Source organism: Ascidiella aspersa, chromosome 1 (genome assembly GCF_963924565.1).
Source record: "Ascidiella aspersa chromosome 1, kaAscAspe10.2, whole genome shotgun sequence".
Classification (NCBI taxonomy): Eukaryota; Metazoa; Chordata; class Ascidiacea; order Phlebobranchia; family Ascidiidae; genus Ascidiella; species Ascidiella aspersa.
This window is the reverse complement of record NC_139447.1, coordinates 7,899,796-7,971,884: the sequence shown is the minus strand read 5'-3', so window position 1 is coordinate 7,971,884 and position 72,089 is coordinate 7,899,796. Positions and strand designations below refer to the sequence as shown.

Below are 72,089 nucleotides of genomic sequence, written 5' to 3'. Positions count from 1 at the left end.
CTGCAGACGGAATTTCGGTAGATTTGGGCCCACCTATACCGTGTTGTACTGAAATATGTTATAGTAGAAATCACCTTGACCCCTGCAAGTTTAATGTCGGCCTTAATTTCTGATCAATAACAGTAGAATACTCTAGCAAAGCTAGCAATATGATTTCAATCGAATTAAGATAAACTGACAATGTTTTTTTTTGTTTATATATATATATATATATATATCTTTTGGGAACTTTTAATCGTGTGTTTGACCTGAATTGCTAGCTTGGCTAGAGTGTTTTGGGGACACCGAAACTGTCAAAAGAAGGCTAAAAATGACTTCATAAAACTGTCCTTTTTATGCTTTGCAGGCTAAACTGAAGAGTTTCGCCAACAGTGCTCCTAATGAAGTCAATCTGCTCTAACAAGCGAAGTCACTCCACAGAAATAAACAGGGTTTCTACTCTTGCAAGTGTTCCACAACTAACTAGAGTAAAAAGCAGCAGGTAAAAATTTCACTCTATTTTCGTACTAATAAGAACTATTTATGACGTAATAAAGCACCACCTTGCGCGAACCGTTTCGCCTCGTGTTTCGTGTGCGTTCCAAAATTAGACAGCGGTGTTTGGAATCCGTTCCTGCCACGTTCAATCAACGAAAGCGCCAGCGATACCTCTGAGAGTGAACTTTGGCGTGGCCACGCAGTGACCTTATGGTGCGAACCGGCCCTGGAATGGAAGGCAATATGGAAACGCCTTGAAATGGGCACAGTTCAGAGCACTCGGAAGTTTGCAGGAGAAGATGGTTAAAACGACAGCCAGACAAAAGTTTTGTTTTTGCTTTTGTTTTTGCCTGACTCAGGTGCACAAAACTGCTATCCTTCTACTGTACATTGAAAAAACGCTCGTGCAGTTTGTTTAGGATTAGCTGGCAGAGTTAACAATCACTGGAAAATGGCCCGCGATACAGCTTATCGAGACACTTTACTGTAAACTTTTAGGTGTGACGTCACGACTAAATCCGAGAACAGCACAGCGGCAATAACTACTGACGTCACGCGTTTGCCGAGCGAGCTATATGCAGTGGACAAGTGGCGACGCATATGTCCAGAGTTGGTGGCCGGCGATTGCATTTCGCTAAAGCCGATTACGCGCGTGCAACGACGGGCGATTAGCGTCGATTGCCAGCGAACAATTGGTCGAGGGTCGATCGAAGACCCCTCCCCCCCACTTCGAACCCCCTCGCGCGTGTCGGAGTCACGTGACCTGCGAACTTGAGCCTTCTGAAAAGTGCGGCAAGGTCGTACTGGCTCTATTTAAATATTGGTGTTGTTTTTAAGCTCAGGCGAATACTATAATGCTGATATTTTGCAATTCCGGCAAAATCAACCTTAACGTGTGAAAATATTTTCAAAAACGATGTCTGTTCCTAATAGTTTAAAATGATGTTCCTCTCAAATAGAGCATGTGTATCAACAAAGATCTTCAAAATAGGTTAAAAGGCTTTTAAAGTTTCGACTTCGGTGCCCATATTAACTATGGGTTATTTGAAAATATTGCCTTGTACCCCAACTGACTTGATTAGGAGCTTTCTGGCCTCCAGGAGTGGCACAAATTGCAATCAGAAACCCTAAATGACGGCATATTTTGAAAAACATCCGCGAGAATAGAAAACAACTGCGCATAATTTGTAAAATGCTTAGTTAATCAACAGCAAAATAGTTTTCTTTTCAGACCGCTCTGTCCTTGAGGAAAAAACGAGTGCTGTTTCCATCCTCTTGGATAAAATCAGGTTTGGATCAAATATTTTCAAGATAGAGAATTATAAAAAGGTATTTTAAAGCATCGCCAAAGTACTTCGAACGCATAATTAATACAATTCTGCTTGAATTAAAGTCGCAAATGTTAAAACAACAAAAAGTTCACCGAAAAAAAAAAACACAGTAAGGATGATGAAGGTAGGTTTATTGATTTAATAAGATAAAAATCAATCGACATTTTAAGCAAGGTAGTTTGTTTCCAAAACCCTCAGTTTTCGACCCCCCCAGCTAATGCGCAGGGCGAAGTGTCGATTTTCACGCTTTAAGCCGTGGATTAATATGTCGGCCAATAAGCCGATTTTTGGCAGCGCGGCGCCTGCACGGATCGATGCCTTGCGAGTCGGGTCAATGAAGCGACGTTTAATCGTCCGATAATATTCTTGAAAGAAAATGAAATTTCGCGCCACGCAGTCGCTAATGCCGGTGCATCCCGCAACCAACGAAGATGACTTTTCACACCGAACGTATATTAGCCCTGTGCTGACACCCAGCGGCTCGAATCGGGCAGGTGAGACGAGCGTTAATTTCCAAGAAAGATAAACGTCGTTGTACCTAAGGATTTTTTTAATTTTGCGCTTATGATCGCGGGGTTGATAAAAAAAGAGTTGATAAAAAATATTTTTTTCGATATTTGGTTGTACTTTTTCAAATGATTTTTTCATTACTATTAAAATTATGATTTTGAAATACAAGGGTAAAACTTTAAAGATACCTTTTCGGTTGTTCCAAACTTCTGATTAAACCGCTGTATTTAGCTATACTCTTTACCGCTTTGTTATACTTAAATTTACATTTTGTTCTGGTGACATATTTAAGTATAAAAACAGCTTAAACTCGAATTCGTCTTGTTACGAGCATGACATGCTTCTAGTACAATTTTTTTATATTCATGTCTAATTAGCGACACTGCTATTCTATTTGAAAAGTAGAAATATTTTTTTCGAAAAGAAGAACTTAAAACTTTAAAAACTATTGGTATAACCTTAGCGAACGCCATTTCAGCCAGAATGAACGGAAAAACTTTCCGGGCACTAGACGACGATTTCTAAATAATTTGGTTAACGGCTTACAGGTAATTTGACAACCGCCTGTATCACAAACCCGCAACCACCGAAAAAAATCGAACAACATGGATGCCCAGCCAAGACTTCCGGTATTGGCGAGCAAACACAAACTCTAGTGTTCACCACAGCGCAACGATACGCGTACTAATCGAATTGCGGATCCATATATGAAATCGCTCGCGCAAAACAAGGTCAGCGTGCATAATTCATGAGCATCAATCATGCCCCAAGTCTCGGCGCTTGAAGGAAAAACGGCAATTCAATTGCAAAATTCCCCGCCCGCTTGGCGAATCGAGCAAGTCACGGGTGTTAAGCGGAGCTGAAAATCTGCAGGAGTCGTGTTTTCTTTTCTGTTTGCATTCTCGGCGGAACTGATACACGGACAAAACTGCGTGCGTTTCTTAGGATGGATTCGCATGTGGCAAATTATTTTCGTTTTTAAACTTAACGAATAGAAACAGTATGATCATCACATAATTTTCATTTTTTAACCGTAGATTTGGAATAATTTGAATTCCCGAAAAACGTCCACTTAAATTTGTTTGGAATTTTGTGAATTGCTACTCACTAAATAACAAACTTTCGCAAAAAAAATCTGTGGTTTGGGTTCGTCAATATTCCTTTGTTTTCAACCAACGCCTTTGTAGACTACTAGTCCAATTCACCTTTAAAAGTGGCCATTTTTTTCAGATTGACCTGTTTTCGCACACAAAGTAATGACTGCATGGTCTATGGGCAATAGAAAAAAACAGAAAAAAAATTGGCAAATTCAGAAAGCAATTTAACAAATCTTTGTTGGGGTTAATAATATTTTAGAAACAATATAAAATACCAACAAGAAAAAAGATGTACAAATAGAGAAAATAGTACAAATAGAGAAATAAAAAGTCTCTGGTTTGGTTACCTTACACAAATTAAACACATGTTCGCCAAACACTTCATTATGCCCCTTTAAACATTGTAAAGGGGCACGAAGCAGAATAGGCTTCGAAAATTAAAAAAAAACCTCACCAATTGACGAAATCAAATGCACGAGGCAAGTTGCGATTTAATTAGGTTTCGACAATATCCGAGGTTAAGGCGCGCGCGCGCGCGTGCGAAAATCGATATAACACCGCCACGATATTCATGCGCGCTTGCCCGCCGTTTAATTAACCTCACTCGGGCGTCCCATGGCGAGTTTCGATCCTCGATGACTTACTTAACGCCCCGCGCGCGCCGCGACGCCCGTTTATGACGTCACCTGATCGGTTTCGCCGAGATTCACGCCCAGGGATTGACGTCACTCTTTTTTGCCGAAACGTTTTGGAAAACAACGCAAATGTTGTCATTATATTTTAAATCGTTGTGTTTCAATTTTAATTGTTTGCCTGTCGTTTTTAAATTTTGCCTGGTCGCCGTTTTTTGCGAACTTTGTTTTGAAGGGATAGCGTTGTTTTAAATCAGGTAAAGTGGTCGTCCGCCTTCTGATTAACATTAAAGCTTAGAGCTACCAAGGAGATCTAATATTCAATTGATGTCGTCAGCCTGTCATCCAACCAACCCAATACAGTAAAATTTTCTTTAATGAAAATCAGGAAAAATGGAGTGGTCGTCCAACTGGGGGTTTGAGTTCTGGCGTTCTAAGGTGACCTCATATTTAAGTAATTAGAACGATTTCCACTTTGCTCCATTGACGGCCTAGCTGTGTTAAAATACCGTAAGAACCCTTGGGAATTCGCTACGCAAGAGCAACTGTGCTACAAACTCCGCAATTCAGTTTTCGACTTGTATAGAACTAAGTCCGTAGGAAGCTAACAAATGTCTGAGTCAGAGTAACGATTTACTGTATTGTGGGGTCGATAAACCCAAAGCCCGCTTATGTCGTTCGATAGGTTACTTGGCAAAAATTCGGGAACTTGTCATTATGTAACACGGCGTTTCTGAGTTCCCGGTTCTCGAAGCTTCGGTAAGTCACCGTAGAATTACGTATTAAATATTGATGACCGTTTTCCGAACAACTTTGTCACAAAAAAAAAAGTTTCTACAGTTTATTTTGAGTAAGTAAAATAAAATTGGAAAATGGATCGTTATGAAGTCTATATTCCACAGGTCGTTGTAATATTTTTGTTTCTTTAAGAGCCTATTTATCTGGTTTTAATTTAGTCATTTTAAAAGTTCAACGATTTTGCTGATAGGTTTTCTCCCACTTATAAACCCTTTGGATACAAATCGAACCTGTTCTTTTCGTAAACGCACCGGCGGTTTAGACGCCCCTTAATTAAAAACACCAAAAGAGGAAAATCGTCCACTTTTTAAACGGTTTTATTATACGTAACGCGGCGTCCGGACTTTTTCGTCAACCTGGGCAGGCAAAACAGCACTGCAAGCTTGCGCAAACCGGCAAAGGAGCGATTGATCCCTGGTGGGATTTGGCCGCGGTCCGTTGCCTTGCTCGTTCGTCTGCCCGCGTGTCTTGTTATCCTGTTTCGCTGCAGCGGCGACCCTTACTCGTAGCGAGGCTAATCCCAATCGGGCGCACGCCAATTCTGCGCTCTATCGATTGCGGAAGGGCGAGCGGCCGAGTTAGAACTTAAGCGCTGCTCCCCTTGTTCGTGTTTTTTCTGCTTTGGCTGCTTCTCTGTGCTGTTTCGAGCCTGCCCGAACAACGTTTTGCATTTTTAAGCAGGCGAACGGCGATTTGCTAAATTTAGCCTTCTCGTCTTTAAGCAAAGGTCGCTCGTGTTTAATGACGCAAGGAAAACTTACCGGTCGAACCGCATTACATTACGAGAAGCTTTCCGCTTTCGATTTTTGATGACGTCAGTGTGTGACTCATTCTCTGGAATGACTCCGTGTGACGTAATTCCTCGAGTAATATTTATTTAAAGTTCCGAATGAATGGGTGCCTCATTGCTTGGAAAATGCGCGCCATATGGATTGAAATTAGCATGAGCTGTTGGGGGGGATTAAATTGGCTGTTCTCCTATTAATAATAATTCAGACGTTTGCAACAACCCTACGTCAATACGGTGTGTTGAGATTTTTAGAACAGCTGTTAAGTTTTTTACAGAAAATGGATGCATTTGCGCTGACGCCTCACTTTGTTCCGAAGCTAAAACGGTTCCAAATAACCCTTACAACCAAGCCTTAGCTGACGCCTTGATAAGCTTGACTTCGCCAAGCAAAGGTAAACGTCGTTTTGATGCGATGCGTCTCGCCTTCGCCAAACCACACGAAGCATTCGCCGTTGCGAATTAAAAGATAATTGGTGTGACGTCACGGTGACAAGAGTAATTAAGCCGTCGGGCGATGAACTAAAATGATAATATTTTTGCGACGTGTTTCAATGTCTAACGGCGTTAGCGTCGGTATAAGATGTATCACCACTAATACTGTGAAATCTTCAACCCCCCCCCCCAAAAAAGAGTAAATTTTAGGCGATATAGCCTACTAAAGGTTTGTCTGGTTGTGTAAGCCTCGGCATAAATAGATCGCTTATTTCTGCGGAAACTTCAGCCTTAAAAAATCCCCTTTTGGTAAATTTAAAATGCAATGGAAATTATTTTCGTCGCACTTATCACAAAACCGTTGGAATGATGTGGTTTATTGGCCTTTGCAGTCTCCTTAATTTATTTTTCAATGGTGAAAGGTAAAATTCGTTGCCCGCAAATTGGACTAGGAAATGAACAGTTTTGAACTTACAGAGATCTCAGGTCTTTAAGTTTAAGGTGAGGACCATCATCATCGTTCGTTTTGTATTTTTGAAGAACTGGCTCAAACAACGGGTACAAAGCACAACCAACGAAAACACAGTCACTCGCTCACGACGAGTGTGATTGCAATTTTGCCTCTAATTTTCACATTTCGCGACACTGGTGGGTAGAAAACAGCACCAACACACAAACTCGCGCCCACCTAGGTCTTTATCAAGTTTTTGATTTCGCTGAATCACGAGCGATCTCTCCAACCAAAGAGTCAAGTGTTCGAGGTTAGAGGGGGAGGGGATACCCACCCGCCAGGCTTTTTCCCACACTCGCATCGGGGAAGATAAGGTCGCCCTTTCATCGTCACAACCGGCCCAGCGAAGGCAGCTGCTGGCCACAAAGAACGCCAGAGAATTCTCACCCTTTGCGCTAAAGAGCTGGCCAATTTAGGCCTTATTTTAGGCCCACATTTTGGTCCGTTTTCCGCGCTTTTAAACATTTATGCGTCGTAAAACAATTTTTGGCTCTCATTTTGTGGGCCTTGTAGCCTTACAAACAGTTTAAAATAGGCAAAACCAAAGAAATCGCAAAAATAGCAAACAAAATGGCCTAAACGCGTGAAACACAAAACAGGGCCGCCCGGATTCAAAAACAGCCTCGGAATCCGGGCTTTGGTTGACGTAGGATGTATGACGTATGAGCGGGCTGGTGGCGCGAGAGATAAGGCTCCCCGGGTCCGCCGGATCCGCGGGCCGCCTCTGATCTGGCCGGCGGGCGGCCGGCTTTCGTCAATCGTCGTGCCGAGCGGCACCGGGACCTCAGGGCGCTAATAGCGACGGGGATTCGACTTGCCTGCGGTGCCGGCCCGGTGGGAGGCCGAGGCCCGGCACTGTCATCTGTTCCTGGATGGCCTGGTAGGCCCGAATGGCCCTAGGTTAAAGCCCGGCACCGAAGCGATGTGATGTGATAGATCTCGGACGGCTTACAGGGCCCTACTTCAAACGGCGACCCTTGGGGGCCTTTTTTTTGCGCTGGTGCGGTTTCTCGTTCTGTTTTTTAGGTTTGTGTTTGCTTTGTGACTTAACCTTTTGCGCTTGCGACGTGGGTATTATTTTATACTTTTTAGTATGCTTTTTTGTATTATTATTTATAATAATCAATTTACGATTATCGCATACGAGTGTTTTCGAGGCCACTTTAGACAGCGACCTCTTGCGACGCGAGAATATTCTTGTCACTTCAATTTCCAATCAACTTCTTACCAAGGTTCACAAGCGCTTCAAATATCAACTTTTCAACATATTTTCTAGGACTTTTCCATTCTAAAGGACATTTCCATTCCTTTGAAGAGCGTGTAGCGGTAGTGTGCAGTAACCTCTGTTTGGTAGCGTTATGTGCCTTTGTACTGACCAGATTGACAGGAACCAGCCAGGAATGAATTACGCAACAAATTCGGAGGCACCAACCGCTACTTTTACCTTAATATCAACATTTCTCACGCCAATAACGTCTGCTCGTCGATGAACTAAATTGGGGCGACGGTAAAAAATGGCCAGACTTTGTGTCCGCATGCAAATTAGCCGAATCCATTATTAACTGTAAACACATTTATAATGTTTTTCGCTCGGGTTTGCGCTCCGAAAAGTGTACGCTTTTTCATTTTTTTTTTGCCAGAAGAATCACTCATTGACAACAAACGGTCTACTTTAAAACGACCAAAGGTTAACGATGGCCCTTTGCGTAATGGCCGCCAAATGTGGCCGAATATTGCGCATCGACGATAGCTGCTAGATTTCACTCCAGTTGACGCTAAGAGGTTAGTCACGCAAGACATGACTGCACAACTTTACAAAAAAGGGGAAACACCATGATTCCAAGTGTCTGTCAGCAATCTGTTCTTTAGCTATCGTAGACGATTACTCAAAACTGCATAATAATAAAAAAATGTAAGCAAAAAGGCCGCTATGAGTACTCAGTTAAAAAGGCAATAGTTATTTCCAATGCTTTACCATGCCAAGTAATTAAGTTTTTATCTAAATCATCTGCTCGAAAGCATAGCATGTAAACCTTTTTTAGGTTGGTCGAAACCCGCTGGGTGGCATTTTCAATGCGAAAATCAAATTGCTCTGCTCAAACGAATATTTACATACTTAATCATATGTTATTTCTTTAACTATCTATCTGATTGATGCGGGTAACATTCTCAACCACATAAACGAAAGTGGACAGCTCTATAAGTCTTTGCAAGGACATTCCACAAACATATTGGTGAAACTTAACCTGTAAAAGTCTATCCTAATGATGTTGGGCGCTTATTTATTTCCTGAAGATTCTAACTGCGTCTTACAAATACAAAATTTCAATCGGAACTACACGGAAGGTTATTTGGGATTGCGGGAAAGCAAAAAGGCGTTAACTTTGCGGTGAACAAAATATGATATCTTACACCCGAAACATTTACCTTCTAGCTGTGCCCTTATTATAGTGATGGGCTCAATTATTTCATGAAGCCTTTACCGTTCTTACAATTACAACAGTCCAAATATTGAAACTATACACAGAAGCTTCTATTTTGTACCAAAAAGTGTTTCTTTTGCGGTGAACAAAATATGATATCTTACACCCAAATCATTGACCTTCTAGCTGTGCCCTTGTTATAATGAGGGGCTCAATTATTTTATGAAGCCTTTAACGTTGTTACAATTACAACAGTCCAAATATTGAAGCTATAAACAGAAGCCCTAAGTGTTTGTAAAACATTTACCTTTCAGGAGTGATGATAGTGACTGGGCTCAATTATTTTATAAAGACTTCAAATTGGTATTAAAATAAACATCAGTTTAATAGAAACTACACAGAAGCTGAACAACACAAAATATGATATCCCCACACAAAACATCCGCTTCCACCTATATAGTCCTTAACAACCGATTGGAACCCCAGTGCTTTACGTGACCTCGGCGAAGTTGAGATCCGCCGACCCCTCAAGGGTGTCAGGGAATCGACGGCGTTTTCCCTGAGGATATTCGGCGAACCGCGTGCTGTTTACCGCTGGTGTGGAACATAGTTGGATAATTTAGGCGGTGAGTGATGTCGTCGGCCGTTTGATCGCTACATTTGACTTACAAATGTCGCTTTTCTCCTTGTAACAGTACGTCCTGCCAAGGTAACCGCATGCACCCGGGATCAACTGATATCGTCTGACTTTTATAGAGATGCGGTTGTGATGCTAACCTTGGCAGTTGGCACCACTAACCTTGTGACTCACCGCGCCAAATAAGCGATGCAAATAAATTCCATACACACTTCGTATGTCCATAATTGGGTAAAGCTATTCAGGACCCCATTGAATAGACCTGAGGCTGCGAAAATCTGGGGACGCAATAAAACGACAACTAGGGAAACAAGCAACATTTCATGCCGACTTCAAACTCTCAATAAGATTGCAACGCGTTGCCTCAAAGATTACGATTTTCTCATTAAATATCCTATTTTAGTTACTCCTGCAGTAAAATACACTGGGATAGGACAGTTTCGGAAATTAAAAGTGGATTTTGGGTCGTAAGTGTTAGTGTACGAGTTTTTTTACACGTTTTCTTTCTCAAACAACCGAAAGCGTACTTTTAATAGGTTACAGTGCCTATTGATCCTCTAGAAGTAAATTTTCCAATTTTTGTTAAAGCTTTCACGTTTAATATCTAAACATTCATCTACTGATTGTAAAGTTTTTTGTTTGCAAATGGTTAAAGGTATCCTGTCAGTGAGGCAACGCAAACTTTTAAATATTACATAACAATTAGACTAAACGCCATGACTATAGAATTGATTACCTGGGTGACACAATTTACGCAATATTACCACATCTATTTGCTCTTATTGTCACCGTTTTAACCCCCTTTAATCTTGAGCTAAAATGCAGCTATGTTATGCTTTGCACGCCTATCCTCCTACTTAACCAGTACAATTTCCCCCAAAACGGAAAGAATTGTAAACAAGAAAGGAAAACTATGCCTTTAGAAACAGAAAAAAAAATGCTAGATGCAAAAAGTTGAGCTAAAGTCGCCACTTGGTCGCCACTTAGTAATTTTATACTTTGCTCTATATACGACAGAAGTCATGCAATTGCTATGCAGGTAAACCATTAACCTAAAACTACACCAGATGTAACAAAGGTTTTCTTAAATGTTTGCTGCTTAAGAAATGGATTAGTTGTATTAAGCACAGGTATTTTGCTTATGGCACATTATTAAGTTTTTTAAGGAGTTTACAAATATAACATAAATCCATTATCGAAATGTCCTAAAATGGGCTCATTTTTAGCATGGTCACTTCGAAAGTGTCTCACTGCCCTTTCAACCATGTTTTTTACCCCTTTTCAGCCCTTGGCGAGTTTTCAAAACCAATTGTGTCTCGATCACTTCCGAAACCGCAACAGTTCACCTCATTCGGGCTAAATCGTTTCTAGGATATTCCAACGCGCCGAAACCGAATGGGCAATCGTCATTGTTCACAAATTCTGACCACACATACTAAACAAAATAAATATATTAACAACTTGAATGAACATTTTTTCACTACATCAATAAACATCTTTTTTTGTTGTTGTTATTTTCTCTACTGCAGCCGACCAAGTAGTAAATCTTATCCGCATGTGCTTTTGAATCACACACCACAGCTTCGCTAGCGCATATTTGACGATTACTACGCTTTTTGCAGCAACGGGACGCCTCATACTTTTCGCCCGCTTATAAATTGCTCGGCCCGCGAGACCCGAATTTCAATTCTGTGCTCCCTAAATTTTGATTTTGTTCCCTATTACTACCCCTTAAGTAGACTACAGGGGCGACCGTCCAAGCATTTCAATGCGACTTAGTTTCCATTGAACATTTTTAAGCAAAAATAAGTATCTTCGTTTTTACATTATCTTAGAATATCTTTTTGAATTAAAGAAAACTTACTTTTTTCCTTCTCTTACCAGTTTGTCAAATCAATGCTACTTATGCTTTAGTTTGCCAAAAAAGACATCTCCTCTGGTAATTCTTATTGTTAACCAATGTTTCGGCAACCTATTATAATAGCCTTGTTGCTTTGGAATATTTACAAAAACGCCTTCAGACTTTATATTCTAAACTATAAAGTTTATATTATAAAAACTTCGGATCTTTCTTTTCACCTGGAGATCCTGGACATTTTCCGTTTTGATGCAGACCCGCTTCAAAAACCTTGCCCATCCTGTCCTATGGGAATATAAACTGGCAACTAACAGCATACTACTGAGACTTGCAATATACAAACTCCCTTCGTGAGTGAATAACTTCTCTCTCTGATAACTTCTCTGCTATTTCTCTGAGAAAGTTTCGTAGAATTTTGTGTTTTTAGGATAGAAAACTTAAATGAAAAAAATACAGCTTAAACCTCTAAAGCATAATTTGTCCCGTTGTAAAAAGCAGCACAGAAGCCTAATTGTACACTGAGGCAAAAACATACCACAAGTTTGATTAACTGCCACATGACACCTTTATACGATAACAAAAACTTTCTAGACTTCCACAAACAGTCATATACGGTGTGACTTGAAAGCCTCGACTACTTTTAACACCCAAAAGTACCTTGATATTCCAACTTTAACCTTGGAACACGTTCAATAGAAGCAGTTGGGTCATCTGCGTTGCACCAGAGGCAATCTTATGCGTAGCGCGCACCATACGTGCTTTGCCCGCGAATAAAGTTTATGGCATCTGGGGGACCAATTCGGCAGGACAGCGCTAATTACGCTGTTGTTGCAGCGACCCTAAATCACCCGCTCTTGTGGCAGTCGCTGGCTTGGGATTTCAGGCAGCGAGTTCCGAGGGTTGGTTTATCGAAACCCGACTCCTCCAAATCGAAAAGATTTAAAACTTAAGCTGCTATTTTAAACGTTTATATCGTTGAATCTACATATACGCCGATAACTGAAGTTGGGATTGTTACGGTTTATCACAAGTATCGACACTCTTACAGCGATCAACCTACTTTCTTTTCATGACCCAGCCCTTCTTGAATGACAAGCGTCACTGTTGTAAATTCACATAAGAATATCTCGCATATATTTTCGAAAGTGATGAGTAAAAAGGATTGTTTTGTACAAAACATCTCGTACCAAGAGTCCCTGGTAATGCAAATCTAAGCAAAATTATCACTATCGCTTCCATGTTTGAGTCTGGTTGTGGACATGTCTTCTGAGTGATATTAAACAAAAAACAGCGGGGTAATGGAAAAACGCATGAAATTGCCAAGCCTGACAGACGGATAATACATTGCAGTTTAACAAATTGGTTTGCAGGATTTTGGAACAGCGCATATGTATCAGCACTTCTGAAAATGTTCTCACAAACGCTGGAAATTTAGAGTTCCGCGGACGCGATCAAGCTCTCTACACGGTTCCGCGCCTCGGACATGTAAAAAGCGCGTAATACTGTCGTCTGTAGGAAGATAAGAACACAGCAGGCGACCCGGCAAAGCTGGCTGAACAAACAGTCGGCCTCCTTGTTGCGATAGCTGCACCAGCGAAAGTTGCCGTGTTGGCTTTGCCGCTTGTTCCTATCCACACCTGTACGCCTGGGTCTTGGGCCTTTTGCTTTGTGTACAGAGGCACGGCGATCGCTCTTGTGATTCTAGCCCGTGTCGCCTACGGCGCGTCGCCCGCAAATGTTGTCGCGCGTCGCTTGTCGCCTCGGAGCGAAACACGGGCGGTTATAAAAAGCAGCTACCGGTTGAAACAACATCGGAATTCCATGCGCCAACGCCGACACATCCGCGGCACACACCCGAATTGGATTTGCAAGTTTGCTTAGGCCCGGTGCCGCACTTGCCTCTTTTTGAGTGACAGAATGATCCCGAGGAAAAGCGCTTGTTATGAGTGAGAGGACTTTTGTTCGTCCCCGTCACGCCTAATCGCCTGCGCTCCAACAAGATGTTGTTTCACACTGTGAGGTGTGTTGCTGTTGTTGTTTCCATTGTACAGCCGTTCACACATATTTCTTTTCTTTGCGCGACGACCTATGATAAAACGCTGCATGCGCTGTATGTAATAATGTGCACGATGGGCTTTAAGTATTTCCATGAAAAGTCTGTTTTAAATTTGACTCCCAAACTCGAGTTGATACTTGCAACGAAATTCGCTTAATAGATAACATCGAAAAAATCGGTGAATATTTGTGTGAATAAAATATACAAACTTTCTTTTTAACTGAACCTATATTAAAGTAGATACTCCCGGTGAATCACACACATTAGTGTAGATTGTACAAAATGTTTCATTACTATCAACGAAGTTTAAAAAAAATAGGGGATTTTTCAAGGTTGCCTTTCAAACGGAACATGGTTTGAAACATTTAAAACGTGTGTTTCAAAGTATGCGACATTCGCAAGCTGTTTAAAAACAGTCAAAATTGTAAAGCATTTAGTGAGAACAGACCAAGGTGCAAACAAAAAGCGAATTCGTAAGATTAAAAATATGTTTGACAATTTAAAGTAAAACATGCAAACCATCTTAGAAATATTAAAAATTAAATGGTAAAGGAAAGTTACCAAAGTGAAAAGGCATATCAAAAGCAAGCAAGCATATGTAAACTTGTAAAATTTGTACCAGGCAAGCGATAATGACCAACATAGCGAAAACGTATCTTGCTTCATTCAATTTTTCAACGTCCATATATCAATGCAACTCGCATTCACTTAAAAACAGGAAACATGTTAACGCTTCATACGATTACCAGCGAGCCTTTAGCGCCGAAAACCACAGCCTATATGCGCGCAAGGCGGACCAGAGGAGGCGTGGATCCGCGATTTAGATTTTCGCTTATTTTCGCGACGCAATATTCATCAGCAAAGGGCGCCCGGGGACGTGAAGCGGCATGTCGGGCCGCGGCGTAACACCGGAGCAAGCAAGTTGAATTTTCGCGCTGGCCGAGCGCAGGGCTCGAAGGTTGCACTGTTAAAGCACAAATTGTATTGTAACGTTGACAAACGTTAAACACCGCTTTCAGCATTGCAATACAGTTTGTCGTTTAAAGAGAAAGTGGTCATATATATATTAGGTCGTACGCTGACTAATTCAGAAGTCCTTCTGACCAACGTTAACGGCAGACATGTCATAGTACACCGGAAGCCTTCAACGGGGCCAACCAAAATAGCCAAAATCCTTAATTGATCAAATAGTTTCGGTAAGCCACTCTCAAGCTTTCCGTGTACTATGACGTGACCACGTCCCCCATAAAATGTGTTTTTGCCCATTTTAACAGCGTAAATGCAACGCATTGGCGCACTAGCGAATATTAACTGCGGTGCTAGTACAAATTACCACATTTTAATCATTTCGTTTTAGCTTAAAGCGTCGCGCGGATCATCGTACCCTCGATAACGAGAGGTTTGGCCACTATAGCGATATAATGGCGTTTTATAACTTAGCGTAAATCATGACTTCTTTGTTATGCAGTTTTTGATTTGGACGTAGCATGTTTCCAACCTATAGAACGGAAAGCTGCTGTTCTTACGGATACTTTTTTACGTCACGTTTTGACGTAACTTTTTTGCCGTCACGTTATTACGCAAATTTGTGACGTCCTTTTAATATAGTTTAGTAACTTATTGACGTAACATGACAATCACCACAGCAAAATCCTGTAATAGCCAAATGGACTTTAGGCAGTTAACTTTCATTACAGGATTTTAGCTTCCCAGCAAGAAAAGACAAGAGAAAGCTTTTAATTTGTTCAAGCTTTAGTCAATTTCAAATAGAAATCTTTTAAAACCGACCAACGCACGGTCTAATTTCCAACGGTAACCTAATGAAGCCCACATTAAAATATTACCATATTTCTTTAGTAAAACGCCCAATTGACTGCCAAAGGACTTTTCATCGGGGAAACTCAGAAGCCCAAATACTAATGTTTCGAGCCCGGTACGCCGGCATATGGCGCTTTCACGCGGGAAAGCCGCAAACGCGAGCCCAAACACGCGATCGGAATCGATTTGTCGCCGGGGGCGGTCTAGGGGGGGGGGAGGCCGTAGTGGGGGGAGGGGGACCGCCAACAAGGGTCCCGATCAGAGGGCGCCGAAACACGCGACTCCCGATGCCGCCGACGCGATGTCTTTATGCGGTGGCTTTGCGCCGCCACGATTAGGCCTGATCAATAATGTAGCAGTCGCCGAGATCTGTTCGATTTGCACGCCGCGTCGCTGACGTCACGGCGACGGGACGGAAAGGAAAAATATCGCGAGTTTATTGCCACGAAAAAATCTGGCGGCGGCCGATTACCAGGGTTTCGCGCAGTTTGCCGCGCGCGGCGCTAAAGAGATGCCAGATGACTTTGGCGATTTTCTAGCCCTTGCGTATTAGGGATTGTTGTGCCCCACAGCATAATTAAATTTCTTGCGATATTTTAACCGCAATTTCTGTTACTTAAACTTCTGCGTAAATGCATTGTAAACCAGAACCGAACTGTGGTCTTCAATATTCGATTTATCGCAATTTGTCCTGTAACAGCTTTTTGCTACCTGAAGCGCTTTACTAAAAACATATACTATATTGTTGTTTACCCATCATACACAACCCTTTTCCGCAATTCACTTTGAGTATATTTTCGCTGAATCGTAAAGATTAGAAAAAAGATACCTTTCAGGAAAGCAGTTAACTACCATTATACACAACACTTTTTTCGCAATTACATCGTGGAACACCTATAACTTAAGTGTGACATGTTGCTGAAAAAAGACCTAATTAATAAACACTTTGCAAAAAACGTCAGCTTTTGTCTGTTTGCCACTAGGAATATATAAAGAATTTAAAAAAGTTATAGTTGTTTACTTCAAGTAAATCATATTTTCTTCTTTAAAATTTTATTTTGTGAATTAAAAAATGTACACACACCAATATCTATTTGAATTTAAAAATTTCACATTATACTGTCAAATTTATATTGCCGTGGTAAAATGCATTCTTCACGGTTGAGATTTCAAGTGGTTACACGATCTGCAAAGCGCCTTATTCGGCCATACTCGGTGCCGGGCAACCCATCGCGACAACAACAAAGGGCCGCCCGCGCCTTGGACGGGTTCCAGATCTTGACGTCACACTTTATCATCCCCAGATCGCCAACGGCGACGTTGCGTTTTCCTGTTACCAGTGACCAAAGGCTGCACATCGCTCTGTCTTTTCGTCCGGTTCCCACGGCTAACTTAAAAGCGGTCGGCTCTTTTTTATTGGCCTTTTTGATGGACTTTTGAGACCTTGAAAGTTTTTCAGTCTCAAATTCGGCCTGAAAAAGAGTTGCTTTTAAAAACGGTAGCTACTTGGTTTTCTTGCGTTTATCTCAATGTGTGATTAAATCGGAAAGCAGCTTTGGAAATCTGGGCGTCAATTTTAGGCCGTGGCTCTTTTTTTCGTGTCGGCTGGCCATCGTTTTGTCATGTTTTGGCGACGCTGACGCAGATAGAACGCTCCCCAACGTTGGCTGGCCTTCGTCAGCTCTCCTGTCGCCGCAGCATATCACGTGATCAATCATGTCGCCTCCGCTCTTTCCTTTTTCCTTCACTCTCTCGCATTCTCTCTTTTTCTTCTGAGAGCGATCCAGTGCCGACGCTGCTGTCCAATCGTCCGAGATAAGGTCGCCGCTCTTTTTTTGACAAAGTTCATCACTTGGGCGCCGCGGGGTCGCCCGGGGGTCAGCGCCCGAATCAGTCGCCGGCCACTTTTAAATACGGCGGTCCGTGTGTGGGAATGCCGGCAAAACGCACCGCGCCGAATTCCGCGTTCGGCTGTGGGCCGCCAATTCCCACTGGCATTGGTTGAGCTAGAGTTAATGGTTTACTGTTTCGGATTCTTTCTGTATTACGGCGTATACATACTTATACTTCCCGGATAGGACCGCTTCAAATATTTCGTTTTATTTTAGATTGCCATCTAAGAGAAAAAAATACCTTGAACTTTTTTTGTTTGTTGTGTCGAAAATGAATAGCGATTTTCGTAGTTCGCAGATGTCGTAATTTGTTTTACAAGCATTTCATGTGATTTTTTTAAAATAATTAACCCCGTTAAGATCAGCTGCTGCCGGCTGCCGTAACCCCGGCCTTTGAAATTGGCTAAGTCATACCACCACGCAAAAAATCCATAACGAACGAAATAGTTAATTGTCAGGGATTTCTATTGGCCTTAAACTTTACAGCAATAAAATATTTCATTTATGATTGCTTTTAAAACGTCTATAAAGGCATGAAGCGGCATTTGAGCAAAATGTATTATCTGAGTTCATCTCGCCAACTAGTTGAAACATGGCCAAGTTGACGCTAATAAACTCATATATGGTTAAAAAAAAATGGAGTAAAAGAAACTCGAGCAGCAACAAAAAGAGACATGTCGCCTACGATAAGATCTGACGTGTCAACTTTGTCTAGGCTGGGGAGTTATTTCGGTTTGATGTCGCTTAAAAAGTTATTACTCGTTACTGTCAATGCGGTTTGTAAGTACCCTTTTTATAGCCGATGTCTGTATCTGTCAAAGCATAAATCTGAATCGGACACGGCATAGGCTAATTATGGAGCAATAAAGCTTTAAACTATTTGTGTTTCGGCTAGTATGTTGATATGTAGACCAATATAAATATTGGTGTGTCCTATTTACTTTCTCATATGAAAGCATTGTATCGCAATCATTTCTTCGTAGATTAACCTATGAAGGGTGCGAACTTTTTAAACCACCTAAGGTGCCAAAACAAGGTTTTAGTATGTATTTTTGCAAGTTTACCAGTAGCAGAGTTAAGATCTCTAGCGACAACTAGCGGTATAATTACTTGAACTCAAAATATTATAAGTCTAAATCGAATATAAAAGTTCGATCACTATGCTCCACGACTGTTATGGTAAGCTTGTAGTGGACACATTAAATAAATACACTTGGAGTCCTTTGAATGGGCAAAGAGCCAATTAAAAAATACTGCACTAGAAACTGTAAAATAAATTTTCTCCCTGTTTAAATACTTACTGCGGATTTTTTATTATTTATTTTTTTTTTTTTTTGAATATTTTCATTTTTTTGGTAAATAACATTTTCGTTTTGAGATAACACCACTTTACTCGATGTAACGAAGTGAGTCCGTGATAATACAAAATACGATGGAAACAAACACACACTGTCAATTCAGCATTCACATAACAGCTTCGCCTTTCAAAAACCAAACTGACTCTTTGTTCCTACACTCTGCCTATAGTCCGCCGTATTCTAGCTTAAGTCTTTGCTTTGGGGGTTTTGGCCACAAGGCATTCATCGGGTTGAGAACCTTCCCACCAATTGTGCAGCGACTCCATCCTGTAATTTCCCAAAGGTCTGCCAGAAGGATAAGTCGAATTCCTCGCTTTGTAAATCTCCCAAAAAGGTTTCCGGTCGTCACGCGCAACGCCGTGCAGAGTCCTACAAAGCGCACAAAATCCCAGGTACTTTCCATAAGGGAAGTTACTGCTTGGATCCATTTTTCTCCAGGCCAAGTACTCCAAGTAGGCGGTGTCGTTTCGCTCCAAGTATCTCAAGTAGTTGACCAGCTGCTTCGGGCTTCGAAAGTCCTCGGCGAAGATGAAGGAGTGCGGCGGTGAGATGTCCTCATAGTCCTTCTTCCTGGCTCCGAAGACCACCGGAACGGCGCCGGAGGCCAGTCCGTTGATGTAGAACTTCTCTGTGACGTAGTCTCGGCAGTGGAGCGAGTTTTCGAACGACATGTAGAACTTGTAGCGCTCCACCATGCGGAAGAACTCGGGAGTATTTCGCTTGGGGGTCGGGCCGCTTTTCGCAAAGCAATTGCCGAATCGGTCCAGTTTTAAGCCTTAAAATAAAACAAGACGTAATAAAGAATATCAAAGCCCATACAGAAGTAGGTATTTTAAACGTTTCGATTAATTTTTTTTAACAAATCATTTTTCAGAAAAATAATAGAGGTATTTGAACGTTCAAAATGATACCTACTTCTGTATTAGGTTTGGTAATCTAATTACGTACACGGTTCAGAAAAAAGTAGCCCAAAACCGGTTCAGAAAGTTCCGGTTGGATTCCGGTTTGACTCCCTGGTAAAAACTAGAATTTCAGTTATTTTGCGAAAAACTTATTTTCTTACCGCTGGCAATTAGTTGGTTGGAGTACTCGATTCTTCGCTTAGTGTTCGATCCCCAGGCACAGTTGCTCACCAGCCAGACGGCCATCTTGCCTTTTCGCGTCATCAAAATCGACGCGTCACGCTCTACACCGTGCCACCCAGTGGTCACGAAGTTGACGACGCTGACGTTGGTAAACCAGCGCCAGACCGGATTGTAGAAGGTGGAGTCCCGCCTGGGTTATAGTTTTTTAGTTTTTTTTTATTACCTCCCTTGCATAAAAAAAAATCCCAATTTGCTAGTTTTAAAAAAGAAACGCAACTCGGTTTGTCTGTTGAAGACTTATAATGTGTATCTTAACTTGTTTTAATAGGATTAGATTACGCATTTCATTGTTAGAATTTAGGGCGTAAAATAGTCCAAGAAGAAATTAATGTTCGGCCCCAAAAAATATTATACCATTCTACTCTGCGGTGGGATTCAAACTCCCGATCTAAACGAGGCAAAACGGAAGGAATTGACGATGGGTGATTAACTGAATATCCCCCTTTCTCACATTTTGGGTTAATTTTTCAATGATTAGACAAGACATCAATTTTTGTTTATGGTATCCCCTACTTATAAGGTTTTCCGCAAGTTAAGTGTATTTACTTTTCAGCAGAAAGAGAGTGGCCCAAATAATAGATAAAAGATCATTATTTTATTAGATTCATTCTCTTTATTCTATTATTTGGGCCACTCTCTTTCTACTGAAGATTATAAACGGATCCGTGTTTTGTGTTCCTAAGTGTATTTACTTTTTGTAATATTAAAATCCTTATTTCTGATGTTGAAAATGAATAAAGACTTATTCGAAACGTTCAAAATGACACCTACTTCTGTATGGGCTTTGATATTCTTATTACGTCTTACTACAACCTCCAACCATTATGCTCCAAAACTTATTTCTTTAATTTTTATACAATATGTAATTAAATTGGTAACATCATTCAATCATAACAGTCTTTTATCCTGTGATTTTTAAATATGTAGTTTTAATTTGTACCTATGGAATTAGGCTTGTTCGGAATACGTTAGGTGCGAAAATAGTTCTAAAGTGAAAGTATTAATTTATAGAAAAAAACACATGACTCATACAATATAATATAACACATTAAAATAAATCTTGAAAGTAATTTTTGCGTTTAGTTTAAATGTCTATATGTTCCGACTAGTTTAAGTCAGGACTGTGGAGTCGGACTCGGACTCGGGACTCAGGACTCGGGATTCTGGACTCGACGGAGTCGGTTTTTCTTACTGGAGTAGGACTCAGGACTCGGTTAAAACCACGTAAAACTACCCGAGTGCCGAGTCCGACATGCGCATGCGCAGTACCAAATTTTGAAACTGATAATGCGGCAAACTGTAAGTTGTAATGGAGAAATAGCATATGAAGAAATATTTTTAACCATGTTTTAAGGGTGGATCAATTGTGACACCTATATAAGTAGATTGCTGAAGATCCACTTTAATTTAGTTTATACAGGATGTATAGTGTCTGAAGCCGGACTCGTACATTTGGCCAAAGTCGGACTCGGGTATCGGAATCGGACGCGGGTTCAACCGACTCCGCAGCCTTGGTTTCAACTTCGAAGCCCCAGCCTATACTCGTTATTCAGCTTATACCTTAACAATCTGTACGTTGCCTAAAATTTGGCATTTTTTTCATAAATTTGCTTATTTTTATGACAGGACTTCCAACCTGAAAGAAAAAGTCGCGTTAAAAAATCCTGGAGGGTAGCCCCTGTAGCGGCCCCTGGCTCCGTCCCCTGCTAAGGTGATAGAGGGACTCTCCATGGCCCACCACACCAGCAGTTGGTCTGGGCGTCTGTAGGAAAAACACAGGTCAGTAAACAATGTGATATATACTTTGTGAAACCAGCCGTTTGAGTGGAACAACGATAATTCCACATTATTTCGACCGGGATTAATATTATTGGTATTTTATTAGCCCACAATCACCCTCGATGCTTATTTAGGCGTTTCAGCTTAAGATATTAAAAAATCATAGATTTACGCACTTTATTCCACGAAATTAATCGAAGATCGCAGTTTAGTTATTTAAGTCATATATTCGATCATTGTTAATAAAAATGTTTTAAGAAGTAACTGCTGTATATGGTGGTTACCTTTTTTAAGAACCATTTGCTTCAACTAGCATTTTTTTATTTATTTTTTATTTTTTTATTTTTTCTATAGGCTAAAAATATCCGTTTAATAGACATTGTACGCCAATAAAAACATATTATACAAAAATAAGCAGAAGCAAGAGAGAAATGCAACCACTCAACACACAACGGTTTTTATTGCAATATAACCGCTATGTTATTGACAAATAAATCGATCTAAACGAGACGTTTCTGTGACTTGGCGTAGCGCGAAACCGACCCTTTAGTTTGTGCTAACAAACAAATGTGTTACCTCTTCTCGATACCGGGCAGGTTGCGCAGGACGCCGCTTTTCCAAGAGATCAGTATCGCGCCTGTGCTTGAATCCCACATCTAAATCCGACGGTGTCATAATTATTTTCTGGCTTTAGCCTAGTCTCACTAAAGTTATTTGAAAATTAACTCAAATCTCATTCTAATCATTTAAGCCAGTGGTTCTCAAACTTTAAAAAAAAAAATACGCAACCGTCCCCAAGCAATTTTTTTAATTGTTCACGGTCCCTTAAAAATATACCCAATAAACACAAAACAACCCGTTGTTTTAATGGTATCAATGGGACGGGTGCACTTGCTTCTTTGCTATATGTTCGATTATGTTAACCTCTAACGAATCACTTTATTTGAGTGAAGCAATCACGAACAGTTTTAAAACCGTGGCTCTACAGCCCACAGTGGCAGCGCAGCAAGCTGTAAAAACGTAATTCTCATTAGCACAACGCAACACTATTACGTTACAATGGACAATTCAACTTTAAGCGTGCAATAACGTGAATGAACAACTAACGATAATAATCAGCTTGGTTTGGAAAAGTAAGTTGCCTGAAAATTTTATTGCACAAAAAATTTTCTTTTTCGGGAGAGTCGTGTTGTTTTTTTGTTAGGTGCTTCGCCGTCCCAGAAAATTGTCTCGCGGATCCCAGTTTGAGAACCACTGATTTAAGCAAACATCGAGTTAAGCCCCAGTCCTTATCATTGCAATAGCAAGTCAAGTAAGTCATCAGCATCAAACATATTTTTAAATCATCAAACATATTATTTTTTTAAATTGGTTAATTTTTCGTATTTCGAAAACTATTTTGCATAAAAAACATCAAAAACAAACAAATTGACACAAAACGCATAAATTCACTGAAAGTCATTAATCAAAAGACTTAGAACAAAGGTCAAACACTGCCCTAAGTTTAAATCCATTTCAAACACTGAAAACAGGTAAACAGACCAAGAGATTGGTGTCCTTCTTTTGTGGGGGTCATTTTGAAGACATGGAATACGATAATCAGTCTAATTTAGTGAAGTCTACTTGGAATTTTATCGCGCAATGAGTAACGCGACCTTTTAGTCCCCAAATTTATCCTTTTTGGTAATTTTAGCTTATTATTGAATTGGTTTCGCATCTGACGACCGTTTTTTGTCTAAAATATTGTGATCGTATCTGAGTAAAATACCCAGTACCGGAGAGACCTATCCCAGTAATCAATAATTGCCTTATAAAAATCTTATTAACGAGTTCCCAAATAACACGTTCGAGGTTTAAGAAATATTACGTTGTTAAATGACCGGTTAACGTTTATGCTAAAATTGCTTGTAGAAAATAATGCGAGTCTAATCGCTCGTTGGAGGCGAACTTTAGTTTTTTAACATCTTTCTCAAAAACAATGAAGACTCACCTTGGTTTGCTTTTCATCTTTGATAATGCGGCAGTCGCCACAATGCGATTTGTCGAATATGATGGGCGGCATGAAGTCCGGGTTGTGGAGTACGATCGTCTGTAATCAATCAAGGCTTGCGTTTTAACGAACGTATTCACATTGGGGAAATTCGAAGGATTTATCGTTCACACCTATCTCTGTTATAATGGCATACTATACAGACGTCAGACGCGTTTATAAGGGTTGGTGGGCATTTGCCGATGCTACCTATTTCGGTGTTGTACTTTTGGGATCATGGCTCTTATAAACTAAAATTAACTTTCGCTCCCTAATTAGAATATATATGGCAATTTTATTGCCCTGAAGAAGATTGCCCGAATGAGTGTCCGAAAAAACAATTTTACACTTGAAACAATGCCTGGCAGCAACAGTATATATTTATTAATTAGAATAGTTAAAAAATGTGGCGCAAACAACCCTTATACGTTCGATCAGGGAATATAGTTAGTGAAAGTAAGCAGGGCGTCCAGTAAATTAATTGTTGCCGGTGCGGCGTTACGTAAAAATATAATAGTTTTTCCAAAAATATATCAAATTTTGGATGGCAAACAAAACTTTAGTTTGCTTTAAGCTATAGTTTCTCCATGATGTTATATAGTAATTTTGTGATTTCCGCTGCAAAAAAAACTGAACAACTCCGTTCGGAAATGACTCTACTTTTACTTTTGGGTTTTGCTTAATATAGTGGCGAGTGTACGCACCCATTAGTTATAATAGCTATGCGTTGCATTAAAAAAAAACATGCCAACAGTTCATGTTAAAAAATGTTATGAAATTTGTATTATTGAGTGTGCGAAAAAAGTTTAGAAGTTAGTCTTTTTAAACGAAAATATCAGAAGTTAGTTTTTTTAATTTTTTTTTTTCAAGTTACCATCCCACTACACACATACCAATCATATCATACCTTGTATCCTGGAGGCGCATTTTGCTTGTTGAATTTGCTGTTTCCGTTTCTTGTCTTGGAATCGTTTGTAGACTGTAAACTTGTCAGTCGCTTCTCTTCGAACTTTACTGCGTCTATAGCTTGGTTAAGCCTGGAGTCAGAAGGTGGGCTGTTGTATAAATCTGTGGAAAACCTGGCCACCAAAGAACCTGGAAACTGCTCGATGTTTTGTTCGTACAGAAATATCACCGAGACGGTCGCAAATACCACAATGAAAAGGCACAGCGTCTTCGCATTTGTGTGCGAAGCTATATACATTATTTGGGATTTTCTGGGGAAAATAATTGCTGCTTATTTTTGCTTAGCCTGCATAAAGGTAATTTCTTTGATAATTTGCGGCAAAGTCATAATAAAACCACGCGAGTGCGTGCGGATGATAAGCACCAGATTGCGATTATCAAGCTTTTGGGTCTTGATATATAGTTTTGCTTACTTAGTTTTAATAATTTGGAAACTATAAACTTGTAAAACTTTTTAGGTATACAAAACACGATGCAATATTTACTCTGAATTTAATATCTGTACTCGTACAAACGTAATCAGTCTCGTCATACAAACTATAGTTCAATTTTTATGAGTTAAAACTCGTTCTATCTGAAAAACAGAAAAATAAAAAAATGAAATTACTGGTACGCCAATTCGGGTGATGTTACTTTACATAAACGTAAAAAGGCTTTAAACATTTCTGAACAATGAAAGATGATTTAGTTATATAATTACAACGGTATCCGAATAAATTGCAATTGGCAGTTCTATTATTTTGGTTACAGCACACTTCCATTATTTCAATTGATATTATAACTTGACACCATAACTAAACCTCAAGGAAACAATTAACTATATAATGCAATTATCAGTTATCAGTAGGGCGAATATTTTTTGACTTGTCAAAAAAAGTCAAAATTTTGTCAAAATATACACGTTAGGTCAAAATTTGTCAAAAATTTGTAAAGTCAAAATCAAATAAAAATGCACATAAATCGTTTACAAAATTAAAAAAATATATAGTCAGCTTTTTGAAATTTGTCGTTCAGTTGTTTTGAAATTTATCGTTCAATTTTATCAAAACAATTTAGTTTTGATTTGTGTTCAAAGTCATTTTAACCGTAATTTATCTTTATTAGAGCAATATACGGTATAAAAAACGCGTGATTAATGTCGCCTAGCTCATTTAAATCAATGTATTTCTAACAGGTCAAAATTTTGTCAAAATAAATTATATTTAGGTTAAAATTTGTCAAAATTTTAATTTTTTAGGTAAAAATTTCCTATTGTTTAGGTCAAAAAATATTCGCCCTAGTTATCAGATTTGCTCACGAGCTTGCTGCCATGACTATTTGCAAAAAGTTCAAAAAGTTTCGTAGTAACACACAAGAATTTCCCGAGGCACAAAGCTTAAGAACCACTGGCTAAATACTGTAAAGACTAGTTTAGTTTGCTTGACTTAGAAGTTGTGGGTTTTGTCGTCATTCCGGGTTTATATGTGCGAGATATCCTGCTTTGCGTGGCTATTCAAATTTGGCACATATAATGTTTGGAGCCAGTTTTTCTCGCCATTGTAGCCTGACTGCAGTTGCTTCCGCTCAGACAGATGTTACCGTGAGAAACAGGCACCTCAGTTTTGTTCTCCTGCTGTTACATTGTTTCTATTGTCAAACTGCTGGTCTTGTTAATGTTGTTTTTATTGACTTAGTGCTTGTTTTGTTATCGTTTCACGTCCACATTGACTATGCAAATAGTTTTAAAATGGATCCATATGCTCAAAGAACAAAGTCACACTCTCGCTCGTCCATCACAAGGCAAGTGACTATGGATTTTGTTTTTTCGCGGACCGCAATGCAATTAAGGTTAAGTTACTGAACAACTAATTCAATGGCAGTATAATTACACAATTAAATTATCCTATAACTTTATTTCGTTTCTCATCTCTGCCTTGCAAACTTTTTACTCACTAATCGTGGTGTGTAGTGGATTCTTTGGAACTCTGTGACCCCGTCAACTCTGTCCATTCTATGAACAGCCTGCCGGCTGAATCGCTCATGCTGTCACTTTAATTTCCCGTCGCGTATTGTAATTTTGTTGGTCGTATGGCCGATTTCCTAAGTCGTGTTTTGTGTCGCGTTTTCTAACGAATTGGTAATTACTCACATCTGTCCGATGTAGGCTATATAAGAAATGTTGTAAATCGTTAATTTAGCAGTTCCACAGTTCACTTAACTGGAGTCAGATCGCTACGTACCGTACACGGAGGTAATTTATTGCATGTATCGTAAGTACCTGTGTAAGTACTGTTTGTTGTTTGTATATTTGCAATAAATATTCTTTCTTTGTGCATAAACCCACAAATTGTTGACGCACCTGACGTGGTATTGAACACGCATATACCTTCTGACTAACTAATATTCTAAAATAATTATAATTAACCTATTGTTTTGAACTACATCTATTTTTAACCTACGTTTTTGTACCTATTTTTAGTCTTATTTACCGTGTGCTATTCTTAAAATCGTTATGTCGAAGAATAACTTTTCCGTTTTGTTTTCAAAGGTTTCAAGCAAATTTAAAGCTTGCAACGTCAAAACTTCAACGCGTATAGCTGCCATGCTATGTAATATAAGGGAAGGTAATGTTTTTTCCGAAACCAATGGGAAATAATTCGAAATTTTCCATCTCTAAGCTACGGCGTCCGCAAATAGGCTCCTTTTCTAAACCTGTTTTTCCTTTCTCTAAAGACAGTTTAACAGAAAATGATGTTTCAATGCCATTGGTTCCAGTTGTTCTACCGATTGCAGTGCCAATCTCGTTGCAGTTTGACAACGACCAACCAAATTCAACTTTCGAAGTCGCTTCTTCGTCGTTTTGCAACACGGCAAAACCTTTAAATGTTCCGGTAAAATCTTTGCAGCCTGTTGCAGCAACGCCCAGCAGCAAACTTTCAACTGGAATTGCGACGCCTCGTCAACCACGCGAGTTTATTGCATCTACTACGTACGAAACACCTATGACATTATGCAACTCTACGTCAAACTCTATTCGAAAGGTACTTTTAACCTATCTTTTTCACCTTTCTCTTTACATAATCTTAACAGACAGGAATTCTTGTCGATCGATTGATGATTTTAAGTATCTCGATGACTGGTATCGTCCGCCTGACCTAACAGCTTGCAAGCAAATCTTGCGGATCTGTTGCGAAGGAAACAGCACTTTCCTACGACGTTTACACCTGATGATAACATAGTAAGCTTTCATAACTTTACTTTACCTTATCTATCTACGGCCTCTTACTATTCTAACCTTGACTATTCTAATCTTCTCTTCCTCTTATTCTCAGCTTTTTGCTAGTTTTCTTGATAGACGTTTTGTTAACGTTTTTGGGTAATTTTTAGCGCCTATGGCTTAAGGTTATCACTAACGCAGGGATGAGCCTTGCAAAATCAAATTAAATTTCATTAATAGGCTCAAGTAGGATGGCAGCTATAGTTTATTCGCCATGTTTTTCGCGCTATGCTTTGTCAGTTATTGATACATGCCTTGTTTACCTTTTTACGCACCACGCCTGTTTTTCTCTCTAAGCCGCCGCCATTGTAAGTATGTTGTTGCGTAATTATGCGCACGTTTTAATGTTGACAAATCGGTCGAACAATGCAGATTTAAAACCGCTTATGAGATAACTAAATTTACGGCATAGCTGTTCAGTCAGTTGCAAAATTACGTCTCTTTTTGTTAAGTTAAAGGTGAAACTTTACGTAGGAGAATATTCTTCTCTCGTAAACTAATCTCTAAGCCTATAAACAGATATATTTATCTCTCACACTTACAGAAGTTGTGCCTTCTAAAGTGCCATTTCCGTTTGCAGCTAACCTGCAGTCTGGTCCTATATGGTTTACGGTGTTTGATCAGAGATATCACACCTAAAATAACCTGACCGTTTTGTTTGAATTCCGGGCATAGTTCCCGATGTTTTCAAGGCCACGTGATGCCGTGAAGCCTTTTTACCTTACTGACGGCTGAGGTACCGTCACATGTCCATTTGGGTTACAGGCTTGCATAGTGTAACTTTTTAGTTTAACCTTTACGCCAAGGTTAAAATGTCTGTCATTTAGGAATTACTTTTAAAATGGACAAGGCGTTAATTTTGTTTTCGAGTTTCAGAGTTTAGCACCTTAACTTCCATGATTTCGGTATTCTAGAACGATAGATTCTAGGCATTTGACTGACGTTTTTTGTCTTTCTACATTAAAATTACGATTTTTACGGCTCTATTTCTGCATTGTAGGCTACTTTTTGGTGCATTCGCATGTTGTTAATCGCCGGCGTAAGTATTTTTACACAGATCGTTCAGAAACAGAGTACCAGCTCGATTACGGAGGGATTCTCGAACACTATAAGGAGCAGTTCAGTTTCAGCTCTTTGACCACCAACGCGCTTTGTACGAAGCGAGCTTTTCATCGCCGGACAACAGTCATCTACGCCTTGACGGTCCGCCACCGTTCCTGACTTGTGCTACAAGGAGCCGGCCGACAAGGAGGACACCTTTATCGAATGAACAATTTTTGACATGCAGGAGAAACACCACGAAGATGAAGTTTCTCCAGACCTCTTGTCTTAAAGGCAGGGAGAGCGAATTGTAGTGGATTCTTTGGAACTCTGTGACCCCGTCAACTCTGTCCATTCTATGAACAGCCTGCCGGCTGAATCGCTCATGCTGTCACTTTAATTTCCCGTCGCGTATTGTAATTTTGTTGGTCGTATGGCCGATTTCCTAAGTCGTGTTTTGTGTCGCGTTTTCTAACGAATTGGTAATTACTCACATCTGTCCGATGTAGGCTATATAAGAAATGTTGTAAATCGTTAATTTAGCAGTTCCACTGTTCACTTAGCTGGAGTCAGATCGCTACGTACCGTACACGGAGGTAATTTATTGCATGTATCGTAAGTACCTGTGTAAGTACTGTTTGTTGTTTGTATATTTGCAATAAATATTCTTTCTTTGTGCATAAACCCACAGGTGCAACAATAGTAAGATTTGCGATACTGGATAGCAAAAGCTTTCGAAATCATTAAGTTGTGAATAACTGCGGCAATTATTGAAAGGGTACGTACTGTACGACGTATATTATGTGTGACTGTTTAATTTCTTGTCATATCGCCACAGACCACCTGCGCAGTCGTCGCGGACCACCACCAATGGTCCTCGGACCACAGTTTGGGAAACCCTGTTCTATTCAAACAGTATTTTATACGGAATATAAAACATTATAACATGTTTGATCCGTAGGATATATATAGGTAAAATGTTTCTCGGTTTTATTGTGATCACTTAAGTAACTGCAACCCCGACTCTTCAAAGCATCCAAAAACGTGCTATCATAGCAATGTTTCTATGTTTGTGCTATTACTCCAGTTGGCTGAGTTACTAAATCAATTATGTCTTGCCTGTTTTATTTGCATATGTTCAATTTGTCGTATCTGAAGTTACTTTAAGTAGGTGTGTCAGCTTTTTTTTTTTTTTTTTTTTTTTTTTTTTTTTTTTTTTTTTTTTTTTTTTTTTTTTTTTTTTTTTTTTTTAAGTCTGCAAAGCTGAAACAAAATTATTAATTTACGAAAATCATTAGGAATCACACTTATTTGTGCCTTTGATGCTTTTGTGCGAGAATGGTAATTACTATACACAGGTGATTTTTTACACATTTTCAGGAACTAACAGTTTGACGCCCAACTTCTGTTGTTACCGATGGTTCAAGGGCATCGCAGCATTAATATATCACATTTATTTGAATAAAAAATCCATATCCAGGGTAGCCCACATACATTAAGCCAGGGGTACTCCAACTTAGAGAAAAAGCAAATCACTGTTTTGTACATTTTTAAATTTAAATAGTTTAGTTTTAAACCTATATTTTAATTAAAGTGCCAGTCCGGTGCGAAGGAAGAAAATATAAACACTGAAAAATCAGACAGTGCTTAAAAATTCACAAATAGCGAGTATAAGGGTTTTCTCCAATGAAGTTTCTCACTCCATTGGACAGATTAGATTTCACTGAAGCATCGCAATTTGGTTGATCCACCAATTTCCGTTAGATGTCACTAGTAACTTGTGCAGTGGTTCCCAACATTTTTTAGCCGTGCTCACCTCTTGGCTTTGACTGTCGCTGCGTACCACTTGGCTTCAAAGAAACCAATTTTCTCTATTAAACTTGTGTTTATTTAAGCTTAATTATGAATCAAAAACCTTGCCCCAAATATAAGGCGATAATTTCACATTACAGGTCAATTCAATGTTGCAAAGATAAGATAACAAAATATTAGCTGTTTATTTGTTGCTACAAATTCGACAGCAGAGAAGGATCAACTAAGAACAATAAAATGTCTGACCCTGAAGGAAGAAATTCAGGTTACAACAAAATCTATACGAAACACGGTAGATAAATATAAGCCAGGCAAAATGCAAACAATTCTGACAGAACATTTAATACAAAAATGTAAAAAAATAATATTTTGCAGGAATATAAGAATTTAACCCAATGGGTATCTCAATAGCATAGTGCCGAACGAACGGGTCACGTGATAGGTAAAAATTGTGAAGAGAGAATATAGCTTACGGAAGCCGCAATAAGAAAACAAGTTAGCGTGAATTTTCTATAAATCCAGAAAGGACGCCGAAGCTACCCGCGTACCACCTTAAAATTATCGCATACCACATCGGTTTACGAGTACAACGCAGCAGCACTGTGATAAAGGGCGCAGAGTGAGCCACTGAGTTCTTTGAGATCTATGAATTCACTGATTCTGTATAGATACTTTGGAGCATAATGCTGTTGGAGGTTGTAGTAGGACGTTGTAAGCATATCAAAGCCCATACAGAAGTCTATAGACATCATTTTACGTTTCGAATAACTATTTTTTTTATTTTCAACATCTACTTCCGTATATGCTTTGATATTCTTACTACGTATATATAGGTTCTGTTTTCAGGGTACCAATTGTCGCGTTTGTTACAAAAGAAAAGGCTTCTGTGGTTTACCTTTTTCACCCTCCCAATTGTAGATTTTCTTGCAAAGTGCCACACCCCGTTAGGACAAGGAACCATTTGAACTATAGCATCGGGGCGATTTTTTAAACCCAAGATTTTTACATTGCCCTCCTGTTTGTCATTTTTATGTTCAATTCAGTAAGAAAATAAAAAGCATATAAAAACACTACTTATCTTTTGCTTTTCTAACAACTAACTTATTAAAAAGCATGTTTACTTGTGGAAGAACTGTTTCAAAAATACCATGTATTTATCTGTGTTGCCACAATTTGAACATCTGTTTAACCAATTATACCGTTTTGTTTGAAATTCAACAAGTAATTTGTTTAAAGTAATAATCAGAAAATTTCGGCAGAAAGCTGGATCGTTCAAGACTAAAATCAAATTTCCGTCTCGCAGTTGGCTTTCTACAACATCTTACTTCTTTTTTATAGCGACCTCTTTTTCAAACTGAACACAAGGTCATGCCTCATATTTTTTCAACTATTTTACCCTATACTAAAGGCAAAAAACTTTCTCGCATCGCGCTTCACGCAAATAATATTTATTCTTCTTTGGAGCAAGTTTCTCATACCAAATGGCCGTGAGGATGCAGGCCGGTCCACCCCCACAACAATAAGCTGTGTGAAACTATACTGGCTTAAAGGGTTGTTCAAATAACTTGTTCAACGACTCATCGAAGTCCTTTTTTGTTCAACAGGGGCGTGACGTAATACAATGACGTCATAAGTGACGTGGCACACAACTTTTTTGCATTGCAACATTTGCTAGCTAAGTTGGAGCTTTCTTTAGTTTGTTAACAACAAGTTGTGAACAATGGTCATTATGACGTCAAAAACTGTAAGTGAAAACTATTTGTAGCATGGAACTCTCTAAAATTACACTTTCTCCAACCTAATCTGTATAATCTTTTCTCTGATGTATTCCGTCTTTTATGATAAAAATATAAATACAAGAGTATAAGAAATATGTGACTATTATATTTTGTGTGTGCGCACGCCTTGTTGTAAATTAAAAGGTTTGCCAATTTGAAACCAAACAAACTATTTTTTTCGCGCCTCGCGCGTTGCTACTTTTTTATTATAAATTAGACTTATTTTCAATTGCATAAAAAAACTTAGGTACTACCCTGATGAGGAGTGCTTAAAAGCCACGCGTTTCTATAACAAAATTGTTAGCAGAAATTTATTAGGGCCCGCCGAGAACTTGCTATGTTTGGTTTGGCCAGCGACTAGCAAAAGGTTGCCCTTGATCTCTAGATGAACATTTGAAATCAATCGATAAGCAAAGGATGCAGCTGTATATGCTGGTACATTGCTGAATATCAGCTTCTACTTCGGCCACTCATTGGTCAGGTAGATTCCGCAACCGCCGGAAGCTTGTGCGTTACAATCGCATATTGAAAATCGTATATCTTTAGAAAAGCATTTCATAGATGCATCTATGTAGTTTTTTCGGAAAAGTGGTGTAACTGTTCGTTTGTCACGACAAATGCAAAAGAATTTTCCAACGAATACTGTTTAATATATTATTGAGTCAGTTGACCCTAAAAGAAAGTAATACATAATATAGGAGATTTATATATAAACAAACTATATTTTAAATTAGGCAGAAATTGCTGTCGATCTTGAAAAATGGAAGCAACCGCCTTTTATCAATACTTTTTTCATTTTTAAACTTCCGAACTACGATCACACGCGTTACATTTTAGTTACATTTTAGGAGTATTGCGACTGTGTTTCCTAATATTGAGCATATTTAGGGGCAATTCAATTTCACCTTTTGTGCGAAACTTTATTGAGACTTAACACCGCCTGGATAAATTCCCGCGGGCGCGTATGCAACTCAATAAGCCGTATACAGGTTATATCAACTTCGCCAAAAATTCCGTTACAATTTCAATCCGCGGGAAGAAGCGCCCGGCGCCAGAGCACCCCTATATGACGTCACAGTTAACCCGCTTATCCGATTCGGAAAAGCCTCGGCGTGATTGCTGTTCAACGGGACGACGATGGCTTTGGTCAGTCTCAACGAGCCGTCATTTCATTTGGGCGACTTAAGAAGCTTCCCGATTCGCCTGTAGTGCTACCAGAGTGATCCGAGCGATCAATGACGGACACATGTCGCTCTATACAGGAACAAACCACCCGATGGATTACGTGAAGGGTCCTGGCTGCCTTAGCTATAGGCAACCTGATTTTACGACCGTTTTATGAACCAGAAAGGGCGCTGTTTAATTAAATAGCCATTTTTCAAGCTTTGAGAAAAGAGGAGACAATTTGGCGCGCGGTTTTGAATGATTTTCTCTAAACTGTCATTTTTGTGTTTAACTGTGATCGACCAGCGAAGCATTAAGTTTCCTAAACTGTAGGATACTGTTGACTTTAAAATGCCAATTGACTGAAAAGTACACGTTTAAAATGGTAGTTGAAAACGATGAGTTTGGCGTCCAGTTTTAAATTTTTCTCACCAACATTTTTGTGTAAAACAGAGCTCTTTCAGCACTAATTTTTTTTTTATAGTTTTAGAAAATATCCAGTTTAGCCGTATTAAAAGGTAAGCTTAGAGAAAACAATACAGTTTGACTTTGAGTTTACTTCAGAGTTACTTCAAGATAGCTAGGAGCCACATAGCTTGAAATTTTGTTAGGATGCGGTTGACAGATTTTTGGGTTGTTGTTCAGCCTAGTTCTGCACGTAACAACATGCAAAAGTGTTAAAGCTGTAAAAGTGAAAGGGTCAAACTAAGCTTAAATGTACTGGTACAACACACTACAATAGTTAAGGTCAATTTAGGTACAGCAAATGGATCCGATTATGACTTTCAGTTTCAGATAGGTCTGTAACATTGTAGAATATTTTGTTGGAATATTAGCGTCTGAAATCTCGTTACAGTGATAATCAGCAAGGCGCTTTTTTAATCCAGGCATGGCAATTGTAAGCTGTTTGTCAATAATAGAATTGTCTTGCACCTGATTTCACACAGCCTCAATTACAGCCCACGTAACTGCAATATGTACGAAGTGCGTTCAGTTGTAGCCTACATACATTCGAGTTTGGCTTAAACAAGAATTTTTAAAGGGGACAACAGATCAGATAAGTAGAATCAATATTGCTAAGCAGTAATTCTTATTATGTTCCTTTAAAACAGTTGGGGCGAAAGAATACATTAGCAGAGTTTTTAAAATGCGAGTTTGTTTAATTTAGCAAGATCTTTTATAATCGAAAGCTAACCCTTAATTAAATCGTCAGAATCGCTTTGAAATGCCGATGCCAGTGCCGTCTAGTTCAATCGAACTCGATTGGAAATATGGTAACCTTAGCAGAACCCAGGGTAAATAATGTACGGTACTTTACAATTACATCATAGGGTGGACGGCTGCAAAGTATATGAGTGGGTGAGTGGGTCAGTTAAAAGAATCGCGTTGATTGTTTGGTTTCAATACGACGCAGATGACAAAGCGTTACCTGATACTTGTCCACATTAGAGCATTGTGCGAAGTCTTTTGAAGCCTCAGAGAATAAAAAAAAAACATAATTGCTTTCAGCAGTGTATCCAGTCGCTCGTTTGTTACAAAATAGTCAGTTGTCGCTGGTACAATGTACGGTCAATAGTCAGGTCAGCAAAACCAAAATTAATCACTGGAACCATGGGACATAACCTGGTAAATAGAACATTTCTTAAACGGTACAGCGTATCACTACGCCGTTCCGGCTTACTTTCACCGTTTTGACATTGAGTGCTTCCGAAAGTGGCAACGTTTAAAGCGATTTAGAATGTATTTTAGCCTCATTCAATTAGTATAGCTGAGTTATTGTCTTACTTGTACAACAGTGGTGCGTTGTAACTTACAAATATGCGTAAATAGACTACGGAGGTATGCAACAAGTATTTAACAGTTGCTTCAAAAGTTAATTCAGCCTGTTTGGCTCCAAAGTGTATTAAGTACAGAAAAACGTTTTCGTGTTCGTTTTGTGCATGGTGGTATTATTGAAACCTCGGCATGCTAAATCCTCAACAACTTTTTTAGTTTGTTATTGATTAAAATACTGGTGGTAAAGATTACCTTCGTATGGCAGTTAAGATAAATGCTCTGTATATAGTTACAATATGAAGAGAGAATAGTTTACGCATGGAGCCCAGCAGCCCAGCAAATCAGTCAACTGATTTTACAGCCCGTAATAAAAGCTAGCGAATGATGCATTTAGCGCAAGACTGTTTTCACATCGTATTTTCGATAAGGAATTTTTTTGTAAATTTTGTATCAACAACAAAAATTACTGTTGGAAAATAAAGTTCTCTCAGTAAACACTGGTGAAACATAGTATTCGAAGATCTTTAATACGAAAAATACACCAAAGTCTACCTTACTTGTCTGTCATCTGTTTTGCGTATACAGCGCTGTTGCATTGACACATTGATTCGATTCGCAAAACGGCGCCGTTAAACTAGCAAGTTCAAAGAAATTCGGTGAAAATCATGTTGGGTTTCTCAACAACAGCGTTCACGCTGTAGATTGCCTTACACTTGCGCTACAGATTCTCCAAGTTAAGTCAATTTACATTTTTTTTAGTAAATGGTAATTAGTATTTTATAAATCGATTGCGCTTTAGACACATCCAATGTCGCATTTATCCCAGTTAATTAATTAACGTCATGAAAAAATCAATAAACCAAATGTTCTTAAATTTAAGTCTGTGACCAAATTGGAGGATCAACGCCTTTTATGTACGAGAGGCCACACCTTTTTCATTGCGTTTTATTAAAAAATTATTGACAGATTTAGCTTTTGAGTATTTTGTATCAATAAACCAATTTAGTTTGAGAGTAAATAGTCTACCGTGATTTTTATTGTTCTTTCTTTGTGTCAAAATTTATGTAGTCCGCCGCTATTTTCAGAAAAAAAACGGGGTTTCAAAGTAAAACAATAAAAAAGGACTATGCTGCTCTAAATGCTATACTGCCGCCTTTGTCAAAAAAGTTGCACTCTCCCTGACAATGCAGCTTTCACTGAGACGTGTGGCTTTGTGAACGGTGATTTATTAAATTATTAGCGATTTATTTTTAATATCCAATTTGGTTTGTCACGATGGCCGCGCCGCGAGGCTTCAGTCATTCCAAGCCGCGCACACAAAACGAAATCGCTTCCGATAGAGAGCAATTGTAAAGGTCGTCGTTTTTGGAGCTCACCTACAGGTCAAATTGTATTGATGAGTCGCGGCCTTTTGTTGTGCTCTGGCGAACGCGACGCCCGATCTTAAGGCCGGCATTGCCGCAAAATCGAAAACTCCACCGCAAACGGGAGAATTGAGCAAGGGGCGCGCGTGGCTCCTTTGAAAGATAGTGCCAGGGACCTTTAAACGCTGCCAAGAGGAATTGCTGTCTGTCCGACCAGGTGCTGAAATAAGCGCTACGTGAGGATTTAAGTCTTGCGGTGCAAGTTGAATTCTAAAGACAGGAAGAGTATTACGAAAAAGCACATTTCAAATTATTTATTGGAAAATTGTTGTGTGGTTGCAGCTTTGGTATAAAATGCTGACTGCAAAACCTAAGCCAGTAATGTCACTTGACGTAAAACTTCGCCGCATTACAAGCGAAAATAGCCATTTGGGTGGTGTATGGCAGAAATTTTGGCGTATGATTTCGGAAAATAAAATTTTGTAAAAATATTTTTTGGAATATTTTACGGCAACAAATTATAGAATGCCGTCGGGTTAGGGTCCAGATTTCTCACGTTTTGGATAAAAGCGTCATGGGTCGTCGAAAAAAAGAGGTTTCTTAGGTTCTTTAGGAAGAGCCTGATTTTGCAGTACTTTGCAATGTTGCACCATTGCTTTGACAATTGCTTCTATTTAAATCGTGCTAAACAAGTTTTGAAGAGAACATTTGCTTTGCTAAGTCTTAGCTGCAACATCGGTATCCTTCAGAGAGGCTTAACGAAATCAATTGAGCAATTCAATGTTTAGTTTCAGTGTCCTGGTTGAAAATGAGAAATATACATTTACGAGTTTTCAAAATTGCGATAGAAGTATACCAATAAGCGGAACGTCAGCGTTCTTGCGGTGAAAGTTGATATAGTTATTTACAATCGTATTATATTACTTTTACTGATACACATTGTGATGATTCGAGTGGTTTTATGTTTACTCAAGCACTATCTTACTTCAGAATGTTTTAGGGTTGTTTTCACAGAAAAAAAAAACGTTTTAATTTTTCGAATGTTAATATTCGAGCCTGGCACCTGCAATAAAAGTAAGATAGGGGCAGGTATAAATTTTTAAACTCTGGTTGCAAATCAAAATTGACATTTTTTAGTTTTCAAAACGGCGATATCAACAGAACAACTTTCTTAGGCGAAAAATTTCGACATGAAAATTACTTATTTTGCATCGTTAACTTTCTTGTAAAGTTGTTTCTTAAACCACATAAACCTTTGTAATGTAAATGCCTTTTCGAGTTTCATGGTAACGCCAAGGTGTGCTTAAAACCAACCAAGGTGGCTTGTCAGTGAGCTGTCTACTAATCGCGCAATACGCAATATCCGCTGTCAATTATTTATCTCTCGTTGGTGCCGGATGTTGGTTCCCTGCGGCGAAATCAGTAAGATTAAGAAAATCTGCTCTTCTGCAACTCGTGAGCCACTTGCAAGGTAGTAGACATACAATAAACACTTAAAAATTTCTGTTTTACGTGTACAGGGTTTCAGCACAGGCCTAGAACCTTCTCGCCAGGAAATGCTTTGGTTTTTGAGCAACTAGCTCGAATCGCAGGTCGCCAGTATACTTGAGCTTATACAGCATCAAGCAGCAAAGCGGCATCGCCTTTCGAAGGCTCTCGGATATACAATCCTAAACCTACGACCAGCAAACTTCAAACCTGGCCGGTTAGTATAGAGCACCGAAGCGAGGCTAAAAAACATGCCTACAGTACAAGTGTTCACCAACTTTTCCAACGGCTACATTGTCGAGTTCGCGCCGGTCGATGCAACCGGAAACTTCACCAACGGCTACTGCGAGAGCTGGCTGCTCCTGCCCGGCGAGAACCTCTGGTCGCCCGCAATTCGCGGGTTCCTCTACATCCTCGCAATCTGCTACATCTTCATCGGCGTGGCGATCGGCAGCGACGTTTTCATGACTAGTATCGAGGTGAGAGCGCTGATACGGTGTCATGTGGTATTGGGTATAATGTTGTAATGACTTCAATAACTTAACTTAAGTGCTTTTGGATCACTGTTTTTAAATGACTTGACTTGGCTCAAGTCAGACACGATCTGTCCTAAGGGGGTCCTGGTCAGTTTTGTATTTATTTAAGTTAATGACCTGACTTAAGTGCACTTATGTCACTACTTTTAAATGACTTGACTTGGCCCTTTTTTGGGGGGTAAAATGACTTAACTTTTACTTCAGTCATTAAGTCAAATGACTTTGATAAAAATTAAGCCTTTAACACTTTTGGCAAAAATGGGGCTATTTATCGCAAATTTTGCAACTTTAACGATTAACTTGCTTGTTGTTTTTTTGTTATTTTTAGTTTAATTATTGCCTAAAATCGGACGAGTCTACCAATTTAAATGATTTATCGTCTGATTATTAATCAGTGATTTGACTTGGAGATGACTTGCTTTACTTAAGTTGGACAACTAATAACTTGGGCTAAGACTTGACTTGCTAGTTTGAAAACACTTTTGGGACGTAGTAATTTTAAAATAACTTGTTTAAAGTTTAAACACTGGTGCTGAGGTGTTTCAATAAGTGCCCAGGCTCGGGAAAATCGGGTTGTGGTAAAAATGACTAGAAAATTTGCTCCAAAACTGTAGTTCCAATCTAAATCTGATCGCGTACCATCTATAGTGGCATTTTCTATCACTGGGTACCACTTTTTTTTGCATTTTGTTAATTACCACGTTGTTAAAATAGAAATAAATTAAAAAAACACTCCCAGCGCTAGCTTTTGGTTTTAGATTAATATGTGGATTGAGGGAATATACCTCAAGCAGCAGCAAGGATTAATACATACGCGTTAATTTGAGAAAGCTCCACATAAGACCTGAAAGCGTAACACCAAAATAACCTTCGCGCACCAATAAATGTATATACGTGTACCGATTTATATCCACCGCTTAAAAACTAAACAACAGAGAAATTTCCACTGAAACTCTAGGTTCGTGTAGCTATGAGAAACCCATGAGATTCGCTTGGCAAATACTAAACAGATCGTTTATTAAGGTGGGTGTAAGTAAAATGGAACTATAGGGGTGTGCTATAGATATGACATAGTTCACGGGTTACATCGAGGTAAGACTTAAATGCGCTAATTAATTCTCGAGGTGAGGTAAAATTACAAAGCTAGCATGTTTTGTTGGCGAGACTTGGTTAGCATAGTGTGAAAGAAGTACATATTTCTCTATTTTAATTAAGTCAAAAAAGTTGTCGTCGGGTACAATTCAGGGAAAAATTTAATATTTAATTTCGAAATGTGCTGCCAACTATGAGTAAAAATCTATGGTATGATGTAGAAAACTGAATGAATATTGTGAAATCTGCTTAGTAACATTTTTTATGTATAACAAGTATAAAAACTCCAAAGACGAAATGGGTAAAAATTGAAATATTTCTTACTAACAACATAAAAACTTAAATGTCGTGTGAACAACTTTATTACAACTAAATTAAAAAATCGCTTAAATTTTCCGCGCATACGCATAGCATGCACGTTTTTAAAAACACACATTTAACTTTAAAATACACATATTATCAAAAGTGTAGGTTTTAGTGACTTAGATTGCATAATAAATCTTTCCTGATTTTCCAAAAAGTTTTCTCACTCCTTTTCCATGTTACAGGTGGCTTTCCTTTAAAAGCAGTTTTACAGCTGTAGAGTCGATGACCTTTAGAACATATCACAATTGGTTAGGGTGGTTTAGTGAATTTGGTGCTCATGTCTTTCACTTGATTTTAAAAATATTAAAAAATTATCTGTTTATGTTTCTACAATTAGCATTAATTTTTAAACTGGTGCGAACATAATTACGCTTAATGGCTGTTTTTATATTATCAAATTTTGTATTTGGTCCACTCAATTGGAAAACTTATTTTTGTAGTATCAAATTTTGGTGAGTTAAAAGATTTACTTATAAAAATATAGCCGTCTGTTTACAAAAAACATTACACAATCAGTAATTGAAAGTTTAAAAAAATATAGATAAGTTTGGTCGCTTTAGTTAAAATGCCATAATCCAAGCAAAAGGCACTATTTTATCTTATTGAACTGCATACGGACTTAACTTGTCATTTTAATCAAAGGGTCGCCTTACGAAACAACGTATAAACCATGTAACATGCAATATTGATGCGTTTGAAATGGTTATCCGATTACAGAGCCGTATAGAAACGTCACGTAATACCTCGAATACTGCTGTTTAATTTGTCTAAAGACAGTGCTTTAGCAACGAAAGATGTCGCCCGTAGATGGAATTATGTGTAGGGATGCGCACAATAGCGAGAGCATTTCTTGATCGATAAATCGATTATTGTAATAATTCCGATAAATGAATATTATTGTGATTTGCCTTCCCCACAACAACATGCCATTATGCGACTGTACTTTTCTCGCCATAGAAACGTTTGTACTGTTTTAATGTCTCATATAACTTACTATTTTATGATTTTAAACAATATTTGGAAATATCCACGCTAAACGACCAAACTTGTGGGCTATTGGCATAGGCTGTATTAACTTTAGGAAAACCAATCTTTTTGATTCACATGACTCTGGTTAATTTATCTTAACAGCCGAAAAATGGATCTCATGCCACACACTGTTAGGCCACTGCTTATAGTTGTATGTCGTAAAAGATCCTGAAACTCTAAATGCACCTATGTTTGTGTGATGAAATTTTTTTTAGCTATTGCACTGTTGCATTATAAAACATACATCTGTTGTTGATGTGGGCTTTGTCCTCCACCGTGTATAGTGGAAATCCCGTTAAGCAATACTTTTGAAATTGTTCTTTACAAAAGGTGCGCGGCACATTTGGTAAATGTTGTGTGTGGTTGGTGTTGGCTTTTTGTCGACGATTTCCATATACTACCATTGGGTGGATTTTTTTCGAAACGATACTTTATAATGATCTGCGACTTTTCGCGATTCTGAAATGAGATGTGTCGTCTTTCAAGAGACATTTGTCGAATCAATTTACACAGCAAATTCGACAGAAAAAGAATTAACGTGGATTCCCCGTTCAGCCTTTCGCTTCCGATCCGAGTCAAAACCACCTGGCGATATGTGACGTCAGCAGCCGTATCCGTTTACTGTCTTCAATTTAAACAGCCTTTTGACACGGCGTTGAAACATGATTTTACAACACCGCGGCCACGAGTGTGAAACCCCGAGCGGGAACTTTAAAAGGTGTCAACCGCCTGAAACGATTACGCAACTTTAGCGATTGACGTTGGCAAACTACCGCACCAAATTCCCAGTGTACAATTGACATATTTGAAACATCTTTATTATTGGCCAGCGCATCTTTTTCCAAATCGATCGCTAAGTGCGGGTTCGTAAATTATGTTAGGGTAGAAAGGCCTAAGATTTAAATAGAGTCGTCACAAAAGTGTGTTAAAACGTAACAAAGCTGTACGTTCAAATGTGACGTCGCAAAGAAGTAACTGTCCTCGTGTCCCTCTGCTTGTTCCGTCCCTGGTGGTAAACACACACATGTGCATATTTAATTCCGATTGTACACACCCAGTCACCCATATATATGCATAAACCGTGGATCGGTTGCACTTTGCACTTTATCATGTAGTTCAGGGCTTCTTTTTACGCATTTCTCAATGGACCATCAAGCCTATTTCATAAACCCGTAATCCTGTATGATACCACCAGGCACCCAAAAATCATTTTGTGGATAAAAATATAGTAAACGGCTTATTCTCATATTTAGATTTAAAATTCGAAAATCGAAAATATCCTTTAACTGCTACTTTCTCTAATGCGGATAGTAACTGTTTATATGGGTTCTCACAACATGCAAGTTATGGTAACGAAAGCATAACTGCGTTAAAAATCGTGAGAAAACTTTTATAGGACACCGTGGACTGTGGGAGTTCATGAAACTATAGCTAAGAAGCCCTGCTGTGCATTTCTGCCATGTCTTAGTAAACCATAGGTCTTCTGTGCAGAAATGATTCCGACAGGGTCGCAATAAAGAAGTAGAATTATATAATTTTTACACCCAACCCTCGTAAATCTCGCCAACCCAATCACGGTGACCAATCGTTTCATCACTTTCACACATGATCGTGTTCACATGACCCAGGTGATCACGAGCCGCAAGCGTACCATTGTCACGTGGGACGAGGAGAGAGGCGAGAGCGTCAAAACAGAGGTGCTGGTCTGGAACGAAACGGTGGCCAACCTGACCCTCTTGGCCCTGGGGAGCAGCGCTCCTGAAATTCTGCTGGCCACGGTTGAGACCATCAACGAGATAGCTAACGACTCGAGCAACTCAGATGGCGGTCTTGGTTTCTACACGATTGTGGGAAGCGCCGCTTTTAATATGCTGGTTATCACGGCTATTTGCGTGTCGTCGGTGTCCTCGCCCGACGTGAAGAAGATACGCGACCTGGGTGAGTCTTTTCGTTTTTCTCTATTATTTAAAATATGGAGTATATATGGGGTTTAGTGGTTTTCGAAGTTTTTCACCTTGTCGAACCCGTTTGACGTTTGTGTCTTTAAAAAAACGAAGAAAAATTTAAAAAAATGTTGTACATTAATTACTCTTGACATTCGAGCCAGTTCTCATATAAACTATCGTTTTAATCCTTAAAAATTGAAATGTACAATAAAATCGATACGCGACCTGGGGGAGTATTTTTATTTTTCTCACATTCAAAATATAGGATATTTATAGGATTAAGTGGTTTGCAAAGTTTTTCACCTTGAGTATTACCAGGTTGACCTAAGAAACCTGCTTTTTCCGCTTTTTATTAAGGTTTCTACTAAGCGTTTTTGGACCCCCCCCCCCCTAAAACTAATCCACGTACCCTCTATCGAAATGGGATACGCGAGCAAGTTTATTTTACTGACACTTTTTACGATTTTCCGTAACAGCGATTTTAAGAAATCGTTTCTAACCTTTATGTGATGAGCGAGAAAAATGTTTAGGTTTTATTAAGTGCAGCGTAAAAGCTAAAACCACCATGCTGCACAGGAAAATTTAAAAAGTGTTTTACTTAGTTATTTTTTTGCGATCCAAAGTACATTTTTCCACCTAAAATGGGAAAAAAATGAACAAAAATACTTGATATATAAGATATACAAGCTTTCTTGCACGCTAAAGCAAATTATGGCTTTATAATACAAAAAATATTACCTTTGTAATTTGGTTTAATTTTAATAATTTTGGTAAAAGTAATGACGTCATTTGGTGTATTTTTGCCCAAAATATCGATATCTGTGTTGTTATAAAATATCAATTATCGGACATACCTAGTTTAAACCATAAGGTAGAACTCAGCGTTTCTCAAGTTTTGGGGGGGTCAGACTACAATTGCCTCTCTAATAGAACGAAGGGACATATCATTTTTTTAACAAGAAACACAATATATACGGTAGATTAATTCCTATACGTCGATAGTCGAATGAAATATACTTCCTGTACACAAAAGCGGTCAAATGGCTTATATTGCGAATTAAACTAAATGACGAGAAGGAGGTGCTTCGGCATACAATGGATCAGTCAATGAATTTTGTGTTTTGCTGACCCCTGTTTGAGAATCACTGTTTCATATCTACTTCCGAAATGATAGCTCCATGAATAGGACAACGAAACGTGGGTACGGAAGTACAATTGGTAGAAAATGGTGTTATGTTGCTACCTTGTCTGGCGGCAACCGTTTGTTCGGAGGCTTAAAGTTTGTCGTTCTATGATTTTTACCCGTCTCCATTTTAGTTAAAACAAACGACATGTCAAAGTGATAAATTGCGCTTCTTTGTGAGCGGTGGTCCAGTGCGATTTGCACAATAAGTCTACGGCGTTGTGGAATAGATATACGGGTCTGGCAACTGGCCGATGCCTTTCCTTTTGACTTTTTGACTTTCACGAAAGGTCTTTTAACAAGACAATTGTCGTAGAGGTAATTAGCTGTCTGAAATTAGTTTTTTTTTTGTTATACACGCAAGAATCAGTCGTACAGAACTATTTTACTCATAAAGACTCCTTTTTTTTACTTTTCTTGAAAATGAATAAAAAGTCTTTAGTTACACTCAGCGCTTTTCACATATTATGTAACTTTATATTGAATTATTTAAACGTGGCTATAGTTTTGATTTGTTTATCTAAATAAAATGCTTTATACACTCTTCAAGTTAAGGGTTACTTATTTCATATTACAGCATTCAGGTCGATTTTTATTGCTGCTAAAATGACTAAAATTTTCCTAATATTCTAAATGTACAAGATTGAAACTTCTCTACTACCACAAGGCAATATGCTAAAATTTTAAAAGTACAACTCATGTGTTGTATGAAAGTTGGTGTATTCTTAAAACTCGAGTCGCGGTTCGCGAACATCTTTACATTTAAAATCTCAAAGACAAACATTCCCTTAGAGACAGCGTAGCCTACACAAGCAAAATGTTATTATTAGGCGGAAGCAGCTGACTTTGATCACTCCTTGGAAAACCTTTTAAATAATAAACATATCCATGTATACCCTTATCCATTAGTGTCAATGACATATTTTGCGATTTTTGGTAGCGCTCATTCTTGCACGTTTCCTCACTTGCAGTTACTTAAGTTCGTCGCAGAGATAAAATAAAGAAAAACGTAACGCGATAAGGTTCTTATTTCTTACATTTGACTAAAAGCACTTCTGCTAGAGTATTTTGCTGTTACTGATCAGGAATTAAGGTCGACATTTATCTGGCAAGGGTCAAGGTGATTTCTATAATTCACATATTCAGTGCAACATTAAAAGCACTTCATTTTTATTTTTACGCTGTCAATTGACCGTTAAGTGTGGAGAGCTTTCTATTTGAAATAAAAGTAAAACAAGGAGGAAAACAATTGATACAAATACTGCCATACTTATCAGTTTATTGGATTTTACTTTTGAGCCTCTCTGTTTAAGGTGAATTAGTGCGAATAATTCTATATTTTTTTGATGACTCTGGAGAATTAATTTGCGATATTGAAATTGTTATATAAGAAGGGATCACCCATTTTTTTCTTAAAGAACCGTAAATCTATAAGACTTGTCAATCGCGAGCAGCGTATAAAATTTGTGTCGAACTATATTGATTTGGGTAATTTTTGTTATTAAACGTTGGGAATATAAACTAACATTTACCCAATATATACTGGGCTTTATAAAATTGACGTTTAGAATTTTTTTAATATTTAAATTTTAGGAGCACCCAATAAAGATTTGCCATAATAAACTTTTAATGACCGTACATTATTAGGCAAATAAGCCACAGGCCGCAAGAGATAACACCACCGATCCAATCTGGCCAGCTGGTTGTAGTCTGGCAACCCCTGTTATAACAGGACACAAGCCACGTTTTATGTGTAATTCTTTGGGCTGATAGATATTCCTAGAAGAAAGTTCATGTTAATAATTTATGGGATTTCTGCTTATCATCATACGGGTTTCCTTTCTCTTTGGCTGGCATTTGAAACCATTTTTTGTTGCTCTTCTATAAATGGAACATCTGGTTGGTTCCTGAGAACCTACAATACATTGACCTTGGATCGAGCAATGATTAGGTCTGGTAAAAGATAGCCTAAGCAGTTAAACCCAGTGACGCAGTTACAATAATATAGCGAAACACTGGCGTGTCTTGAACACAACAAAATTATCAATTACATAAATTGTGGGAAACTTTTGCGCTATTTTGATTGAGTTTTTTGTACATACATAACAGTTATGAAAGGCATATACATATTAAAATTTAAAAATAATTTGCTTGGCGAGCTGATGAAAATAATTTCGAATGCATCTCAATCCTGAATGTAACCTTGTCCTCTTAAAATAATCCATCGTAACTCTAACAAGATGGATTACATCAGTTCGTCTTGGATCCGGACAAAGTTGACGACAGTGCAGTAATTTGTTTGTATCACAACCAAAAATCAACAACATATTGTATGCCGTGTTTTAACGACATATCCAGTTATTCGTTGTTTTTAAACAAAATCATGTTTAGCAATAAATATGATAATTTATTGCATTTGAAATAACAGCAATATACAATGTAGATTTGTAACTTAATCATCTGGATACTATAGGTTTAGCAGTAGTCTATTTCTGGGTGTTTTTGTTACCTTTGCGTTCTGTTATCCCCGGACCTAAACCATACATTTGCCGAAAAGCAGAATTAAATTACTGTTATAGGTTGTGTTACTATAGGCTTTTTTCTCCCAAACACGTGGCTTGTACTACTGACTTGTCACAAATTTTCTGTCTGTCGATCAATGGGAAGAAGTCAAGCCACATTTTTTGTCTATTGTTTTTTTTACCTATAGTCCTTTACTTGAAATAAAAAAAAGGATCGAAAGGTCTTTAGGCAACAAAAATTAATCAGGTCATCAGTGATAATCCAGTTGTTATCAACCTTCATAGGTTGTGCCACCCTTACATGGGCCTTTTGCTCTCCACATACCCCACCTCTGTTCACGGAACGCTGCCAACCCCAAATTTAAGTGCGTCTGACTGGTTTAAATTCGTGCTGTGAGGAATATAGATCCACGGCTAAGAAATCCTGGAGTAATAATAATCTCTATTCGTGGTCGCAGGTGTCTTCGTCCTAACGGCGGTCTGGTCCCTTTTGGCCTACGTATGGCTCCTCGTGGTTCTGCTGTGGAGTTCCCCGAACATAGTGGAGCCCTGGGAGGCCTGGGTAACCCTGCTCTTCTTTCCCACCCTTGTGCTCACAGCCTATGCACAGGATAGCGGATGGTGGTTGCACAAGTTCACGAACCGGGCCAGCGTCGACATAACTCCAGCGCCGACCGTCGCGATACAGGATGTGCCTGTCGTAAGTTTGACTGTTTTCTATTTGATTTATAGCTTATAATGTTCAAGTCGTTTATCTAAGAAGTACATAACGTTAAATTACAGTAAAAGCGTAAACCGTAACGTTTAAGGATATATAACATTTCTCAACCCGTGTATTTTAAGAAAGGTATTTAAGAAGGTTAAGTACTCTTTAAAATAATTTTGTAGAATAACATTCGGTATGTTTTTCTAGCCAAAGCGACACTTTTTCTTACATATTGTCGTATCGGTAGATTAAGAAATCAAGCTCGCAATCTGTGACGGTTAAAATTTCATCTACTGAAAATCTTAAACTCTTAGGTTGATACCTCAAATTTCGAAGTACAACTTGCCAAATTTTGAATATAAAGTTTATATCCTTTAGCCAATTTTCGATAAAATGTCATATTCACATCAACGACTAAGGTATGCGAAATCAGTTGGTCTTTCAAGTGCTAGCTAAATTACCATCGAAATTTTTATGAGTAGAGGAATTCAAAATCATTTCCTATAGGCTATATCGGAAGCTCTATCTTCTGAGCAACCAAAACAGGTAAATAAAGCTTTTATTAAACTTACTGCAATATTATAGGCTTGCCGTTTCAAGTTATAAGATCATTGTCGCATATGTTGATTATATACAAGATTTTTTTTTAACCGATGTTTTACTAATCCAGACTTGGACAACTAAATAAGTTTAGATATTTCATTCGCAAAATGCGTTCAATAATACAATAATTTTATTTGTGAATTAGTTGCGTGCTTTAATTTCAAGAGTACCAATATTAGTAAAGGAATCCACTTTGTCTTTCAGATCGTTGTGCGAATAAAATGTGGTTTGAACTAAATTGCTTGTGACGTAATGAATGTCACTCTGGTGCACGTTGTAGTTTAGTTTTTTGTTTTCGACGAATTCGGTAATTTCACTTCAAAATTTAATTTGGAAAAACGGAATTGCTCCAGTTTTATTTTTTTTCTTATGGAATTTACAAAAATAAAATGACTCTTCTTTGTTAAGTCGCTGGTTTTGTTTGCGGCATTCTACATGTTAATTTCCAGTAGCAAATTATAACGCCCATAGCGTGTGTACGGCTGAAAAGACGTTTTGTTCATTTTTGCGACGTAAAAGCTGCAACGCAAAAGCAGCAATCGGAATATAAAGTTACCGAGAGTGCAATGTCCATTGCACAAACGACAGAGGAGGGTCGCGTTTCGCGTTGTGCGCGTGCGTGGAAGTGATTACACAACAGCGCTAGAAATCTGGGGGTGTCTCTAGGAACACTGTAGCGCAACGCAAGAGACACATCGCGCAAAAAGTAAAAGGTTTACAGTACAGCAGCAGAACTGGAATTGTGAACGGTGGCGAATAAACAAAGCCCAGTGCTATATTACAAAACACAAAACGTCCCTTACCGCCCACTCATGCTGTACTTTCGCATCAGGTTTCAAACGGGACGGCAAAACGCCGCGGCTCCGTGTCCATCCGCATCCCGTTTTCGCCAGAGCGTCAGCATCGCTCCAACAACGACCAGGAGAACAAGTAAGTTAAGCAACGGCGGTAGGGAAACCCGACCCGCGGCGCTGCTATTTCGAGCGCCGTCGAAGCGGTCACGTCGTGTCGTCACAATGGCACTCGCGACCTCGCCGGATATCACCGCTGCGCTCATCTCTGGATAATTCCATGTCGTAGCTTGCTCGAACGAGCGCAGCGCACAATGGTAAACTTGCGTGGGGCCGCCGCACGAATCAGCCGTTGGCGTGCGTTTTAGTTTTTTTATTTCAATCGTGGATTTTTGATGGCTGCCACGCAAACTTGACAGACGCCGCTATGATGGAAACAAACCTGGCGCTTTCTATTACTCATGTGTTGTAGTTACCTATAGGTCAGTTGACTGGTGTCTGGCTATATTTATGTCCGGCTCCGGTAATTGACTTCAGTTTTTTTGTACAAAATGACCTGGCTTGAAGTCTTTCGCACAAATGACTTGGCATTGACTTTTTGGTTTTCATTGTATGATTTTTTGAAATAAAAACGCCTTTGTTTTAATGTAATTTCTGAAAGACATTTTAAGTCATTTATAACTTTTATTTTATAAAAATCATTTCACAATGATTTGTTAACAACACTGTTATTACTGACGGTGAGGTAACGAAAGGCTCAAAACTTAGGATATAAAAGGAACCCTAGCATTTTTGTCCCATATCTTCTGTAGTCCTAGTTGTCGAACATCGCCTGCTTTTAGTTTCTGTAGCAGAAATTGAGGGTGGTAGGCCTACTTGTAGGAAAGTTCATATTAAAAATCTTCCATTTAAAATAATTCCTGTTTTACCCTAAACTATTTTTTATTCGTAAAAAGTCAGCATCCGCCTTTAGATCGTTTTACTGTCTTTTTGAACATTTTAATGCGAATTCTTGTGTTGGTTTTTGCTATACAATTGTAGGTAATGACCTTTTTGTATAAAAGGTGGGACTGAAATTGCTCGTGTTTTTTAACGATATTGAAAAGTATAAAAACACACCTATGGACAATATAACCGAACCGCGTAAACGAAACAAATTCACTTATCGCCGCCTCGCAGTCTTTCCCATGATGATACCCAATTTCTCTTTAGCAATGATCCGGTGTACAGCGTTAACGGAGACGCTCGAAGCAACCCGGCCACTCCGCGAACAGTGCGAGCCAGAAAGTCATCGATGACAACTCCGAGGTATTAAAATGGTTTAGACAGGGGTGAATTAATCGTTATTCAAAACAAGTTTGTGGTGGGGATTGTGAATAGGTAGGTGGAAACCAGTCGTTTGTAGTCGGTTTAAAACATCCCGAACCCGACTCCTGCAGAAAAACAATAAACTTGATCCGACTTCCGAGTTCGACTTCGGCCAATTTACCGGTTCGGACTTCACAGTCCTGTTTTACCCCATGAGAGTAACTTAATACTGAAGGCCAAACAACTCACCCAACCAAATAACGTTGGTGGAAAATATTTACCCATTTGTTATTCTGCCTTTCAAATTTACAGCTTGTGGCCTTATCGGTTTGCGAACTTGCTACAGCTCAAGCGCATGTCTTACTAGTAGTCTAATATAAATCCCGAGTACTGAGTCCGGATTCGACTCGCAGCCCTGATGGCGACACAGAAAGTTTTCACAGTCGATACTTCAAAGGTCGCCAAATTAATAAATTCTCTTCAAAATTAACGTTGTGAATTGGCAATAAAAAGCCATAAATCGACAAACAAAGCTCTATCGTTAGGCCAACGTTTGTTTGTATTTTGTAAATATATGTGGGCATGTTTATGCTTTTCATTTACCAAACAACTTTAATCAAATTTTCAAAAATATATTTCTCGAAACGAAATGTTGCTAATATTTTACTTTTGTTTATCACCTAAGACACTGGATTTTATAGCGTCACGCATCTTGTCATAAAGCAAAGTTTGCGCCTTAAATTTTCCTAGCTTGATTTCTAAACTTGTGAATTTGTTTTTAATAGTCAAATTGAACTCGTTAACACGAGAAAGTCAACACTCCACACCCCTCACACGGTTTCTACTCCCGAACCGATCTACAAGCCGTTTGCCCGAGCCAGGTAAAATGTTTTTATAGGTGAGCTTGCGTAAGACTGTTCCTTTGCTGAATCCCACCTCTGTACAAACTGAGTGATTTCCCTTTACTGATTTTTCTACTAAAATGTCTGTCGCAATGGTTTGGTGTTTACTTGAAACATCGGCTTTTTTATTCGAAATACCAAATAACATTTCAAACATACATGGTAAAAGTAATAAAGGATTGGAGTCATGTTTTATAGTATGGATAAGGTTCATTCCGACATTTCTTCGAAATCTTTTTTTTTTTCGTAATAATAATTTTATTTCAGAAAACTGTAAGCTTAAATTTTTAATTTACATATAGTAATGAAAAAAAAATTAAACCAAGGGTTCTTATACTGGAGTCCATGGACCCCCCTGGGTTACGTGATCTGGATTAGACGGGTCCATGAAGGCTAAATTTCATTATTATGGTAGAAATAAAAAACAAGAATCAATTTTTTAAAAGAAAGAGGGTGAATAAAAACAACTTTGTTGCTTACTCTTCGAATGAATTTAGACTTGATTTCAGTTTCATAATTGTGCATCAGTTCGACAAAAAAAACAGCCGGGGTCCGCGTTAAAAAAGTTTGACAACGCTAAATCTATAGCCTAAGCATAAAACAAACTGTATAACTTGTAGTTCTTTTCAAAAAAACAACTATGGAAAAAATCTCTGTGTTTATTGCGATTTAACGCCTTTTAACTAAATAGAGGCAAAGGCCCTCGTTAACGATTGAACCGTCACCCCCCACAGGTTCCGGCATGCCGCCATTCGTTCCTTAGGGGGGCGGTCCGTTCCCTCCAAGCTCCAGGTGTCCACCGACCTGGCCGGGAAGTCGGCGTCGGCCACATCGGCCAAAAAAGCGGAACCCCGACTCTTGGGCATCGTCTCGAAGCTGGCCCACATTCGGAAACTGTACGCCAACAACTTGATAACAGGTAAACACCAAAGGACTGTGTGTAAAACGCAAAGTTTTAACCATTTCTGTTGTATTTTCGAAAGATTTAATAAGCCTTAAATTTAGGAACATTTTGAAATTTTAGATTGCTTGTTCACTTTTTGATATGTTTTATTTGGGTGCTGAGAACCCTTATAGTTATAAGATAATGAAATGACCAATAGCTGCGCAAGTTTAGGTTCATCATTACTTTTGTTATTTTTAAACGCACATGTAAATTCAGACGCCGAACAGTTTTTATAAATCTTGGCCTATGGATCGGCCGAACTAAACACCAAATACAGAAAGGTTAATTGCCAGATTATTGTCAAACATACGTTACTTTTAGTAATCAGCAAAGCAGCTGTTTTTACAAAACAAGCGCAATTTTTTTACAAAACAAGCGCTTTAAATGTTTACTATTAACCTATGACTTTCATAGCCTTCCCGTTGGAAAGAATGGGTAAGTACATTTGTCATGTCGTGTTATCACAAGTTTTGAACCCAGCATGAATGTACGTATTGTCGTCAGTGGTGCATGTGTTTCATGTGGAACCAGCGGTCCCCAAACGTTATTGTATGCTTAACGACGTTATTGTATGCTTAACGGCGGTTTGTCAAAACGTTTAAACAGTAGCATTAAAAATCGAAGGATCCAAAAGTATTCTACGCAAATTGAACTCTTTCAAACTTTGCGATCAGTTTGGCAAAACAGCATCTTGATAACATTGCTCTGCGACAGTATGAGAAGCCTTGTACAATTACGGAACAGGTCAATGTGTTTTGTTTTGCGACAAGGTTATATGTTTAGGGTAAACTAGATTGTTGAAAATTACCCTAGTAGTCTAGTGGGCTAAAGTTGATGTGTATAAATGACCTGTATTGACTTGAGTGTTTGACAAAAAGTAATTAACCTGAATAAATTAATGAAGATTTAGTCATTGAAACAAATGGCTGAAAGTAAAACACTGAATTGATAATTGTAATTTAATTTGGTAAATTTGTTGGCATGCTTGTCTTATTTTTGTATATTGTTCATTGTCTTTGTATATTGTTCATTGTATTTTGTATAAGTTTAGTTTGAAGTGTGGTTAGGTGAAATAATGGGAGAAATTGAACGAGTTTATCTATTTTAATACTGTATAACATCTCCCTCTCATGCAATCGATGTAACTCGGTCTGATTTGCTCTGGCAATTTCTTGTAGTTGGACTTTACATGAGTACAAACTGAGTCTTGGAATTGGACCTAACTTTCTGTTTTCCTGAAATTCGCCCTGTCTTGAAGAAGACGTCAGCCACCTCAAAATACCTAGTGTACAGCACTTGGTAATGTAGATGTTGTTGTTTTAGACGAATCAAGCGGCAACCTGTCTTTTGCCGCCTCGACTTACGCAGTGTTGGAAAGTGCTGGCACCTTGGAGATCGACGTTCTTTTACATCGCAGGAAAAGGTAAGTTAACTGATCCCAGCGGTCGACACTTTGACAACGGTTCGTAGCGTTTGGTACGAACTGCCTTTAAATGGCATAGGGTTGAAAAATCAGTTGTAAAAATTTATTGGTAATAAAGCAATTTAGTGGCAATATTGTAATACGGATTTGTTTTAGTTTTAGAAGACGAGGAACTCTTATAAGGGAGTGCAATTTACTACAGGACTAAATTATGTTATTTGTTTAAGGTATTAAGCTTTTTTTAATACTAAACTCCGGCCCCGACTGCTATGTTAATAAACAGTGCTTGTACGTCTTTAGAATTCAAGCTATAAATAAAACGCGTTTAAATACAAAACAAAGCTTTTGTAAAGATCAGCCTTGGGGAAGGCATTTATCTAGAGCAGTGGTTTTCAACCAGGGTTCGGCGGAACCGAAGGGTTCCGCTAGTACAGGCCAGGGGTTCCGCAATTTCTAAATTGTGCTAATTGAGGTTTGTTTATTACACTTGGGTTCCTCGAGCCAGTGGAATTATTGCACCGGGGTTCCTCGAGCCAGTGAAATGTTTCCATAGGGTTCCACTCTAGCAAAAAGGTTGAAAAGCACTGATCTAGAGTTGTCTCTGTATCCGACTAGCGAATGCGTGGGTTAGGCTTTTGGTAAAGTCAACAAAGGGGCGTTATCGTTATGCTACAAACTGTTTCTAGAGCACAACACATTTTCACGTCCAATGACGCAAATTGCAATGGTTTATTATGGTTTCCAGCTATCCGCGTATAAACACGCGTCTCGCCAAAGAGGCGAACTCGAGTGGGCAATAGAGCGACTTCTCTGCTTTTGTGTACTTTTGCGCAGAAGTTGCCAGAAACTTTGCTCTCGCCAGCAAAGGAAGGCCGTGCAAAAAGCGCGCTCAAAATCCGTAGAAACTAAAGCCCTACACGAAATCACAACATACACAGATACACAGGGCGCGAAGATGTTTGCGTAAGCGTAAAGTTTGCTTTTGGGGAGCCTTTCCGGATGCCCCAATTTGCGCTTAACTGACAGATGCTATTCACGCCCCCAAAGTGGCAAAAATCACTTTCTTAAGCCGTCGAGCGCGATCAAACGATTCGCTTAAACCTCCAATCTCATCTTGGACGAAAAACTGCGAGGGATTAGCTCTGAAAGTTGTGTAAGGGCTCGTTTTGTTTGCTTGACAGGCCGAGCGGCCAGACCGTGATCCCGACTACTAACAAAGATGGTAAGTTCGACACCCAGGTCGTCAGCGGCGTTACGTCAGTCGATTACGAGACCCGCGAGGGAACGGCCAAGATCAACAAGGACTTTCGCTACACGGCCGGAACTCTTGTGAGTAAACGCGAAGGCCCTATCGGGGTGTCGTCGTCGACCTTTGCTATTTTAGTCGTTTATTTATGGCTATATCGTAATCGCAGTTATACTAACGGCTATACTGCCGTACCTACAGTAGGTCTTGGTTTTAACGAATTGCTACCACTTTTGTGAATATTGTTGCGCAAAGATTCAAGGTTTTGATTTAGTCTTCAGTCAATTACGCATTTAAGGTGAACTTAAGTGGCCTAAATTTAAAATTTGGTGTTTTAGTTAAAAGTATTTTTTTACCTAAATTGTATGCGCAAACTGTTCTTTGTTTTGTTCGTGACGGTCGCCATGTGAAACATTGTTCGAATTAAAACGGGTTTATAATAATAGCTTAAAATATTTTTATTATGCCAATGACTTGGACTGCCACTTTACTTGACATATGTTGTAAACGCACCCAATCTGACTTAAGTTATTAAGTCAAAGTCTTTATTTGCAGTTGATTCTGGTTTATCACATTTCTTCCAAGAATTTGTTCAAGATGTCCCAGTATTACCGGTCGCTTCATGCTGGAATAAACCAATTGACCGCAGTACGCTATACTTACCTGGTTTTGTGCATTGCAGATCTTCACGGAAAACGACTTTGTGCAGAAGATCTCGATCCCGATCATCAACGACGACCAGTATTACCCCGACACCGACTTCTACGTCATCCTTAAGAACCCCAGTGGGGACGCCACCCTGGGTGACCCCTCCGTCAGCAGGGTGACAATTATCGACGACGATCGTAAGTATCAAAGGAGCCTATCTAATAAAGTCAACACTTTTTTAAATTTCTTGCCAATGTCTTGCAATAAAGTCCTTATCGGCCAATTGATACATAAGCATATTACAACCTAGAGTTGTAATGACAAACATTTCTAGATAAATCCCAAAATATTTATGGTGGCTTAATATTCAAAGTGTTTTTCTGCAGCTTGACATGTAAGCCCATTGCTCTTGGTTTAATATTAAAGTGAGTTATTGAGGAAATTTTATAATTTAAGCTTATTGTTTAGTAACTTTTTATGTGAAAACGCCGTACGTTGAAAATTTATTTCCTTCGTTTTAATACTGTTTGTTAAAGAAACGAAAATATATTTAACCTACTGATATAAATAAATTATATATTTTATGTAAAATGAAAAAAGGAGAAACCTGTGCTTGTTGCCAAACGATCTCAACTTTTCATATTGGACACTGTTTCGTCGCGTAAAACTGTTTGGCAAAGTTTTACCTATTAAAACAACTTTACGTCAATTGGCGTCGTATATAATATGTCCAGTTTCGTAAATGGAAAATTAACATAGTACTAAATATGCGTATAAGGTTCAGTTTTGCTCCTTTTCCATCCTTGCAGTATTTGACCGCTTGGCCTTTGGCAGCATTTTAATCAACTTAGTTGTTTTTTGCAGGACATTATTAAAACAAAGTAACAACTTACGCTAATTTGATTCAGAAGTTACGAAATAGGTTCCTATCTATATTGGAATGGCAATGCTATTTAGCCAGGCGCCTCAAAGAGATCACAAATGGTGCCTAATATTTTAAAAACTGGCCTATAATGTTTTCTGTCTGTTCTTAGTTCCTGGCGATTTTGTCTTGGAATCGTCCCAGTGCTATGCAGACATGCAGAAAGGCGAGGTGACCGTTAACGTGCTAAGGCAAGGAGGCTGCGATGGGAACGTGTCGGTTCATTACGCAACCATGTAAGTTGTCTTGTCTGGAGCTGTAATCTTCCGTTGTTCGCTCGATAACTCTGCTGTTTTCATGAGAGTTATTAGCAATTTATTTAATGGATTGTTGCTGAATCGGCGATCCTTTATGTTGAGATTTACAGTGAGTTTGTTAAAGCGCATTTTGATGTAAGCGCTTTATGACCTATTTAACTGCGTAAGCATTCTATTTGAATAAGATATAAATCCACTTGTGTAAGCCTTTGTGTTAATCATAAATTCCTGTACACTGATAAAGACTTCAGTATCAGAACGGATTCATTAGTTTTCAACTTGCATGTAGGGTTGCTCAGAACTTTTTCTGTAAATCGTTGCACACACGGACTATGTTTTTCTGTAAAAGATTGCTTTTAAAATTATATTACCCGATTAAAGGAATAAGTATTACAATTCTGTTATTTTTAATCGTTTTTTCTTGAAAACATTTTTTTAAACGCCTCTTTATATAGTTAATACTTTTACTGAAGAATATTTGTAGGTATACACCAAATTTCTCTGCTTTAGACTGCCGTACACGAAACATTTCTTTATTTTCTTACAAAACGCGGGATTTTTCCAGGTCTTTCCTGAAAAAATCACCCTCCTTATTGTTGGAAAACTGATGGCACTGAATACACATTTATTTACAAGTCGTCCGTTAACAAATAAACCGTTAAGTCAAGGCGAGATACAATATTTAGCATTACGTGTCTGGTTTTTGAGTATCGGCACAGGTATAAGATTACACATAAATCAAAAAGTGTACGAAGCATGCACAAAGCAACGTCTTTTAAAGGAATGAAACCCGTCTCAGAGATTTGTTTCTTATCGGTTGTGCAGAGCCTTCTCTAGGTTGAAACTGTTTATGACACTTTGGAGAAATATCTAATGAAAAAAATCCATTTATGATAGATAATCGATAGGCGTCTTTCCATGGCGATTAATGGTCTAAGCCGACCAGAAAGCATTGCGGCTTTCGCTGACAAGACGATTCCTTTTATTGATAGATTCGTTTCCAGAGGTACAGATTATAAAAGGAAAGTACGAATTCCAAAACAGCGGCGGCTGGCAGATTAGGCTGCAGAAAAATCGTCACTTATTTGACTTTATTTTGTGTGAAAACGCTTAAGTGTGAGAAACAACATATAAAAGTCTAAAAGTTAAAAAAAAATCCTGTGATAAAAGAAATGTGAAACAATAACGGCCAATCTACAATCAGTCATATTTTTATTAAATCTTGAAAAATTGCAAATGTGAAGAAAAAGTTTTGTTTCCTAACCATAAAACGCAAGAATTGCCACAAAGCCTTTAGGTTTTTAATATGTCTTAATTAATAAACCAACAAGCCGGCAGACTTCAATTTTTTTAACTGATTTAATGTAATTTTGTCGACAGAGATGGAACTGCTCGGGGTGGTGAAGACATTGGTAAAGAAATTGACTACGTACAAACTAACGGAGTCCTCACCTTCAAGCACCAAGAAACCTCCAAGGCCATCACGGTCAAATTGAACAAAGAAGTTTCGGTATTTATGCTGGTGTTTGTCGTGAATTATAGTAATCATAGTGTAATACTACATTAAGGGGAATGTTCGCCTTCAGTTGAACATACACTAGGGCTTGAATTTATTGCCATGTCTGTTTTTATCCAATACAGAGTAGTATTATCCCTTGGAATAAAATTCACCAAGGTTTTGATACACATTAAAAGTGACCTATTTTATTTTGATTAATAGAATATAGTTGCTCATATATTTATATCTAATGGATCAAATAGATATTTTTATTTATGGTTTATTGCTTCTTAAAGTCTTTTTTAACCACCGGCAAAACAATCAAAACGTATTTTTTGTAACTTTATCTAGTTGTAAACAAAATTTATTACATTTGTGCAGCTTTTTTAATTTAGAGAAATAGTCTAAGTTGTCCGGCTAAACAGTTTGGATTTATTTGAATTTATTTTCGTGTAGGATACGAAAAACTTTGTCATCGTTCTTCGAAATCCCAGCCAGGGATCCCGTTTGGGAGAGCACAGTGCGGCGGTGGTGAACATAAACCTGGAGACTGCAGGTGCGGTAATGTTTTTATGTAATGCATGGTTTACCTTACGAGAATTTGTCTTTAGCTAGGGCACCCTTTTCCAGGTTACTTTACCGTATTTATGGTGAACAAGGTTTAGCTGTTGAATTTATAATATTACATGTCCATGTGTGGAATTGTGAGAAAAAGTTATACCTATAGTGTTGTAAGGACTTAAGTCAATGCCTTGACTAAAGTGCACTTAAGTCACTGTGTTTAAATGACTTGACTTATGTCGTTTTGGTAAAATGACCTTGACTTTTCTTTTGTACAAAGGACTTGACTTGGACTTAAGTCTTTTGGACAAATGACTTGGGCCAAAGCGAAGTGTTTCAATTTAACAATTGATTCTAAGGTCATTTCAAAATATCTTGTTTACAACACTGATTATACCATTACCCATATAAAGAATTTGAAGGTTCAAATGCAATATTGTAGTAAAATTTCAAGTGTTTTTTCAGGTATAAATGCACTGAGTCGCGTTCTGATTCAGGAAAATGACGCTTCGTGGGCCGGTCAGTTCCGCAGGTAAAACTTTGCTATTTATGAATAAAGGTAAAATTTGCACTTTCCTAATCGGGTGAGGTTCGCTAATTACGATGGCAGCGCAAAGCATTTATTTGTATTGAATTTCCTTGGATTTTTTTGCAGCGGCACATAACGAACTGTTTTGCTCTCTAGCGCCTAATGTGTACAAGAATAACTATCGAGTATTTTAAGCAAATTTTACCAAAACAATACAATATACGAGTAATGCAAAACTATAGACAAAAATACGGTATCACCGCTTTGACTATAATAAAATGCTAACTATTTAATTGGAAGTAGATAAAACAACGTGGATTTTGATTAGATAGCTATTTGTATAACTTGCATGGCTTAAAATAACAATCTTATAAACATAAATGGATACTTAAAAATCAGCTATGACCCAGTGCATTAAAGGAATTTAAGCAATTGCTGGACTAGTGATGAGACAACTTAAGTCATTTACCTAATTAATTCAGTTATTTGCACTGATAAATTGCTCTCTTTCTTTAAAAACGCAATTTAAAGAAAAAAGTTTTAACACGTGCGTACTTCAAGAAAACTTCGTTGGAACTATGATCGTGCGCTAAAATTACGTCAATTAACATTTTAGCATCAAACAACGGTAAAGCGACTTTCCCGGTGTGACCGGAGGTCGTGAGTTCGAACCTCGGCACAGGCTAATTGTTTTTCAAGCCTGGCCTTGCTCGCACCATGACTATGAGCTCAGTTGTAGGAGCAACCATGCCCGTATGGCCAGGGGTCGTGAGTTCGAACCTCACCGCAGGCTTTTTGTTTTTCAAGCCTGGCCTTGCTTACACTGTAACCCTAATGAATAATTTCTGTAAGCCACCACAACGGCATGAAAACACATTTGTGTTTATGTATATGTTTCAGTAAAATTACAGCAACACATTGTTTACAGCATGGATGAAAGTAGAACAATTTTTTTACCGGATCCTATAAAAAATCTTTATACATCAAACAGTCATAAAACAGGCAACCTTAAAAACTGCTGTTTTCAGTCTAGCCTTGCGCGAAAATGTAACTGAAATCCTAGGGAAAATACACTCTAACCACTGGTTTCATGTCCCTTTTTGTGCAGAGCAATGATCGTTGGAGGGGATGTTGACGACGAGGGAGTGGAGATCCCTCCCTCCAGTATCGAGTATGTTCTCCACTTCCTCTCCATGCCATGGAAGGTCCTCTTCGCCTTCTCGCCGACGCGGGACGCCTGGGGCGGTTATCCCTCCTTTGTGGTGTCGCTGTTGCTTATTGGAGGACTGACGGCCGTCATTGAGCAGGTGAAACGAACGCTGAAATGCATTATTTTAAACACACAAGCTTACACAATGTTAGTTATGAAATACACTATATGTAGAGGAATCAGGTTGTACTATATAAAGACAAATTAAAAAAGAAACACAATTTGACCTAATAAAGCACGGTTGTGCGAAAGCTTGTCGCGAATTGAAAATAGTTTGTCTTTATATAGTGCCACCTGATTCCTCTATCTAGAATTATACAAATATACTGCACTTACAAAGATATATATGTATAACATTAAGGTGAGCACCGGGGTACGACATTTGGGTCATTTTAACCTAGGGAATAATTAAAAAAATACTTAATATACCTAAATATTTTTTTTTTGCCTTTGTTTTGAGGTCTGTCTTACTTTTGTATCGTGCTCAACATTTAAACAAACTTATCCTTTAATACTAGCTTTCTAAAAAGATCTCACCGCCAAAAAGATATTATATAAGTGAAATATGGGCGTCCTATATAAAACAGAGATGCATTTAACGTTTTCAGACATTTGTATACTCTCTGAAGTCTACTTGACTGAATGACTATTGTTGCAAATGCGCTTTTTTGAACTTTGCAAACTAATCTTGTGACAAGGCCAAGTAGAATAATGTGTTCTGGCCTGCAGAGGTTAAATCTAATAGAGTCCGACTCCGCCCAAAATGTAAATTCGAGTTCGACTCCAAAAGTCAGAATCCGGAAAAAAAATCCTATCCGTCGATTCCCAAGTCAGGACTTTACAGCCTACATTTTACACACTTAGGAAACTAAAAAGATGGATATGCAATAAACCTTTTATAGGAGTGTCATATAACTCACTCACAATACGTGGTTGGAAAATATTCTACCATACGCTTTTCGGCCCAATACAATTTGCGGCCTTTCGAAAATTTGGACTGCGCACGTCGAACTCGAGACTAGGGTGGTCTTACTCGAGTCCAAAACACGGCAAATAAACCGACTCCGTCGAGTCCCGATTTCAAATCTGACTCTTTAGCATTGCTAAGGTCCACAAATTCCTCCGTCGATACGAAATGACCAAGATAACATGTGAAGTAAGAAAACTGTTTTTCCGTCTCCAGCTTGGCCACCTTCTCGGCTGCGTGGCCAACCTCAAGAACCAAGTGACTGGCATCACGATCATCGCGCTCGGCACCAGTTTGCCCGACACTATCGCTTCGAGAACGGCAGCTTTGCATGACGACTACGCCGATGCCTCAATTGGCAACATCACGGGCAGTAACAGGTACATTTATTAATCAACCTTTTTTAGCAAGATATTGTTAAACTCTTTGCAAAGAGTTTTTCCATTGGCTTATACGTTGCACAGGTAGTCATTTATCTATACCTCGTACTGTAGTATTAACATTTGTTTTCATCATTAATTACCGTGCAATTAATATGTGATTGTTGTAATGCATATCTGATGATTGTTGTAATGCATATTTCGGTTTAGAGAAGACGTTCTTAAACTGGGGTACATGAACCCCCTAGGAGTCCGTGAACTAGTTTTAGGGGGTACATGAAGGCATAATTTAAACATTGGTGTACATTTAAGAAGTAATCAATTTTCAAACGGTTTTCTACTGACTGTATTTATACTACATTTTACTTTCTCATTTTTTAGACCGAAATCAACAGATTTATGAAGTTTATTTGTGTTGTGATGATAATAATTTATGACGTCATAAGTCAAAAAATCTAGGGAATGCGCCGCGAAAGTTTAAGAACCCCTGGTTTGGAGTTTGATTCTTGGTATTATTTTTTTGTCTTTTTTCGAATGTAAAAGACAAAAAAATTCGGGACTATATTTAATCCTATTTTCTTAACTTAAACGCGACATCGGCTTCCAAATCCCGGACTGAAAAAGCTTTGTATAGAGTCAATTAAGACTCGTCTTTCGGTAACACAAATGTTCACTCGCAGCGTTAATGTGTTTCTGGGCCTCGGCCTGCCCTGGGTGATTCGTACGATGACGTACCTGGCAAACGGGCGTCAGTACGAGGTGGACACCAGCAGTCTCGATTTCTCAGTTATCCTCTTCGATTCGTTCGGAGCGCTTTGCGTCGTCGTTCTTCTTATGAGGTGAGTGTTCAGCATATTAATTCCAATTGCTACTGTATGTTTTGATATTTCTCTCGTTCGAAATGTATGTGCCGTTGATATTCGAGTATAACGACAAATAAAAAGGGGTATAAGAGCGTTATATTTAAGGCTTCTTAGTCAATTCAAAACAACATGAGTTCAGAAATTAAATAATGTCGATTCCGACACTGGCCTAATTAACCGACTATCTTTGGGACCCTTAACTTTGTATTACACCTTAACTGGCACCGGTAGCGAAAAATGTAATTGTAGGGATGTCATATAACTCATCTAAATAAGGTGGGCAGAAATATTTCAACCTATGCTATTCCATCTTTGCGGTTTACAATATGCGGGCTTATCGATTACGAACTTGCTACTGCGCACGTTGGATTTAACTGGTCTCGAGTAGTCTTACTCGAGGCTCGAGTCCGGTTTCAGCCAAATAATTCAACTCAAAACGAGTCCCGAGTCCGGCTCAGACTCCATATGCCTGCTTATATCTACGTTACTCTGTCTCATAGTTGTTTATCGTTAATCAAATGAAAGACTAACGAATCAATACTGTCCTTAGTCCTACCAAGTATTTAACGTCACATATTAAAGCGACTGGTGCCAGGTTAAAGGTTGAAGGCGCGTACGACTTTAGGGCCCATGCTAAAATGTGACGTAAAAATGTATAGTGACCAAAAACCCGGTAATTGGAAGAAAGAATGATTTTGAATTTGACCATTTTTGTTTTGTTGGCCCACATTAAAAAATAACAAAAAAACAATTCTTTCTTTAAAATAGCTGTCATTGATTTAACAAAGTTTTGCCGAGTGTTTTAACCCTAAATTAACTTACGACTTTGACTTAACTATTGTGTTGAAAAGAATAAGACGTCATGTAAGACGTTCTATTCTAACTGTGTACAGATCCAGCAAATGTAACTGACATCTTGGTAATTAGGCCTAAAACTTCTTTCAACAACACCATATAACAGTCGATTGGGCAATAAACACGTACAATCGAACATTTGGTATTTTTTCGTTTTCAGGAGATTCATACTGGGAGGGGAGCTGGGCGGCAGGGCGAGGGACAAGTACATAAGCTCCGCTTTTCTCTTCTTTTTGTGGCTCCTTTTTATCTCCGTGGTGTCGCTCCGGGCCTACAACCACTTTTAAAGAAGGCAAGCTGCGTTCCAAAGGAAAATGACGCCCGCGCGCCACTAAGCGACGCCAAATCGCGGTTCTTTGCTACCGGAAGATGGCGCCCGCGCACTACCCCACAGCAACGACTAAGTGTTGCGACCAACCGCTGATTTATAGCTGTACAGCAGGGGTTCTTAAACTGGGGTCCATGAACCCCTTGGGGGTCCGTAAACCAATTTTAGGGGGTCCATAAAGGCCTATTTTAAATATGATTCTATATTTAAGAAGTAGTAAATTTGTCATACAAAACAGTTTATTTAAAAGTAAACCGGAGTATTTATAGACTCTATTTCACACTCACATTTTTTGACCGAAATCAGCAGATTGATAGAGTATATTTGTATTGTGACGTCAATTTATTACGTCATGTTTTAATTTTTTTTTGCCTATACCTTGGTCCACGCGAAGACAAAATTTTAGGTGTCCGCTGTAAAAAAAGTTTAAGAAACCCTGATGTACAGCATCGGATGAAGCTAAGCCGGGCGCCCGTAGCCACATGCAAGGAGATTTTCTGCAGCAAAAACTGGTTCATTTATTTAATGTTTTGCTTTTAAACCTCATTTGTAAAGAAAAAGTCGTTCTCATAACTTTTAATATTAATATATCACTTTTCACGCCACAAAAACGACGCTTTTTTCACTGGACTTGTACAATCTGTGAAATTCAGATGCTGTGTCATTTAATGTACGATTTTCCCTCAAAATTGGACCGTATGCTCGTGTTTTTTCACAAAAAATTTTTACGGGCGATGTTTGTCTCTATTCTTGCAAAAAGCACCAGCAATTCCATTAAAATACACGTCCGCAAGATTTTATGTGCGGACGTTTTACGTTGCAGTAGCTTTAGACTCTGACGAACCTATTCCCTCTTATTTCATGTATAACATTTGCCTACATTTTAAAAAATAGTTTGTCATATCAGCAGACGTTAACTTATATATTTCCATTAAACCTCAATTTTCATATAGCTGGTTTTCCACATTGCAACCGGGCTGGCTTTCTTGCAGATATAACGTACGGTACCTCAGCAGTTACTAAATATTTTGTTTAGTAGATTCACATACTTACGTAGGCTTTGGCGATATAGCACGGTAAGTTGCGAGTTTTCCACATTGTTTGTATTTATATTTATTTCTTCGTCAGTGAAAGTAATCACTTTTTACCCACTTCGCTTATACAATTCTTTCGAACGCTGATTACGTTTAGCGCTTCGCTAAAAAATGCTCGTTTTTTAACACTCGTGGTGTCCTTTTTTTCCTGTAGCACCTATACGCCCCAAGTCGAACCAGTTTTATGTTAACTTTTTGCTTTTTATGGTGAACATTTGCGAGCATTAAGCGCGTTTTTTTCGTACACGATACTGTGTGTTAATAATAATCAATATATAATTTGACTTCTCATGGTTTATTTTTATGACAACGTTTAGGTAAAATGTTGCTCATATTGTAAGGTCGACCGTTACAATGCAACGCGTATCTAAACTTTAAGGTTCAAACTCGTGAATTAAGTTTATCTTCACGATTTAGCGAAGCTGTTGTTCACAAATGACTGTTGTCATCAATGTTATGGCGCTTTTCCTTTCTACAACCAGTATTGTAATGACTTGTGCACCTGAGTCACGGTTTTCAACTGCTTTGACAGGGCTCTCTTTCGGACAAATGACTTTCACTAAGAGAAGAGGTAAAAAAACAGACAATTGACTTGAATTGGTGGACTTAAGTCAAATTATTTGGGTTAACATCGAGTGTTTTTATTAGTTAACAGTTTATAATTATAAAGTTGAGCTGGTTATTTCAATTTTTGCAAGTAAATCAATTAGATTGCTACATGGGTTTTTTTTGTTCTTTACAGTTGATTTATTGCTCATAATCGGTCGAGTATGCCAATTTAATTTTTATCGTTTTATTTTTATGTAGGTGATTTGACTTGGAACTGACTTGCTTTAATAAAGACTTGACTAAACTTGACTTGGATTTCAACACTGGTTATTACGACAAGCTGTATAAGTAAGACCAGTGGTTAATGTAACACTAAGGCGTGAGCTCTCTTGTGTTTATTTGGCAAGTTATTGTAATATAGTTGCACCAATGGGCGTCTTGCATTAATACTACATCGTTTGTTTAAAACATCGCAACATATACCAGATTTCCCATTTCTAGACCTGCTTTAAAATCCACTCTCGAAAGGAGAACTGTCCTATTATAGTCGGGGTCCAAATAACTTTACTAGTATAAAATTTTGAATGTTAATATTTTCCATTATATATCTGGAAAATTAAATTGCTGTTTTTTGGGAAGCTAGAAAAAAACAGACAAGCAAAGATATAAAAACTTTCCTTTCTGTTATTTGTCAATTCTCGATTGTCAGAAGCGCAACACTTTCGGTAAAACATATCGAAAAACAAATGTCGTAATAACGGCATGAAACAAATTTCTTGTTCGAGTTTAATGTCTGGATGCATTTATCATCGCTACACAACACAGTCCGACACTTATGTTAACGTAAATCGACAAATGGCGTCACGATCAGTAACAGAGTACTCGGCGAGTAATCACGCGAAACTCGATACTCGTCCGGGAATAAAACTATCTAGCTAAATTTCACCCCCCTACCGATTACCACATCGATACTAGGAACACAATCCCGTTAACGTAACTTGAGAAATCACGTCATACTCGGAATTGTACTCGTTGAGTAACCTCGAAAACTCGCTACTCGGCGAGTTACAGCGTTAAATTAGTTGTCTACTCGTAGGTGTTTACGAACATAATGGCACCCGTAACAACACTCTTTATGACATAACTCAACAAATGACGTCATAATCACCAATCGAGTTACCGTCGAGTAATCGTGCGCACCTCTCTCTACGTCCGAGTAAAACATCTGCTAAATTCTCCTTTCGACCAAGCATAGTCGCAACTCAGACACAGCGTCCTATGCCAAGGCCAGAGCATATCTATGCCGCGTCACATCCTTTTGTGACGTCATTGCCGTCGTTATGACGTGATGGGTGGCAGCTCGACGCGGCGAAACACGGCCGGGAACTTGTCGCCGCTGTTTCGCGTGACCTTCTGTCCTTCCTCGGTACTTGCGAAGGTGGCGAGGTAGCAGGGGTCGTCTGCGAGCTGAGGATCTTCGACGCGCTTAAAGAGAGGATGCTCGGTGAAGTGCTTCACCATCCAGTCGTGTACCTCCTGGATGCAACACAATCGTAACGGAGGGTTAGGGCCGAATTTCGAAAGTGAGTTATGAGAAGCTGATACCCGATGCCAGGTGATAACAAAAATGCTAGGCTGGTAAACCTAGTTTTAATGAGATACCACACGGTGATCGCGCAAGGCTTTAATTATCAGTTGAAGAATTGCTCCGATATTTAACCAAGAAAAAACGAGATCTTGTTACTTCGAAGGCTTTTGTCAAAACGCTAAACGTTCGTGTAGCTAGAGATTAAAACAAAGTGGGTTATATAATAAAAATTGCTGTAACTTTATCAATAGTAATCATATCGTTTTACCAATTTTTAGTTAAAATTTTTTATTTTCGTGAAGTTTTATTTGAGCAGTTTGATGTACGATCTGATCTTTTAAGTTTTTCAAAATGGCATTTTGGCGTGTCATTTACGTCGGGCCTTGCAAACACGATCCAATACTTTAAAAGTTTCACAGAATCTGATGTTATGATCGTTTACCCTACCTTCACGTCCGTGATGGTGTACATGAGCGCTCCGGGCCGCATTACGTAGGCGTACTCGGCCAGCAGAGTTCGGCTAACGATGCGCCACTTGTGCTTCTGACGCTTGAAGTGCGGGTCGGGGAAGAGAATAAAGGCTTTGCTGAGCTGACCGCGGGCGAAGAAGTTGGGCAGGTACTTCATGGCGTTGGTGCGTATGCACGCCACATTGTGACAGGTGCCTTCGGTGGTATTAGAGGCGCCATTTGAGCCAGTGATGGCTTGGGTGGCAGCTGGGGTGCGCAGGACACGGATTCGCTCTTGCACGTAGTCGGCGACCTGGGTTTTTGCACATGTATATGATATTTTTTTTAGAAGTTGAACAGAAGAGTAATTGAATTTAAAAAATAAATTCTTAGCGACCTTATGACCTTGTTTTAAAATGACTTGGACGAAAATTAAAAATCACCTAAATCAATCACTATCAGGTAAAGTGCCGGAATTGGAAGATATTTGTTTATAACAAATTTTTGCACTAGGATTTTCCATTTGACATGGTAATGACTTGCACTAGGATTTTCCATTTGATTAAAAAATACTCGATTTATCCATGATTATAATTTTGAAATAATTACTACATTGCGACCATATAAACACATTCAAGTCTGCTACACTGCTGGATGTTTATAGTTGCCAGGCTGACAACTTAGGGCAAGATACAACATAACATATAATCACCTTTACACGGATTTCCATTCCAACACATAGAGTGTCAGGAAGAATCTTGGAAAGTGAAATAAGAAGTCCTCCATAACCACAACCAATGTCGACCACTTCAACGCGTTTGGTATTCTGCAACAGACAAAAGTATTGCGACTCAACATAGGCGGTAGTATCGCTACTCGTCCAATACTAGTGTAGCATCGACCCAATACAAAATAAACATAGGGATTTCAGCCAAGATTTGCCATCTAACATAGTTATTTCTATGTTAAAAGGTAATATTATCAAATATATAGTAGTAGCTTAACAACTGGAGCTAATTGAACTTTTTAAGCCGGCCCAATATGCCTGAAAAAATTGCCCCTGAAAGTTTTCATTTTTATCAATTTTGCTAAATGCTTGTTGGAGCATAGTAATAATGCCAATTTGGTATTAAATCTGACTGCGATAATTTTTTTTCCCGAAATATCGGGCTGGTGTTGAAATAAAATGTAGAATATCTGACATGTCTACTACCAAGTAAATAAACTAACCTGAACTCCATCTGTGTTGCTTTTATTTGGCTTGAAATATTTAGGAAAGTGTGTGGACCAATCCATTGAGTCTGGACAAACAGGATACTCAACAAAATGGTCGCCTAAAGGGTTGGAATGTGCCCTTTGTCTGAAGAACTTTTTTCTTGGTAATCCAACTGCTGTGTCAGTGGTGGCAGTCATTGTTAAATAAGTTAGTTAAAAATTGGCCGATTTCTGAGAGAACAACCACGTTATTAACATATTGCAAAATTTCAATTCACCTGTGTATCCAATTAAACTTTTTAAAACAGTACCCTTTTTCCTATCACACAACAACAAAGTAGTTGAATATTTTTTTGAAAATGAAGCAACAAAAATGAAAAGTAACTTTCTAAATTCCTTCAAACTTTAATTTCTTACACTATATTTAGCAAAATAAAATATTTATGAAGAATGAATAACCATGATGGTTTACGAGATTGTGAACTTCTGCATATTGCCTAGCATTATTACAACATTACATAAAATTTGCAAAAAAGGTGTAAAATAATGAAATAAGTATACACAAAAAATACAATTTTAGGCCTTTTTATTCACTTCTTCCCCAAGTTGTTCCAAAATTTCTTGCTTGTAGTCGTAGAAATCGCCTTCAATTTGGTTTATAGTTTGTTCTTCGACAACCCAAAGGTTGCAGTTTGTCTCGGTGATCAAACGTGCATCGTGGGACACAATTAGAACTCCGCCTTTGAAGTCGTTAATGGCGTCACCCAAGGCGTCAATGGACTCCAGGTCAAGATTGTTTGTCGGTTCATCCAAAATAAGAATATCAGGGGCGGAGGAAATCAGTTCTGCGAGTGCAACTCTGGCTTTCTGTCCACCACTTAAATCTCTAATGGGTATTTCGTGGCCATGGCTAACGAGGCCCACAGATCCCAGGCACTTTCTTGCGTCCTGGTAAGCCAAGTTGAATTTGTCGCGCAGATATTGGGTGGCCGATTTTTCAACGTCCAGTTGATCGGCGGAGTGTTGACTGTAGTAGGCAATTCTCACCCTGTGATTCCTTCTCATTTCGCCAGTTGTCGGGTCTAGTTCGCCGCAAAGCAACTTAAGGAGTGTGGATTTTCCGACTCCATTCGGACCTACTATGGCCACTCGGGAATCCATGTCCACTCCGAATTCCAAGTTTTTGAAAAGCGGGGGCTGGTTGGGGTAGGCAAAGTCTACATTGTACAAGCCCAAGATGGGAGGATTAAGCGAGGGCGGGTCTGGAAAGTTAAACTTAACAATGTACTCCTTGGGCTTCATAATCAGTTCAGTGGTGGTTTCGGAACTAGCTTCCATGACAGCGGCACCACCTCTAAGGCCTCTTTGTTGCTTCCTAGTCAAGGCCTCCCTTGATTTGGATTCAGCCACTTTTTTCGATAAGCCATGTGTCTTCATTTCCTTGAGTCGCTTCTCCTGCTTTTCGTACTCCTTCATTTGTTCTTTCACCCGCTGCCCGTACATCTTCTTGAACTGCAAATAGTTGCCACGGTAAAGATGCAGCTTCAGCTGGTCGAGGTGGATAATATCTGAACAGACGTTGTCCAAGAAGGACTGGTCGTGGGAAACAATGAGCAGGGTCTTCTTCCAGTTCTGCAAGTAGTTGTCCAGCCAAATGACAGCGTTCAAATCCAGGTGGTTTGTAGGTTCATCCAACAGCAGCAAAGTTGGCTCCAGAAACAAGGCTCTTGCAAGGGAAACTCTCATTCTCCATCCACCGGAGAAGTCCTGAGTTGCTCTTGCTTGCATGGAAACCGTAAATCCCAAACCAGCGAGAATCCTCCTTGCCCTTGATTCAGCGGAGGCGACGCCATGTGCATCCATGTCTTCATAGAGCTTCTTCATTTCATCCTGCACCTCCAAGTCACCACTCTCCTGTCTTTTGGTCAGTTCCTTTTCGAGCTTTAACAGACGCAAGCGCTCCGTGTCAGCGTTTACAACCGAATCGATGGCGGGAGTTTCGTCTGCTATTACTTCCTGTTCACAGTACAGAACATCAATGTGTGCAGGAATTGCGAGTTTTCTTGCAGCGATATGCCGAAGTAGTGTTGTTTTTCCTTTGCCATTGGGGCCGACAAGTCCATAACGTCTGCCTGCCACAACGGTCAAACTTGCGTTTTTAAACAAGTCTTTTCCTTTGGCGGCGATCGAAAAGTTTTCCAACTTTATGTCCATAGAGTTTTCCAAAATTTCAGTTTTTTGTGTCGAAACTGAAACTGTGAAGTTACTGAGCTCATCATCAGCTCTTGCAGATTCCATCTCGGCCATTTGCTTTTTGAATTGCATTTCCTTGACATACTTTTTCCTCTCTTTACGAGTCATTCCTTGCATTAGTTCCTCGTCCAGTTCAAATTTCTCCACAGCCACGCCGTCCTCATGAGAGAAATCCTGAATTTGACCACGGTCAACTTCTGCATCACCTTCATCATCATTATTGGTTGTTTTTCTAGCTTGTCTTTTGCGAGAACCGTCATTTTTTGGCGTTTTATCTTCAACCGTCAAATCTGCAGCTTTCTTTTCAATTTCCTTCACATTTATATCACTTTGATCGGTTGATGGCTCATTTTCTTGATTTTCTTCATTAGCCAGGTCAGCAAAGAATGCCTTTTTTGAATTCTTTTTGGCTTTTTTAGGCATGATGGCAAAATTTTCAAGCACTACTAATTCTAAACCTGAAACAATTACAAATATTTTTTAGTGAAATTAACATTGTCTAACATCAAACAAATTTTAAATACCAAAACAAAAAGTCAATTAATTTAAATTAGTAAATATATTATTGTGTTAGTTACCTTTAAATCATAAGGCAGACAGAGGTTCTCTACTCTGCTTAAAACTTAGTTTTCTGAACAAAGTGCAACAAATTTAGACATGATGTTATGTAGTCCTGGTGATGTACTATTGTTGACATTTTATCCCAAGACCGATTGGGCAAAACGTATCAATTTGGTATCGGATGAGTAAAGGTACACTCTTGTATGGGATGAACAACGATACCAACACTTGGTATTGGGTATCTGCTCAATCCGATATTTTTGGACATCCCTAAAGGTTATTCTTTGTTTAAATTTGTTTGGATTTAAAACCAACTACATTATTTAGAATTTGAACTTAAAGTTTGTTTTACTTCACATTCAATTTAGTTAATGTTACATTTTTGACACTGGTCTAGAATCCTACCACATTTTCGTCCGGGGGTTTATATTGTGAACAATATTTGGGTTAGGGTGCGCAAGTTAGCGTTTGGGTAGATCAAGTTTGATCATTATATTTATTTTTTCATATTTATGCCTTTCTTTAAATTTTAACTTTGACAACTC

The 72,089-nt window shown here is 38.8% G+C and overlaps 4 protein-coding genes across 4 annotated transcripts; 1 reads left to right on the top strand and 3 right to left on the bottom strand.

Annotated features, from left to right (window-relative positions):
* Positions 1-16,896: 16,896 nt before the first annotated feature.
* Positions 16,897-24,777, bottom strand: LOC146167029 (uncharacterized). The gene is made up of 7 exons (XM_083385254.1): positions 24,481-24,777; positions 23,535-23,633; positions 22,121-22,200; positions 21,402-21,527; positions 19,684-19,895; positions 18,818-19,395; positions 16,897-17,274 (listed from the first exon to the last, which is right to left on the bottom strand). Exons 1-7 carry the CDS (start codon positions 24,775-24,777, stop codon positions 16,897-16,899), a joined length of 1,770 nt encoding a protein of 589 aa, XP_083241380.1.
* A 13,546-nt stretch (positions 24,778-38,323) lies between these two features.
* LOC146167028 (sodium/calcium exchanger 1-like) lies at positions 38,324-65,133 on the top strand. The gene is made up of 19 exons (XM_083388811.1): positions 38,324-38,697; positions 42,870-43,179; positions 47,351-47,592; positions 49,034-49,131; positions 50,205-50,300; positions 51,086-51,181; positions 51,937-52,121; positions 52,563-52,583; positions 53,472-53,571; positions 54,753-54,900; positions 55,500-55,662; positions 56,500-56,623; positions 58,025-58,154; positions 58,599-58,698; positions 59,169-59,235; positions 60,341-60,539; positions 61,626-61,789; positions 62,470-62,628; positions 63,668-65,133. Exons 1-19 carry the CDS (start codon positions 38,470-38,472, stop codon positions 63,792-63,794), a joined length of 2,757 nt encoding a protein of 918 aa, XP_083244937.1. The 5' UTR covers positions 38,324-38,469; the 3' UTR covers positions 63,795-65,133.
* Positions 65,134-66,117: 984 nt separating this feature from the next.
* LOC146167027 (tRNA (guanine-N(7)-)-methyltransferase-like) lies at positions 66,118-68,965 on the bottom strand. The gene is made up of 4 exons (XM_083389644.1): positions 68,746-68,965; positions 68,228-68,341; positions 67,514-67,828; positions 66,118-67,014 (listed from the first exon to the last, which is right to left on the bottom strand). Exons 1-4 carry the CDS (start codon positions 68,926-68,928, stop codon positions 66,817-66,819), a joined length of 810 nt encoding a protein of 269 aa, XP_083245770.1. The 5' UTR covers positions 68,929-68,965; the 3' UTR covers positions 66,118-66,816.
* A 321-nt stretch (positions 68,966-69,286) lies between these two features.
* Positions 69,287-71,432, bottom strand: LOC146167026 (ATP-binding cassette sub-family F member 1-like). The gene has a single exon (XM_083389633.1). It carries the CDS (start codon positions 71,404-71,406, stop codon positions 69,307-69,309), a length of 2,100 nt encoding a protein of 699 aa, XP_083245759.1. The 5' UTR covers positions 71,407-71,432; the 3' UTR covers positions 69,287-69,306.
* Positions 71,433-72,089: the final 657 nt, after the last annotated feature.

Bases quoted from the DNA above. Each gene is read 5' to 3' on its own strand.
- LOC146167026 (XM_083389633.1), bottom strand. From the start codon at position 71,406: ATGCCTAAAAAAGCCAAAAAGAATTCAAAAAAGGCATTCTTTGCTGAC.
- LOC146167029 (XM_083385254.1), bottom strand. From the start codon at position 24,777: ATGTATATAGCTTCGCACACAAATGCGAAGACGCTGTGCCTTTTCATT. The intron at 22,201-23,534 runs GTGAGTCTTCAT...CGTCGGATTTAG, and splicing joins AAGATGAAAAGCAAACCAAG to ATGTGGGATTCAAGCACAGG. The intron at 19,396-19,683 runs GTAAGAAAATAA...TTTTATTTTAAG, and splicing joins CAACCAACTAATTGCCAGCG to GCTTAAAACTGGACCGATTC.
- LOC146167028 (XM_083388811.1), top strand. From the start codon at position 38,470: ATGCCTACAGTACAAGTGTTCACCAACTTTTCCAACGGCTACATTGTC. The intron at 52,122-52,562 runs GTAAACACCAAA...TGACTTTCATAG, and splicing joins CGCCAACAACTTGATAACAG to CCTTCCCGTTGGAAAGAATG. The intron at 54,901-55,499 runs GTGAGTAAACGC...TGTGCATTGCAG, and splicing joins GCTACACGGCCGGAACTCTT to ATCTTCACGGAAAACGACTT.
- LOC146167027 (XM_083389644.1), bottom strand. From the start codon at position 68,928: ATGACTGCCACCACTGACACAGCAGTTGGATTACCAAGAAAAAAGTTC. The intron at 68,342-68,745 runs GTTAGTTTATTT...TGTCTGTTGCAG, and splicing joins GCAACACAGATGGAGTTCAG to AATACCAAACGCGTTGAAGT. The intron at 67,015-67,513 runs GTAGGGTAAACG...TGTTGCATCCAG, and splicing joins ACACCATCACGGACGTGAAG to GAGGTACACGACTGGATGGT.